This window comes from Taudactylus pleione, unplaced genomic scaffold, assembly GCF_031769625.1.
Source record: "Taudactylus pleione unplaced genomic scaffold, aTauple2 ptg000507l, whole genome shotgun sequence".
NCBI lineage: Eukaryota > Metazoa > Chordata > Amphibia > Anura > Myobatrachidae > Taudactylus > Taudactylus pleione.
The window spans coordinates 783,687-855,775 of NW_028284909.1; the positions used below are offsets into that span (position 1 = coordinate 783,687).

The 72,089-nt window shown below is 47.1% G+C and overlaps 2 pseudogenes across 1 annotated transcript; both read left to right on the forward strand.

Moving 5' to 3' along the window:
- Positions 1-15,478: 15,478 nt before the first annotated feature.
- Positions 15,479-56,749, forward strand: LOC148501663 (uncharacterized; annotated as a pseudogene). Its single transcript, XR_015870030.1, has 6 exons — positions 15,479-15,867; positions 25,698-25,831; positions 30,865-30,995; positions 36,245-36,353; positions 48,542-48,655; positions 56,498-56,749. The product of XR_015870030.1 is annotated as an uncharacterized LOC148501663 (transcript).
- Positions 56,750-65,906: 9,157 nt separating this feature from the next.
- On the forward strand, positions 65,907-66,797 carry LOC148501664 (cyclin-dependent kinase 5 activator 1-like; annotated as a pseudogene).
- The last annotated feature ends 5,292 nt before the right edge of the window (positions 66,798-72,089 follow it).

A 72,089-nucleotide genomic window follows, 5' to 3' on the forward strand; every position in this document is an offset into this window, starting at 1 on the left:
TCCGTTAAAGGGTGCTGTAACCCCCAAAGGGCACTCCAAACAAAATAAAAAAATATATTTTTTTGTGTTTGTGAATTGTGTGCGCAGTAGCCGCTAGTGCATCAACAAAGTAGTGGCAAGCATGCGCCTGTGTCCCATAAATAAAGGGCCGGCTGGATTGACCGCTAAAGGGTGCTGTAACCCCCAAAGGGCACTCCAAACAAAATAAAAAAATATATTTTTTTGTGTTTGTGAATTGTGTGCGCAGTAGCCGCACGTCCATCAACAAAGTAGTGGCAAGCGTGCGCCTGTGTCCCATAAATAAAGGGCAGGCTGGATTGACCGCTAAAGGGTGCTGTAACCCCCAAAGGGCACTCCAAACAAAATAAAAAAATATATTTTTTTGTGTTTGTGAATTGTGTGCGCAGTAGCCGCACGTGCATCAACAAAGTAGTGGCAAGCGTGCGCCTGTGTCCCATAAATAAAGGGCCAGCTGGATTGACCGCTAAAGGGTGCTGTAACCCCCAAAGGGCACTCCAAACAAAATAAAAATATATATTTTTTTGTGTTTGTGAATTGTGTGCGCAGTAGCCGCACGTGCATCAACAAAGTAGTGCCAAGCGTGCGCCTGTGTCCCATAAATAAAGGGCCGGCTGGATTGACCGCTAAAGAGTGCTGTAACCCCCAAAGGGCACTCCAAACAAAATAAAAAAAAAAATTCTGTTTGTGAATTGTGTGCACTGTGGCTGCACGTGCATCAACAAAGGAGCAGCGCCAAGCGTGCGCCTGTGTCCCATTAGTAAAGGGCCGGCTGGCTTGTCCGTTAAAGGGTGCTGTAACCCCCAAAGGGCACTCCAAACAAAATAAAAAAATATATTTTTTTGTGTTTGTGAATTGTGTGCGCAGTAGCCGCTAGTGCATCAACAAAGTAGTGGCAAGCGTGCGCCTGTGTCCCATAAATAAAGGGCCGGCTGGATTGACCGCTAAAGGGTGCTGTAACCCCCAAAGGGCACTCCAAACAAAATAAAAAAATATATTTTTTTGTGTTTGTGAATTGTGTGCGCAGTAGCCGCACGTCCATCAACAAAGTAGTGGTAAGCGTGCGCCTGTGTCCCATAAATAAAGGGCAGGCTGGATTGACCGCTAAAGGGTGCTGTAACCCCCAAAGGGCACTCCAAACAAAATAAAAAAATATATTTTTTTGTGTTTGTGAATTGTGTGCGCAGTAGCCGCACGTGCATCAACAAAGTAGTGGCAAGCGTGCGCCTGTGTCCCATAAATAAAGGGCCGGCTGGATTGACCACTAAAGGGTGCTGTAACCCCCAAAGAGCACTCCAAACAAAATAAAAAAATTTTTTCTGTGTTTGTGAATTGTGTGCACTGTGGCTGCACGTGCATCAACAAAGGAGCAGCGCCAAGCGTGCGCCTGTGTCCCATTAGTAAAGGTCCGGCTGGCTTGTCCGTTAAAGGGTGCTGTAACCCCCAAAGGGCACTCCAAACAAAATAAAAAAATATATTTTTTTGCGTTTGTGAATTGTGTGCGCAGTAGCCGCTAGTGCATCAACAAAGTAGTGGCAAGCGTGCGCCTGTGTCCCATAAATAAAGGGCCGGCTGGATTGACCGCTAAAGGGTGCTGTAACCCCCAAAGGGCACTCCAAACAAAATAAAAAAATATATTTTTTTGTGTTTGTGAATTGTGTGCGCAGTAGCCGCACGTCCATCAACAAAGTAGTGGCAAGCGTGCGCCTGTGTCCCATAAATAAAGGGCAGGCTGGATTGACCGCTAATGGGTGCTGTAACCCCCAAAGGGCACTCCAAACAAAATAAAAAAATATATTTTTTTGTGTTTGTGAATTGTGTGCGCAGTAGCCGCACGTGCATCAACAAAGTAGTGGCAAGCGTGCGCCTGTGTCCCATAAATAAAGGGCCGGCTGGATTGACCACTAAAGGGTGCTGTAACCCCCAAAGGGCACTCCAAACAAAATAAAAAAATATATTTTTTTGTGTTGGTGAATTGTGTGCGCAGTAGCCGCACGTGCATCAACAAAGTAGTGCCAAGCGTGCGCCTGTGTCCCATAAATAAAGGGCTGGCTGGATTGACCGCTAAAGGGTGCTGTAACCCCCAAAGGGCACTCCAAACAAAATTAAAAAAAAAATTCTGTTTGTGAATTGTGTGCACTGTGGCTGCACGTGCATCAACAAAGGAGCAGCGCCAAGCGTGCGCCTGTATCCCATTAGTAAAGGGCCGGCTGGCTTGTCCGTTAAAGGGTGCTGTAACCCCCAAAGGGCACTCCAAACAAAATAAAAAAATATATTTTTTTGTGTTTGTGAATTGTGTGCGCAGTAGCCGCTAGTGCATCAACAAAGTAGTGGCAAGCGTGCGCCTGTGTCCCATAAATAAAGGGCCGGCTGGATTGACCGCTAAAGGGTGCTGTAACCCCCAAAGGGCACTCCAAACAAAATAAAAAAATATATTTTTTTGTGTTTGTGAATTGTGTGCGCAGTAGCCGCACGTCCATCAACAAAGTAGTGGCAAGCATGCGCTTGTGTCCCATAAATAAAGGGCAGGCTGGATTGACCGCTAAAGGGTGCTGTAACCCCCAAAGGGCACTCCAAACAAAATAAAAAAATATATTTTTTTGTGTTTGTGAATTGTGTGCGCAGTAGCCGCACGTGCATCAACAAAGTAGTGGCAAGCGTGCGCCTGTGCCCCATAAATAAAGGGCCGGCTGGATTGACCGCTAAAGGGTGCTGTAACCCCCAAAGGGCACTCCAAACAAAATAAAAATAAAAATTCTGTTTGTGAATTGTGTGCACTGTGGCTGCACGTGCATCAACAAAGGAGCAGCGCCAAGCGTGCGCCTGTGTCCCATTAGTAAAGGGCCGGCTGGCTTGTCCGTTAAAGGGTGCTGTAACCCCCAAAGTACACTCCAAACAAAATAAAAAAATATTTTCTGTGTTTGTGAATTGTGTGCACTGTAGCCGCACGTGCATCAACAAAGGAGCAGCGCCAAGCGTGCGCCTGTGTCCCATAAGTAAAGAGCCGGCTGGCTCATTTCTTAAAGTGTGGTGTAACCCACAAAGTGCACTACTCTCCAGCAAAAATAAAAAAATATTTTCTGTGTTTGTGTGCGCCTTAGCCGCACGTATATATCAATATAACATAAATGGAGGACCAAACTTTCTCCGATAAAAATAAAATAGGGAAAGATCAAGAACCACTTCCTCCTAGTGCTGTTGCTGGGAGTTGTTCATCATCCCAGAGAGGAAGTAGGAACACCACTACTTTTACTAAACAATTGACCCTCCAACAGTCCCTAGCGAGGATGAAGTACGACAGCAGTCATCCTGAAGCAAAACGTATAACTGAGGCCTTGACTGCTATGTTGGTGTTAGACGTGCGTCCGGTATCCGCCATTAGTGCAGTGGGATTTAGACAATTGATGGAGGTAGTGTGTCCCCGGTTCCAAATCCCGTCTAGATTCCACCTGCATCCTCAAAGCAGCAGCGACAAGCGTGCATCTGTCTGTTAAAGGGTGGTGTAACCCTCAAAGTGCTCCAAAAAATAAAAAACTATTTTTTTTATGTGTTTGTGACTTGTGTGCGATGTAGCCGCACGTGCATCAACACAGTAGCAGCGCCAAGCGTGCACCTGTGTCATAAGTCAAGGGCCGGTTTGGACATCTGGTCCGGACCGAAGGACGTGCCAACAATTTCTGACAAGTCTACTGTCACTGCATATGATACTGTCCTCAAAGCAGCAGCGACAAGCGTGCGTCTGTCTGTTAAAGGGTGGTGTAACCCTCAAAGTGCGCTCCACAAACAATAAAAAAATTATTTTTTTTTCTGTCTTTGTGAAATGTGTGGGCTGTAGCCGCACCTGCATCCTTAAAGCAGCAGCGACAAGCGTGCGTCTGTCTGTTAAAGGGTGGTGACACCCTCAAAGTGTGCTCCACAAACAATAAAAAAATTATTTTTTTTTCTGTCTTTGTGAAATGTGTGGGCTGTAGCCGCACCTGCATCCTTAAAGCAGCAGCGACAAGCGTGCGTCTGTCTGTTAAAGGGTGGTGACACCCTCAAAGTGTGCTCCACAAACAATAAAAAAATTCTTCTTTTTTTTCTGTCTTTGTGAAATGTGTGGGCTGTAGCCGCACCTGCATCCTTAAAGCAGCAGCGACAAGCGTGTGTCTGTCTGTTAAAGGGTGGTGTAACCCTCAAAGTGTGCTCCACAAACAATAAAAAAATTATTTTTTTTCTGTCTTTGTGAAATGTGTGGGCTGTAGCCGCACCTGCATCCTTAAAGCAGCAGCGACAAGCGTGCGTCTGTCTGTTAAAGGGTGGTGTAACCCTCAAAGTGCGCTCCACAAATAATAAAAAAATTCTTCTTTTTTTTCTGTCTTTGTGAAATGTGTGGGCTGTAGCCGCACCTGCATCCTTAAAGCAGCAGCGACAAGCGTGCGTCTGTCTGTTAAAGGGTGGTGTAACCCTCAAAGTGCGCTCCACAAACAATAAAAAAATTCTTCTTTTTTTTCCTGTCTTTGTGAAATGTGTGGGCTGTAGCCGCACCTGCATCCTCAAAGCAGCAGCGACAAGCGTGCGTCTGTCTGTTAAAGGATTACATCCAAGTAGGCATGTCAGACAGTCCGTACATGTACTGGCAGGAAAAAGAGGAAATTTGGAGGCCCCTGTACAAACTGGCTCTATTTTACCTGAGTTGCCCCCCCTCCAGTGTGCACTCCGAAAGAGTGTTTAGTGCAGCCGGGAACCTTGTCAGCAAAAGGCGTAGGAGGTTGCTTCCACAAAATGTGGAGAAGATGATGTTCATAAAAATGGATTATCAACTTTTCCAGGGAGACCAGCCTCCAGAACGTACAGGGGGACCTGTGGTGGTGGATTCCAGCGGGGACGAATTAATACTCTGTGAGGATGAGGATGTACACAACACTGAAGAGGGTGAGGAATCGGTGAATGAGGAGGATGAGGACGACATCTTGCCTCCGTAGAGCCAGTTTGTGCAGGGCCAGATTAATTGCCAGCTTGTTTTGTGGGGGCCCAAACGAACCAATAATTTCAGCCACAGTCGTGTGGCAGACCCTGGCGCTGAAATGATTGGTTTGTTAAAGTGTGCATGTCCTGTTTATACAACATAAGGGTGGGTGGGAGGGCCCAAGGACAATTCCATCTTGCACCTCTTTTTTTTCTTTGCATTATGTACTGTTTGGGGCCTAGTTTTTCAAACTGCCATCCTGTCTGCCACTGCAGTGTCACTCCTAGATGGGCCACGTGTTTGTGCCGCCCACTCGTGTCGCTTAGCATAGTCATCCATCTACCTCGGTGCAACCTTTTGGACATAAAAACACTATTGTGAGGTGTGAGGTGTTCAGAATAAACTGGAAATGAGTGGAAATTAAGGTTTTTGACGTTAATAATAGCATAGGAGCAGAAAAATCAACACATTCTGTGATTTTAGCTGTTTTTATGCTTTTTAAAAAAAAAATACAGATCCAAAACACAAAACCCAGAACCCAAAACACGGAACGGTGGTTTTGGCAAAACCAATCCAGATCCAAAACACGAAGAAAGATCCAGATCCAAAACCAAAACACAAAACACGAAAAGTGGCCGATGCACACCCCTAATAGACACCCTACTGTACTCCATGGCATGTTCCCAATAAAATCTGGCTCTTGCTGGAGATGCCTCAAAGCCCCAGGATCACTACAGCATATATGGTGAAATTGCCCTCAGTTATCTAAATTCTGGTCAGAAGTTATCTCCATCTCACCACAAATTTTAGGCGACCCTGTCCCTACTGATCCAGCATTCCGGCCACTTAATTACTCACATTCCTCACTGAGATGCTACAAGAGATCCATGCTGCACCATTTAAGTAATGCAGCAAGGGCTGTCATTCCAACTTTTTGGAATCCATGTAACCCACCCTCCCGTAAAGATTGGTTCCAGAGACTTGATTACTATATGTCAATACTACATAGAGCATCGTAGTGACTGCAATATAATGCAGAGAACATCACAGTGACTGCCATATTATACATAGAGCATCAGTGGCTGCCATATAATGTCTAGAGCATCAGTGGCTGTCACACAATATATGAAGAATCAGTGACCGCCATACAATACAGAGAGTATTTTTGATCGCCTTACAATATAATTCCCTCATCAATAATTGGGAAAGTACAATATAAACTACTTCAGTATTATCGTAACAACCCCATTTAATGTGATTAATTTTTAACATGGGCATGTATGAATGCTTACCTGCGGGACAGCTCGTCGATATAGAGCTGTCCTAGGGATTAAGGGCTTAATTCAGCAGTGCACGCAAGTACACTGCTGAACGCAGATTCCCGATGATCCGGAATCTGCGCAGGCACATGACCCGTTCTGCGATCCCACACGCAGACTGCCAGCAGAATGTCAGTGATTGACAGTCTGCTGGCATTTGTGGGCGGGGAGGGGGCGGCGATGGCCTCAGTTTCCCGAAACGCAGGCGCGTTGCCGCCGTTGGGCGGGAGGGAAGAGGCCAGGAACTCCGTTGGCTGGCCTCTTACTCTAATCTGCAGCGGCTGGCTGCGGGACCCCATGGGTCATGCAGCCGGCCGATGGTCCGCAGAGTATCCGATGCTGCGTTGGACAACACAACTCGGATATGTAATGTAGCAAAAGGCGTGATGCCTCCTGCTGCATCACCATAATTTCAAGGATCGCAACTGCAAAGCTGCCTGCGTACAGCTTTGCAATTGTGGTCCTTGCTGAATCAGGCCCTAAATTACTTCAGGGTTTATGATCCAGAAGTCCTACTGCACGTGTGCAGCTATCGGGCAGCGCATGTGCAAGCTGCAGGAGCTGTGTGTGATGACTTCCTCTCTTTGCGATAAGAGCCCATAAGCTTCAAAAGGTTATGCTTTCCAGAGCTTGCTGCATATGGGCACAATGCAGCCCCATAGAATTATATGGTAATTGCTGGGCGGGACCACAGGGGATATCTCTGTTATCTGATGCAGATCTTTTTAATACATATGGGTGATCCATATGTATTGCGCTGAACATCTGAAATTTTTTTGGATTGATATGTCCCACCCTCAGTTTCCCCTTCATTTTAACTCCATTGAATCAGTAAGGAGGCGGACCAAACCCCTTCCTAGCTGCACCCCCTCGGCTGAGTCAGTGGATGCAATCTGGGTGCCTTACGTGGCGGGGTGTAGCATAAACAATCGACAGTGTATAGATAGACAGTCAATATTTCGACAGGCCATAGGTCGACAGCGTCACATGTCGACAGTTAAAAGGTTGACATGGACTAAGGTCGAGAGGGACAAATTGTCGACAGGATAAAATTGTTGACACAGAAAAGGTTGACTTTTTTGTTATTTTAACCCTAATCCTCACCCTAACCCTCCCCCTAGTGCCTTACCCTAACCCTTTCCCTGGTGACTAACCCTAACCCTCCCCCTAGTGCCTTACCCTAACCCTTTCCCTGGTGACTAACCCTAACCCTCCCCTAGTGCCTTACCCTAACCCTTTCCCTGGTGACTAACCCCAACCCTCCCCCTAGTGCCTTACCCTAACCCTTTCCCTGGTGACTAACCCTAACCCTCCCCCTAGTGCCTTACCCTAACCCTTTCCCTGGTGACTAACCCTCCCCCTAGTGCCTTACCCTAACCCTTTCCCTGGTGACTAACCCTAACCCTCCCCTAGTGCCTCACCCAAATCCTTTCCCTGGTGACTAACCCTAACCCTCCCCTAGTGACTAACCCTCCCCTAGTGCCACATCCTAACCCTTTCCCTGGTGACTAACCCTAACCCTCCCCTAGTGCCTCACCCTAACCATCTACTTCTGCAGCCTAACCCTCCACCATCCTGTTGACCTATTGCCTGTCAACCATCTGGTGTCAACCTATTGATTGTCTATCTGGACACTGTAAATGTTCCATCCGGATACCCAGCACAGCAGCAAAACCCTTCTGAGATACGTAGATGCCCCTAGCTGCTTCTTAAAAAGAAAATGGGATGAAGTGGAGCAACATCTTCGGCTCCCTTCAGTCTGGGAGAGTGGGGCTGGGCAGCGACATCACTGACAATGCAGAGCAGATGGATTCAATGGCAAGAGTCTCCTAATTGCTTCTCTTCCATGTCAGTATCTGGCACTCCATATTGGTGCCCCGCCTGGGCATTAAAACCACTGGATGAATAACATTTTTTTTATGATTATAATCATTTATTATTAAGTTATTTGTAAAACACATATGAATTACAAAGCATTTTACAGGAATTATGTAATTATTAATTCCCCACCATAGTACAGTATGTCTTTGGAGGGTGGGACAAAACCAATGCACCCAGTGGAAACCCATGCAAACTCAGCGAGTACACAGAAATTCCACACAAACAGGGCATTGGTTGAGTCAAGCTTATGACCTCAGCACTATAAATCAGCATGATAACCACAGTGCTACCATGTTGCTTGCCCATTTATTATATTACTTATTCACGGGGTGAGAGATGCACACAAGTACATGTTGTGGAAGGATCTTGCTATTCTTCAGAGTCTTACCCATCTTAGTCTCAAGTGTGTGTAACTGGGAGGCAACTGGGTGTACACGTGCATGTAGGCAGAATTGCAGTCAGGGTTGGACTGACCCACAGGGGTACAGAGGTCGACCCCACTGCCAGATGCCCCCCACCCACCCTCTCTAGAGGTGGAGCAAGATCATGGATGAACTTGGGTGCCTGGTTTGTTTTTAGGGAAACTACAACAAGATTAGCCCTCCTCTCAATCTAAGTGGGTGGTCCTGGCACACCCTTGTCCCCTCTCTTTTATAAAGGGACCCTATTATTTGCATGTGCTCTCTACTAGAGGTCAAAGTCTCTCTGTTGTGGCTGGCCACACCCCCTCTGGGGACTGACCACACCCCCTCTGGTGGCTGGCCACACTCACTAAATTTGAGCTCCTACCACTGCATTCCCCGGTGGGCCCTTCCTGCCCCAGTCTGACACTGAATGCAGGCTATTTAGAGATGACTGTACGTAGAGACCTGTCTGATTTCAGATGGATCTCTTGCACCAGGTATGGGGCTGGTGCAACTGTGCTCTGATAGTGGCTATGGATGGGGCAGCACAGCCACAAACATGTGTGCAACTCTCAGACGGAGACATTGGCATATCTATATGTACAGACTGGTCCACACCACACTCCCTGCACCCAGAAATTATACCTACTTCTCAGAATTCAGCAGAAATCAGTAAGAGATATGGCAGCAGATACAAGGTGCGACTGCATGTCCCCAGAGACCCGCACATGAGCAGTAGGCTCTGGCATCTACAGCACCGCCAGAGAGGAGGCGGCCCACACGGTGGTTCCCTCCTCTCTTAAACAGCTCCTGGGCGGAGATCTGTGCTTATTTTCCTGCACACAACGCATCTGTATCTGTGTCCAACTTGTGTGTGACTCTGAATTAGTTCCTCAGGGTATAAGGTGCCCCCTAAGCATTGGTGTCCTGGGGGCCCACTGAGAGTCTCCTAATGGTACCACCGACACATGCTATGTAATATTCTGCCTGTGTTACAAAATTAGCAGAAAACGTTTTCATACATATTGCAAATTGCTGATGGTACATTTGCTGGATATTCATAATATCAACATGTCATATGTCGAAACTCACAATGAATATGGACACAAAGAGGGGGAGGGGACATAGGTATGGGCAGGGACGGACTGGGGCTGCAAAACAACCCTTGCATAAGTCCCTGTACGTGCGTGCTCGCAAAAAGGGAGTTTGGCCTTGTTGGACATGAGTATGGCTTCGCCGCACGCCCCCGTTTCTTGGTGTCCCAGCCGAGCAGTGCACCGGGAGGCGGAGCTGCTTGGCCAAGGTTTCAATCCGGACCGGCCCATCAGGCCACGAGCCCTTCTGACATGTGCCAGATGGCCAGTCCGGCCCTGCGTGTGGGATGCAGAGGCTGTAGAGTTAGGAAGAGGAGTTATAAGCATGAATGAAGAGGTGTGTTTTATTAAGGGCACATTTTAAAAGCAAGGAGACTGGATGTCAGTCTGGTAGAGTGTGTGAGGACATGCTAGATCTTGGGAGCTGAATCGCTTTATTTTGGCCCCGCCCCCTGCTTCACAATGCCTGTAATCTCGGCATTGTGTAGCGGGGGTGGGTCCAAAATGACGCGATCCCGTGGCCACGCCCCGCCTTGCACCCAAAACTGCCCAGCCACATTCCACCTTCAATGCCGTTCTGGCTGCTCCCTCCTGGAAGGGGCATCCAGAATATCAGCAACACTGGTATGTACCCTGCGCCAGCAGCTGAACTCACTGGCAAGGGTACTCGAGGTGTGTTGACAACACCTGGGTCGGGAACATACTTACCAACTGTGACCGAATGGCCTCTTGCCGATTCCCGATCACAGATTGGGGTTACAATCCCCACTGGAATTTGGGGTATCAGGGATTCCCGCTTGCCGTAATTGACCGCCTGTCACTGACTCCGCCCACTGCTCAATGGGCATGTATGTTGCTGCCACCACCGAGCTCCTCCGATTGGCACTCTGAACCGCTTACGAACACTCAGGCTCCTACCTCAGCACCTGGCTTCTAGCTGCGGCCACACCTCCTGATTGGTGTCGGCTGATTTCTCCTGATCCCTTGCAATGGACCAGGCTCTGCACGGTAGCGGGCAGAGGGCTTGAAGTTGGAAACTCAGAGCTCCACCCAGAACAGCCGGAGAACGGAATAGCGTTTGGCGCAATTCTGTTGGTCGCCGGATCGAGATGCAATTGTAGTCAGGCAAAGTTGTTTATTGCTCAAAGTCTTGAAAAAGACCTTCCTTCAAGGTGAAGGGGTACATCAGCATACAGGAGTCTTATCAAACAGCAGTTCTTTCCACAAAGGATTTACAGGGTTGTACATTTTTACCAGGCACGCAGCCTTCTTTTATGCCACTCCATTACACATTACCACAGGGGGTAAGTCCGCCCTGGGTTCCTCTTAGCCAATCAGGCTATCTCACAGAACATAAATAAACACATCTTAAATTTCACAGAAATTAACTACATTTCTTCGTTACCACCCAAGAACAGTTGGCTTTCCTAAAACACACAAACTTAGCATAGACTGTCTCTCAAACGATAAATATGACATATCACAGGAACTGATAAATTGCATTCATTCTTTCACATACTAGGAACAATGCTTAAAACCAGTTTGGCTTTCCCTGTCTTAACACCTCCATTTCTTAGGAAGTTTAATCCAATCGCTTCTTACACACAAACAAATTGTCTTTCCCAAACTTGCTTAGTATTGTTGCCAGAGACACACCGGAGCCTTCCTAGCCCGCATTTCAATGAAAGTGCTGTAAACGAAGGGTTCGGCCATATGGCACTATTCACACAGCAACTTTCCATCCAGGTCTTTCTATTCATCAGACCTCCTGCTAGGAAATGACAATTAGGGGTAAATTTACTATGATTCGAGATAGGGCGAGATGACCATCTCGGGTGATTTATTGATTTTTTTTCCCTGCTTGCAAATTTACTAAAGGTAAGGTCGGGTGAGTTATAGAGAGATTTCTCTCATCTCACTCGTAAAACTCGGGTGAGATAGCAATCTCGAATCAAATCACTATCGGCCCAAATCGTACTTTTCACCTAAAACATACATCTCTCAAATCTAACAAAAATCGGGATGACAAGTTAGGGTGAGATAGGAGCAAACTCTCTGTCAAAATCACTTTCAAACTCTCAACCCCCTGAGCTGTGAGATGGTCAGAAACATACACAAATCATTGTGATTTGTGTATGTTTCTTTCTGTAAATGGTGAAAATAGGGATAATATGTTAAAAAAATGACGTGAGGTCCCCCTGCCAAAAGACTAACCAGCCCCGGGCTTCCCAGCCTGTCCTGGTTCTTAATTTACAGGGAAGAAGATGTGTAGGGTTCCACTGTAAATCACGAACCAGCAACAGGCAGCAGGGACAGAGCTGGTTTTAAATATACGGAGAAAATAAATGACGTGAGGTACCCCGTATATATAAAACTAGCCCTGGACCATCTCTAACGGGGGACTGATGCCACAGCCAGGGGAGCCCTTTCACCAATAAAGGGGTCACCCTCTCCAGGGCACCCCTGGCCTAGCCTGATAGCCCGGGGCTATCCCCACCACCCCTGGGTGGTGGGTGGCGGGTTGATAGTGTTAGGTGTAGTGTAAAAATTAGATTTTTCATCATTGTCTTTACAGTGGAACTACAGGTCCCAGCAAGCCTCCCCCGCATGCTGGTACTTGGAGAACCACAAGTACCAGCATGCGGGGCATTAAGGTCCCACTGGTACCTGTAGTTCACTTGTAAAGAAATGGTTAATAAAACACACACAGTGAAAATAAAGATTTAGGACCTCATTCAGAGTCGGTCGTTGCGGCCGCACGGTCGTAAGGGAAAAGGGGCCAGATATGCAAATGATGCACTCGCAAGTTACGTCCTTAAGATCGGATCGGTAGCCGGACGACCAAGGGGAGGATGCGGCCGTAAGACAAAAAAAACGCTCCCTTCTCATACGCATTACACGTCATGTCCGGGCATATAAAGATTAATCGAGACCATCGGGAACCATCGGAACTGGTCGTAGAGCTTAAGGTTGACCATACCCTCTCTTAAGCACTACGATCATGTCAGTGTAAAAACCTCCCATGATACGTGTGCTATGACACTACTTTGTTAATTATGCACTCCCATAAAACGCCGCTCGCATAATTAGGCACGCCTGCGTCCGGATCTCCACTCCCCCGTTTTCAAGCACCTTCCCCTGTTACCACCCACAAACGCCTCATTCTGTCACTCAAACTACCGACCTGGCTGTGTTCAAGGAGAGAGAAATTTCTGATCGTAGCAGCTAGTTTGCGCACGCGCATTGCGAACTTTACGCATGTGCAGTTTAGCGAACATCGGTGGCGTACGACCGTGCGGCCGCAACGACCGACTCTGAATGAGGTCCTTATTGCATCCATAAACACACTTACACATACTCACCTGTTTCCAGATGTTCATGTCCCCTTGTCATCGGAAAGTATCCCATCGAATTACCTGTAAAAAAGATCCAATACCTTTATGTCCCTCGATGGTCTCCGCAGAAATCCAATACGGGCTCTGGATACAGGGCCCTATTCAGAGCCGCTCGTAAGGGGCCGCTCGTTCGCTCTGAGCGATGTTCGCACATCTGCGCATGCGTATGGGTTGTAGAACGCATGCGCGAACCTGTCAGTGCTGTCGAAAATCGTGTGCTCGCAAAATAGCGAATGCCTGCTAATTTGAGTGACAGGATGAGGCGTTTGTGGGTGGTAACAGGGGAAGGTGCTTGAAAACGGGGAGTGGAGATCCGAACGCAGGCGTGCCAAACGGTCAAAACGGGCGTTTTAAGGGTGTGCATAATTAACAAAGCAGCGTCATTGACCACGTCACTTGGTTGTCTTTTAGCCTGAACTGCTTGCATGATTGCGGTAGGAAAATCCAACCCCAAGCACTGCGAGCAGTTTATACACCTTTCGATGTACTCGATTAATCTAATAAATAGCGGAGATGACGTAAGATGCGAGCGGCCAGGGGGCGTTTTTTCCAAAATAGTGAGCGCATGTTTCGTTCGCTCATTCAGACATAGAGGCGTCAACAGACCGCAAAGAGCGAGCGCTTAATTTAAATAGCCAGCCCCTTTTTCTGAACGAGCGTCCGCAAATAGCGTCCGGCTTCTGCATGTTGTTACACTGTGCTAATGTCTGCTCGTGGGAACATCCGTCAAGGCATCCGCTTGCACAGCAAGACACTATGTCTTGGCAAGCGATCACTTTGTGTTTGTAGACGCCCACCAGCATGTCTTTAGCCGCCCACTAGTGTACGTCATCTCCAGGAAGTATATACAACTATGGGTACATCGTGAACCATCGGTCAGACAGCACTGCTTGCGGTTGACTGTACCCTACCGCAAGCACTGTGAGCAGTTCTGTGTAAAAATCACCCAGGTGACGTGTACTATGACGCTGCCTGTTAATTATGCACGCCTCTGAAACGGCGTCGAAACACTTTGGCACGCCTGCATCCGCAACTCCACTCCCCCGTTACTACTGCCCTGCCCCTGTTTCCACCCTCAAACGGCCTCTCCTGTCACTCATGCCACTGGACTGTCCTGGCAGGGCAAGCGAGCACATTCCGATCGCTCGTACTAGTTTGCGTATGCGCACTGCGAACTATACGCATGCTCACATTAGCGAACATCGTCTGCAACGAGCGGCCGCTTGCTAGCGAACGGGTCTGAATCAGGTCCAATATCGGGAGAGAAAGGTAAGCAGGAGATATCTGTGATATCTGTGATATCTCCTGCTGTACCTTTTTGATGAATGGCCCAAAAACGTAATTTCTACAAAAGCAGGTGAAAATGTTCATTTTCACCTGCTTTTCTAGAAAGTAAGTGATAATACATAGACCCCTCAGTGAGTACATGTCCACAGAACTACAGTCTATGCAGAGCTGTTTCCAGGAGTATCATTTGCACTAAAGATAGGCTGGTACACATCTGCAGTGATGATGAAAAGTAATCATACGTAGAGAGGGCCTGATGCAAATGCCATCGCAATTGCGATTTCTCACTGAACACAATTGCGAATATATTCTAATGACCCACTCGCCGTCCAGGGCTAAGTAACGCCCACCGAAAGCGTCTCACATCCGCCGCTCAAGCACAAAACCGGGAACATTGGAAACACGGAAAGCAGATCTGGGGGCCATCAGCTCAAGCTGTTGCAAACACAGCCGGTCCCCAGACACGCAGAGGGCTCTGCTGCTGCAAGCAAGGATGCAGTGGCTAATTTATGCACGCTCTGAAAAGAGCGTCTAAACGGTCCTGACACGCCTGCGTTACAGCCCCCAAATGCCGACTACCTGTCACTCCCTTTGCAAATGAATCCTCTGTGCGTATGTGATCGAAAAACAATCGCTGCACGTGCGCAGTACAGCTTTCATGCATGCGCAATGGCTCACAATCGCTCAAACTGCGTAAATGTCCGCATTGCGTGTGGATCTGAATCAGGCCAAGAGGGCGGGCGCAACGCAAGATGCATACAACTCCGCGCACGCAATTAATATGGCCCTATGTGATGTATTTTTAGTCGTAGGGTGATGTAGAGGATAAATTAAACATTGTGCATGCTATTCACGAAGAATCATACAATAATATATTAAAGAAGTCTAAATACAAGCATTTCGTTGCAGAGTAAACTGCGAAGGTTATGCAATACATGGTTGCATTTATTTGCTGATGCTTATATGAATACACTGTGAACAGTTGAGGGCTATGTGTTTGTGTGTATGTAGCGGTATATACTGTATATCTCATGGCTCGGGGGATTATGATGGTAATTGGCTGGGTTGCTAGGTGGCAGTGCTGCTTTTGTATAATGTGAGAAAACAGCTTTTCTCCTCTGAGAGGCAGAGAGCGGCAGGGGGAGCACAGAAAATGAAGGGAGGGGAATTAAGATGAATACAGTGTGAGCTGTGCTGCTCATGATTAAGAATATCAGCTAAGCCGGGGCGAATGAGGACGTTTCTGGGGTCTCACAAGACCCCGCACAAGAAAGCAAACACATTTCCCAGGCCAGCCCATGGCAGCAGCTGCTGAGCACCGAGCGGACGCGGGTATTGTCAATGCCACAGTGGGCTTCCCATTGGGAAACGGAGTCATGGTAGGAGAAGGGGTGCAGGAGACGGAGGAGAATAGGAACGAGGAGGGGTCCCCGGTGCTTTGGGGTGATTTCCAGGGCACACAGCAGAATGAGGCAGAGAGGGCGAGTGACTGGTACGCTGTATATGGATGTCGGCCTGAAGGTAAGGACCAGTATCTGTGCCATTTTATCACCAATGACGGGTATTGCTACTCTGTTATATACATAAATGACTGCAAATACATGTATGATAATAAAGCCATGTCTACTTCATATAGTTAGGTAAGCAGACGTGCATTTTATTTCACAATGTTTCCACACATTCAGTTAATCTGCATGTATGTCTATTTTACATATTACACGTATGTAGATGGAGATATTATATATGTTTCACAACTGGCACTTTACTAAACAGACTAGCATAATATCACATGCCGTATCTGGTAAACTAAGATTAAGGGCCTTAACCCCTGCACAACAGTCCCTCTAATCCCCCATAATACTACAGTGTACTAATGTTCAGGCTAAATCGGTGTAACCTGTAAATAAAGTGCATGTTCCTTGTACTGCATGCTGTGCTGCTTGTGGTACTGTACACATGTAATAATATACTCTGCTCTATAGTATGATACCCAGCTGTGTGATACACTGTGATTCGGCCAGTAAGAAACCGGTGGAGAGTGTAACTGCCGGGCGTCAGGAAATGACACTAGATGAAAGGGCCCTCCCTCTCCCTTTAGATCCATTATATGGTGTAGAAGGAAGTTCGGGAACCGCTTTCTATTCTGCCTCTTGATTAAACAATCTGGTCTATGGGGTGATTTGTGTAATGGCATGCTTATTATTTTTTTATATAATGGGTTAAAAGTTTTGAAATAGGAAACCAAGATACCTGTGTGATATGAAGTATACCCCATCCATAAATATTATACCACCCCTTTTTTTATTTTCAGGTGCCACGTTCAAAGATATAAAATTCCTTTAATATTAACTAGAGACCCGCCCCGGCTTCGAACAGGAGCAATTTTGAATTTACGGCGATAGTCTTGTTTAACCGAGGTCTTATAATGTTGCCTTGTAGACGACATTAGTTGTTTTTCTTCCTGACGTAAACACAAAGAGATTTAGGGGCCTATTCGTCATCGATAAATGGCCCTGTAACCAGGGGAGTTTCTAAAGAGGAGGGGGCCTGCGTGCAGTCTCCAACACGGACCCCCTCCTCTCTGTTCTGGCGGCCGACAGCGCACTAAGCTGTGCGCGGTCAGCGCTGGAGTTATAGACTCTGGGCACTAGAGTGCGCCCAGAGTCTATAGAGTATGCTGCGTGGCCATTTTCCCTGTACTGCACATGCGCAAAAGATGGAAAAATGGCCGCGGTGGCCATTTTCCAGTCGTTTTTACAGCGCCGGACCTCTGCGCCGACGTGGGACTCCGGAGAGGTAAGTAATACTATGGGTGCAGAGTGTGCGGTGCAGGGCCCCCCTGGACCCAGGGGCCCATGTGCCCCGCACACCCTGCACCCATTATAGATACGCCCCTACCTGTAACCATGCGGAAACACTAGTTTCCACATATGTTAGTTACCGGGCCATTCATTATCAGAGGTCCCAAATCGACCACCTGATATTCAGCAAACTCCGAAAACTGAAAGTTTTCGGAGTTTGCTTGCGAGAACAAGCGCCATCTTCAGATGGCGCTTGTTCTTGGATCCTCGCTCCTTGCTATGGGAAGGAGTTCCGGGGATGCGAAGAGGGATCCGAGCAAATAACTCCAGCACCTTCTCACTACCCCCAGCCCCCGGTGGTTTTGCGCATGCATGACCTTGGGTCACGCATGCGTAGCCGCACTGACGGGGAGGAGGTAAGTAACGCAGCTACTTCTTGCCCGCTCCGGTGCAAATTTTCCCACGCTGCGCGTTGGATACCTAGGTATCCCTCACAGCGAGATCATTAGTTAATCATCGAGGGCCATACGGCCTCCAATGATGAATAGGCATCTTAGTTTTGACGTGACACGCAAAATGGCCAGGTAAAGTTGTCCATGGGCAAAACAGTCTCCACTTAGTTCAACTCCAGCCACATTAAGTGCCTGTCCTGGTGCTTTATTTGTCATGCCAAAGCAGACTCTTACCAGAAATTGGACAAATTCAAAATTAAAGAATCGTTTTTTACATATATGAAATAGGAACGGATAAAAAAGGAAATACTGAAATTTTGTAAATGTAAATAGGACTTACATCAACCAAATGCTCTAGTGAAGAAGTATGGGGATTTGGAAATTATGTCATTCATTAAGTTCCGAAAAAATATTTTTTTGGAACTTGACAGTGATACTGTATGCCACCCTGAGATGGCGTACAGCACCCAATGCAGCAGAGGGATCTGAAAAGAACCCTCCCTGCTGTGTCCTCTTACCTGTAGCATCACATCTAGGGAGCCCCTCCACCTCTGGGAAGAAGAGCACTGCCTGGATCATCCACCACAGGGTGCCTTGCCTGCAGCGTTCCTTGGATGCTGCGGGAAACTTTGCAGTTTCGCTGCTGGCTGCAGGGTGCCATTCCAGGCACCCTGCAAGCCACAAGCGACGGTGCCGACCCAGTGAGAAGAAGGCACATGCCGCTCACACCTAGTTACGGCCCTGGGTTATTTTATGTCTGGGAATCAGAGGGTAACATTGTACTACCAGAGCACCCAACCATTCTAAAGGCCAATAACGATTGAACAGCCCACAAGACTTGTCTTATCTTTGGGGTTCGTCTATGCACTTTGCTCGTACAGAATGTTGTATGCACTACAAACACTTTAATCCTCTACCTAGTAAGTAAAATAATACTTTGCTGTTTGCATGACCGCAGGGTGGAGTTTGTGCGGCATCTCCTATATCAGATCTTTTTTTAATAACTTCCAAGTTTCCAGTTCAGTAGTGTTAGGTTGTGTTGAGGTGAGTTCAGTGTGAGCAGGGGCAAAAGAGTGATGCTCCGCGGTCAGTGAGATCCAATAGATTAGATAGAGAGATAGGAACTTGTGAAGATCCTGATTCCAAGAGATAAGTTGCTTGTTATGATAATAAATGAGTTGACTACAAGATGAGGCTAGTGCTAAATGTCTTTAACTCATGTAAATGAAAGTTGGTGCAAAGAGCCTGAGTGCAGGCTAATTTGAATATGTGTCAGCTAGGATGGAAATACCAAGTTGCCTCAATCAGCAGGATCAGCATGGTTTAGTCCATAGACATTACAGTTCTGCCAGTGGAATTATGGGAAAGTAGCATCTAGTTATCTAAACACAGTCTTCTTAAAGTTCTATTAGTGTCTGTGTGTTGTTCTCCCTGAGATCACAGGGAATCGAAAGGAGAAGATTCACTTTGAATAGAACCCATCTTACTGGACCCAAAGTAACAGCCTGGGTACAACATAAGTTACCATGTGATGTTCTCCCCAAGAGAGTCACCTTGAGAATGAATTAAATGAAGGGGGATGGGGAGAGGATCAATGCTCTCTTCCCCTGCACCAGACGAAGACAAAAACTATTGATGCTTCTGTACCATCGATGGCAGAGAACCATCAGCTCTCCACCATGGCAGAACCATCGGCCATTGGTGGCAAACCAACAATGGAAATCCATAAATTCTAACCCCACCCACTGAATGAATGGACAAGGGAGAGACAAGGAGAACTAGTGGGGCTAGGTCAAGGCTCATTCTGGTCTGGTGTAAGAGTTTGTGACATAGAAATGGGATGATGCCCTTTCTAAGAAAAGCGCAGTGAAGTCCAAGGGGAATATGTGTCAGTCAAGTTCAGTGAGGTTGAGCTGAGTCGATTTTATCATGATGGATGATTAGGAGCTGAATGAGACAGAAATGTTCCAAGATCCATGAGGTTCAATAGGTTGGGGCTAAGTACTAAAATGGAGATAAGAATATGCAAGTATCCCAAATCTCAGCAAAAGATACAGGGCCTGTGGATGGTAATCCAACCATGGCTGCATCATTTTACGCAGCACGGCTGCATCTTTATGCTACTGGCGAAGCCGATGGGCTGCAACTCAAATCTGCTGCTTTGTGTGATAAGTCGCACCATCGGTCGCACAATCAGACATTAGTGCAGCGCTATGGTTGCTCAGAATGTCCTTCGGAACATGTCCGTCTGTACCAGGGCAACTGTGAAAAAAAAGGCGCAGTCGCTGGCCATGACACGCCCCTGTCTAGCTAGCCACTCCCTGTTACCAACCAGGAACGCGTGGCTCGGACACATTTGCAGACTGGAATATGAGGAAGGATGGCCCTCCCTTTGAGGGCTTACACATTAAGAGAACCGGGGGTTTATGTAATAGGTAGCAAGCTGTAGCTGCTGAAGGGAACTCCTGTGAGTCTTTCTGTATTTTTAAAGCGGCAATCATTTTAAAGGCAAAACCAAGCTCATAACCTATTACAACCAAGGGAACGCGTGATGACATGATACATTTATTGATGATATTTGGGAAAGATTTCTGGACTGCACAACCTGACTATATATATAATGGGAGGTGCTACCTGATGAGACTAAGGACCTCATTCAGAGTCGGTCGAAGTGGCCACACGGTCGTACGCCACCGATGTTCGCTATACTGCGCATGCGTAAAGTTCGCAATGCGCGTGCGCAAACTAGCCGCTACGATCAGAAATTTCTCTCTCCTTGAGCACAGCCAGGTCGGTAGTTTGAGTGACAGATTGAGGCGTTTATGGGTGGTAACAGGGGAAGGTGCTTGAAAACGGGGGAGTGGAGATCCGGACGCAGGCGTGCCTAATTATGCGAACGGCGTTTTATGGGAGTGCATACGGTTTATGGGAGTGCATAATTAACAAAGTAGCGTCATGGCACATGTGACATGGGAGGTTTTTACACTGACATGATCGTAGAGCTTAAGAGAGGGTATGGTCAACCTTAAGCTCTACGACCAGTTCCGATGGTTCTCGATGGTCTTGATTAATCCTTATATGCCCGGAGATGACGTGTAATGCGTACGAGAAGGGGGCGTATTTTTTTGTAGTCCCGGCGCTTCCTCCCCTTGGTCGGCCAGCTAACGATCCGAACTTAGGGACGCAACTTGCGAGGGAGTCATTTACATATCCGGCCCCTTTTCCCGTACGACCGTGCGGCCGCTTCGACCGACTCTGAATGAGGTCCTAATTGCAGGCACAGAAACAGACAAATCTCAGGTGCACAACTCCACATTATTAACAATATATATAAATGCAATAAAATTTTGCAGTCAATAGAGGTTTTTAGCATAATCATGGCCAAGGTTATGGGCCTACCCACCATATCCAGGTAACCTTTCGGGTAGGTCCCTAACATACTAGGGTTCAAATCCAGAGCGGAGGACCCCCAAAAAACTGGCCCAGCCAAGCTGCCCCAGGGCACCACCATAGTAAGAAAAGTGCAGTGTAAAGAGATAGTTAGGAGCAGCCGCAGCTGCATATAAAGAATGAAAATAAAAAAGTGAAGTACATATATATTAAACACACGGTGAAGGGTTAAAATGTGTTATAAAGGAAAATGTGTTATAATGCAGTGCCCTGAGACAGATCAGCCAACACAATCCAGGGGGACCCACGCCCCAAAAATGAACCAAAGTTGCACTACAGTATATAACGTGTAGGACTTACCTAGAATTGTGCCTAATACAGTGTGCATATACATTACCATACTCCATGCTTTTAAACCAATAAGGAAGGGTGCTAGTCCAGAATGAGGGCGTCTCCTTTCCCTCAGAAGTGCAATAAAGCACATTAAATGGAGTATTTGGGAAAGATTTCTGGACTGCACAACCTGACTATATATATAATGGGCTTTATTGCACTTCTGAGGGAAAGGAGACGCCCTCATTCTGGACTAACACCCTTCCTTATTGGTTTAAAAGCATGGAGTATGGTAATGTATATGCACACTGTATTAGGCACAATTCTAGGTAAGTCCTACAAGTTATATACTGTAGTGCAACTTTGGTTCATTTTTGGGGCGTGGGTCCCCCTGGATTGTGTTGGCTGATCTGTCTCAGGGCACCGCATTATAACACATTTTCCTTTATAACACATTTTAACCCTTCACCGTGTGTTTAATATATATGTACTTCACTTTTTTATTTTCATTCTTTATATGCAGCTGCGGCTGCTCCAAACTATCTCTTTACACTGCACTTTTCTTACTTTGACGGTGCCCTGGGACAGCTTGGCTGGGCCAGTTTTTTGGGGGTCCTGCGCTCTGGATTTGAACCCTAGTATGTTAGGGACCTACCCAAAAGAGGTTACCTGGATATGATGGGTAGGCCCATAACCTTGGCCATGACATTTATTGATGAGTAGGATAATAAATTATAGTTATACTACAGATGTGAATAGGTGGTTTATGTGAAACTGTGAATACATTACTTTGTTCAAGACGATGACCTGGTGCCCAGTGGGGATCATTTAGAGTTGGACATACCTCTGGGTAAATATTTGTAGAATACACATTTACATACAGTGCATGTGCACCAAAAGTCCATAAGTATATGTTCCTATGTACTCTTTGGCTCATCGTACGCTTACACCTCCTCGGGCCTGATCCAGAGGTGGACGCAAATGCAGTTGCGGTTTCATTTTTTTTTTGGCGGTTGCCCGTCTGCGACTTTATGCGAATACAGCTACAAAGTCCTTCCCTGGTGTACATCCGTGCGTATGACTGTGCTGAGACCCAACTTTCAGCATCCGTAGGTGCTGTAATACCGCCTATGGCCCCCTATGTGAGCGATTCAGCATCTGAGTACCCAAACACTTCACTGACATGACCGCGACCCTCCCATAATAGGTAGGCCAATAAGACGGACCATGTCCATGCCTCTGTGTAGCCACCTCCCAGCGCTTTTCTAAGAGATCTGTCATACCGTGCGCCATAGGTGCTTTTAGGTATTTTTGCGCACACTAAGTAGCAAAGAATAAAATAAATAATAAAATCTCTCCTTGAACATCGGCGTTGCATGCGGCTCTGTGTGAGGCCCCTTATGTCTGGAGAAGCAGAGTGGGGTAAGGAAAGCCTTGGCTGGCATAAGCACAGTAAGGGTGGCTTTAATTAATTCCGACTCATGTAGACCTGAACAACCAATGTCGGGAGGCGTCTTCTCATGGGTACTGGAGGGCAAGAACAATGAGACTCAATTATGATGATGTCCATCTGCAACACCCTCTGGCCTCTTCTGTCTGCGTATTGAGGATAACCCTTTATGCATTGCCGCTATACTATATGAAGTCGCTTTACTTAAGTGACATTTCCATTTGGACTACGGCAGGAAAGTATATTCCCATTGGATTTTTAAATGGAACACAAAAGATATATTTTATTTGTGTTTTGTATGTAATTATTACATCTTATGTGGATCATGCGACTTTCGATTTACTAACATATGTCAACACAGTATTCTGTATATACTGTAAATAATTACATTATTATTATTATTTTGTGTAGAGATAGGTTTCACATTTACAACAAACACTGTTGAGCTGCATTATTATGCTTACTTTACGTTATCCCTTCACTTGTGTAGGGATGGCCATCGCTGGGTTAAAAATGATATCATGAAACCATCGATGGATAACAATTGATGGTTTTTTACCCATCGTTGGACATACTTGCTGTGGGGAATGGCAGGCAGCGGGTCAATCAGGGAAGGGGCCTGGGTTTAGCTGTGCACCGGGGGCTGGGCTGAGCTCCTTCCCACCTGCACTGAGTAGGGGAAAAAAACAACCCTCAGCCATCGATGGCAGGCAACCATCGGATATCCACCACCAATGGCAAAACATCTATAGTTAACCATCAATGGTCGATGGTCATCCCTACCCCTGGGGTGAAAGTCTGCACTCTTGTTACTCCTTACATACATGTTAGTGCTGTACAGCACATGTTGAGATGTATGTGCCTGAGCATTTGCAGTATATTTGCATGGAGTTTTCCTGCACACATTTGGAGAGCAACCACTAGAACTCTCCGCGACACCACTGTGTTCATCACTTGTGTCTGTGTCCCATTTCCCCTGCCTCACCTGTGTTTCATCTTTAATCACACCTGCATGTGCGGGAACCTCTATTTACCTACTATGACTCATGCATTCAGGAATGGCAGAAAGAGAGACACAGCTCCAGCTGGGCATCTGACCTAAGGGCATTGCCAGGTAAGTGTTAATGAGGACACTCTACTACATCACAGATCCACGCTAACAGAGGAAACACTTGTGTTTATCTTAGTAATGTCTAATACCATATATGAATTGTCTCTGCATGAGTGGGGGAAAGCATTTCTTTTCTGGCAGATTATGTCAGTCTGCATCTCTCATTGGGCCTGATTCAGAGAAGGACGCAATGTCGATGTCGGATGCAGTGCAGCAATATTTTGCCGCTGCGCCAGTGTCACAGCCACACTGCGTAGGCGCGTTGATTGATTAGTGACGACAAATGCAGTGAAGATTTATTCGCAAAGTGAGTGACAGGTGACAGGTAGTGACCTTTTGGGGGTGGTAACGGGGGGCTACAAAAACGCGGAGGTCTCGCCAGCATTTTCCTAGTCAACCACTGTGAATTCGTTTGAAGTTGGACTGACCCTGACATCTTAATTGAGACAGACATTCTGAGACACCATGTTGTTGCTCGGAAGTTCGATGCTGCGACTGGATCTGAGACCCCGGCGGCGTGCATCTCTGTACACAAAGCAGCTGAGTCTTTAGCATATTTTTGCAAGCCCGTTACGTCTGATATCGTAGTTAGGAATGACTCTGCGTCCCCCTCTATATCAGGCACATTAATGGATCCATTTCCTGCTGTGTGGAACCTTTATAACAGTGCACATTTGGAGCTAGGAGCAACTATTTTGATAACAGATCCTTCTAGTAAGATGCAATAGTAAAAACGTGCTCCGTAGGCACTAACAGCACCAGTGCCACTACAAACTTGGCAAATTAGAAGATAAATTTTCTCTCCCCAAATACAGATTAAGGGGCTGTTAGTAATATGGGTGTAGTAGGTATTACCGCCGGCGGTTCAAATCCCAACAACGGCAGCCCGGCAACGGCGAAAATCCAGATAGTCCATAAGGTAAGTATCGCTAACCTAATCACCCCCTGACCCTAACCCTCCCTTAGGGGTGCCTAGCCCTAACCTCCCCCCCAAGTGCATAACCGTAACCTCCCCCCCAAGTGCCTAACCCTAATCCCCCCTCTAAGTGCCTAAACCTAACCTCCCTTCCCTGCCGCCTAAACCTAAGTCCCCCGGGGGGGTGCCAAACCCTAACCTCCCCCCAGGGGTGCCTAACCCTAACCCTCCCTTCCCGTAGCCTAACCCTAACCTCCTTGGGGGGTGCCTAATCCTAACTCCCCCCCCGGGAGCCCTAAACCTAACCCTCCCCCCCGCGCCTGTCCGCGCTCGGTGCCCGGCATCACTTCGATCGGGATGCTGGGCGTCGGTCTTCCGGTGTCTGGTTAATGACAGGCGTCTAGATTTAGACGCCTGTCATTAGTACCACGCCGGGATTAGAACGTCTGGAAGCCGGCGGTCGGGATTTAGACCGTCGGCCTCCAAACTACATCCCTAGTATTATATATTAAAATTAAAAAAATTTCCCCCAATACTTAACAATTGTTATAAAAATGACTTTAGCATGTCATTTACCAAATGTTTCTTGCTTGGACATGGACTCCAACAAGAGCCCATCCTGGCAGAGTAAAGAAGCTCTTCAGAGCTTGGTAAATTGCCAGTTATCGCAGTCCACATACTGTAGATAGCTATGGGGACTGCTTCTGCAACCATGATAAATGGCCCCTATACGTTGACAATGCGGCAATCCTCCGAAAATTTATTTTTATTTTCTTACTGAGGTTTTACCACAAATATAGTTTCATAATTACACCCCTAAGTACTATATTACTTTTTGTAAAAGTAAGAGAATATGTGAAATATTAAATGCTCTAAATTATTACTTTCTCCCTCACAGAGAGCTGGGTTGCGTTCAGAGATGAAGAAGACAAGGAGACAGATGGACAGGAAACCCACGTAATGCAACATGGTGGCCGCTGGTGGCGTGAAGATAGCACAAAGTTGTGTACGAGGGAGAATTCTATAGACAAAGTGAGCCTGAAAGATATATGCCACAAGAGTAAATGTTTATAATGATCCCTGACCAGCTGTTTAACTTTATGGGGTATATTTACTAAAGTGAGAGTTTTTAGAAGTGGAGATGTTGCCCATAGCAACCAATCAAATTCTACTCATCATTTATCTAGCCCCTTCTAGAAGATAATAGCTAGAATCTGATTGGTTGCTATGGGCATCATCCCACACTAGTAAATATACTCCTATGAGTTTCTTGCCTCACAGAGACCATTTTAGGGTGACGTTTTTGCCTGTGAATATATATATATGTATAATATATATATATATATATATATATATATAACAGTTGTAATCCCGGCACTCACTCAGGTAATATAAATAATGGCGTGGGTGCCCTCCATGGACCACCAGGTCCCGTACAACAAGCAAAAAGGATGGCGGCACTCCACGACTGGTAGTAATGTCAAAAACTTTAAGCTACGTTCCATCGTTTCGGGCCAATGCCCTTCCTCTGGTATCCCAGACGAAGGGCATCGGCCCGAAACATTGGGACGTAGATAAAAGTTTTTGACATTACTACCAGTCGTGGAGTGCCGCCATCCTTTTTGCTTGTTTTATATATATATATATATATATATATATATATATATTTATATATATATATACTGTGTATATATATATATATATATATATATATATATACTGTATATTTATATATTTATTTATTTTTTGTAGCAGCAATAAGGAAGATTTTTATTACGTACACAACTATGCCTTTTAGGTCATTGTAACTTCATATACTTTATTTCTTGTGAATCCTTTTAACTTTAACTGAGCCCATAGGTAAATGTGTATAATATGTAAATACTGTCAATATTTGAAAAATAAAATCTGAACACAATGAGGTGTTAAACAAGCAGAGCGACCTCTAAGGAATTTTCCAGCAATAGTACTGGGGCAACGTGTCCTCTCCAGGTTGTGTCTATGGGGCTCATTCACAGTTCACGCTGCTTTGACCGCTTTAGCGTCTTTTTCTGTAGTTGCGCCTGCGACTTTATGCTAGTGTTAGTAAAAGCCTGTCCGCTGGTGCACAGGTGTGCGTCTGACTGTGCAAGGACTGAAACACCCACTTTTTGCATCTTAAGATGCTACCATCATACTCATTATCGAAACTTGCACCTGCCCCATGCTAGCTGCAGACTGAAGCTTTCTCAGACTGGACGCTGCTGCTGCCGCCATTGTGACCAATGGTCGCCATGGTGATCCGGGGCAGCTATTGCTGTCAGGAGGTGTCTGCTTCCTTGTGACTGTGCATTACCGTCTGAACATAAATCAGGCCCTGAGTTTCGCAACCAGTTATGCAGCATGCCCACGACACTCTCATAAGACGGTACATATTTCTGAGACCGGGGTACTCTGGGCCCGATTCAGACCCATTCGCTAGATGCGTTTGCACGCAGCCAAAGTATGCAAATCCTGCAATCGCACGGCAAAGCATTAGCACACCCACTATGTCTTCACGTGCAATCGCGGTGTGTATTTAGATGCCCTCCAGCTTGTCATAAGGCGCCCACTTTCCCACATCATCTCCAGGACGTGTATGCAACAATCGGTAACATCGGACCCATACGCAGCACTCATGGCTGACCATACCCTTCCGCAAGCACTGCAAGTGCCTCAGTGTGTAATTCAGCCATGTGACGTGTATTATGACGCTGCATCTTAATTATGCACGCCTCTGAAACGGCGTTAAGACGCTCAGACACTCCTTTGTTTGCACCACCGCACATCCGTTTTCATCGACCAACCCCCATAAACGGCTCGTCCTGTCACTCATTCTAGCGAGGTGGCTATGCGCAGCGAGTGACCGCTTCCCGATCGCATGGACTAGTACGCGCAATGCGACCTTATATGCATGCGCACATTGCAAACATCGTCAGGTTCCGTGCGAACGCAGCCTAGCGAACAGGTCTGAATCAGGCCCTCTGTGCGTACTCAATGTGAGACGCATGCGCTGTGCAACTTTTGGCTACTTAGACGCATGTACAGTTGACAAACATTGACCATTTGCACTGCGTGCGATTCAGAATCAGGTCCTATGAGTAAGGTTATTTGAATTAAATGGAGACAGAAGTCAGATGTTTTATTTACTATATTTTCTGTGAGGTCAGTTGTTAACCACACTCATTCGGATCTGCCTCAAAAAGCTAGTGTACCCATAAATATATTATAATAATGGGCCTCTATATCATTTGCAAAATGCGAGGGGTAACTTTTAGCTGTATCCAGATCATTTTGACCACTGTGTAACAATATAATCTCATTGAATGAACTTCAAATGATTTATTGTGTCCATTTACTCTAATTGAATTGCTGATGGCGTGCAGTGTTACACGATTCAGGGCAGGAAGGTTCCCAAGTGAAGTGACGTCAATACAAGGAATAGTATCAAATCAACCAATCATACTGTTCTGCAATCAATCACATGAGATTTCACAGTGCACCTGAAAATCACCTTGGCTTTAGGTTATTGTTAGGCTTGGTATAAGACTATTGGATTTAGGTTACCATTATTTACTTCAAAAGGGTCTCACCGCTCTTAAAACAAAAAGGGGTCTCAACAACTAGGGGATATAAAAAAGAAAAGGGGGAATGGTAGGTAGGTCAGTATAAGGGGGGGAGCAGACATGAGCAGTATTTGTTACTGGTGATGTCAACCAAAAAAAACCTCTTCTGAGTAGGTTTGAAGGACATCAGAGGGTGAACATAGGAACACCTGTAGGCGTCGGCTCTTTCTAATACAAGGTCACTACACAGCACTTATGGCAAGGGCCGCTTACCATAAGTGCTGTACTGAAACCCCTCAAAGTGCCGGTGTAAAGAACAGCTCAGCTGAATTCAGGGGGCATAAAAAGTGAAGTATCCTGCCATGTCCATTCATATACTGATCTTGGTTTCAAAATAATTAATGTTCTCCAAGAATAAGCCTGGACATGTATTTATGCATCATATTCCTGGTACATCACAAGTTGGTGACATCACTGATTCTTCATCTCCAGTTTCCTATAGCTTTAGGGAGCTAAGGGTTATACTGTGACTAAAACATCAGACCTGGCAGATAAAGCACACAGGAATACATTTTAGCATAAAGTTTAAAAAAAAAAAAAACTCTTCAGCCTAATGATGTGACAGAGTTCTTTTTCGTTCAAAAGGCGACTGGTAAACTGACGCCACCGCTAACCAGGCACAGCGATGGCGGCCAGGTACACAGTGCACATTATTTCTTTGAAAGTGGGGCTGTGTGGCTAACTAGGGCTGAAGAGGTAATTTTATCAACAGACCAGCAAAACTGGCAAAGGCTAAAGTCACGGGACCGCCAATCCGGGCCTGGTGGAAACATATATCATTACATAAAATAGTAGGCTCTGTAAAAATTATAGTGCAAATAGTGGGAACTCTACAAACTTCCAGCAAAGTAATTCTCTCAGATAACACTACGATATATATGGGTGGTTCTACTGAAAAGCATTTGTGTGCACACACAGACCTGACCAGAGAGCCATTTTCAGTGTATAGGGATTACTTATACCTCTTTTCCACCAAAAAACCTGGGTCCGGCCTGGGTTTTTGGACATGGTTCCAACCCAGGTCAGACCCCATTTACACTGCATCTTTGATCTGGGTTACTCCCGGGTCAGCTCTGTTCACACTGAACTCAGGTCTGCCCTGCAAAACCTGTGAGGTCATAAAAAGTGGGAGGTGACTGCTCCACAACCACCAATCAGCTCATTTTAGGTGTGACCCAGGTCGTATAACCCGGGTCGCGCCGTTTACACTGCACCATTACCCGGGTCCATCCTGGGTCCAACCCTGGTAGCTACCTGGGTTGGATTCCCGGGTCACTTGACCCGGGTTATTTTTCAGGGACCCTGTTACACTGAGCTCCGACCCGAGTAGACCCGTCAATAACCCGGGTTTTTGCAGCAGTGTAAAAGGGGTATAAGATACTGGGTCTGATTCAGAGCCGCTCGTAAGCGGCCGCTTGTTCGCTCCGAGCGATGTTCGCACATCTGCGCATGCGTATGGGTTGTAATGCGCATGCGCGAACCAGTCAGTGCAGTCAGAAATCGTGTGCTCGCAAAATAGCGAGTGCCTGCTAATTTGAGTGACAGGATGAGGCGTTTGTGGGTGGTAACAGGGGAAGGTGCTTGAAAACGGGGAGTGGAGATCCGAACGCAGGCGTGCCAAACGGTCAAAACGGGTGTTTTAAGGGTGTGCATAATTAACAAAGCAGCGTCATCGACCATGTCACTTGGTTGTCTTTTAGCCTGAACTGCTCGCATGATTGTGGTAGGAAAATGCTACCACAAGAATAGCGAGCAGTTCATACGCCTTTCGATGTACTCGATTAATCTAATAAATAGCGGAGATGACGTATGATGCGAGCGGCCAGGGGGCGTCTTTACAAAATAGCGAGCGCATGTTTCGTTTGCTCGTTCAGACATAGAGGAGTCAACAGACCGCAAAGAGCGAGCGCTTAATTTAAATATCCGGCCCCTTTTTCAGAACGACTGTCCACAAATAGCGTCTGGCTCTGAATCAGGCCCACTGTACCATAAAAAGCATTGTCATTCCGGTCATATGACCAGAGAACAGTCTTCTACCCACTCGTTTCCTTGTAGCTCGTGTTGTGTATACTGTTTAGCATTATAAAAAGTAGGAAGTGCTGTGGGTCATGAGTGTTTGCCTGTTGCTCAACAATGTGAAAAAAATTGCCACTAAATGCTGTCAATGGAGAATAGATTGTAATCATTGGATACATCCATCCAGCTTGTTTGAGGTGCTAAATCCAAATTAGGAGCAAAGAGATTACTTATTACAATCTATTAAATGTTGCTTCACTAGGTTACAGTCCTCCTATATAAATGTAAATGAATCTACTAAGTTCCAATATACAGAAAGCAGGTTAGGGCCCACAGAGGGAAACCCTGTAATGTTATTTGTTGCAATGTAATAGTCTGTGTTTTCCTATCTCCTTCATGTTTCAGAGCAGTGTTGGACACATATTTGAACAATGTTTTCCTTCAGTCTTACATCCACACGTAGAAGAAGACTTTCAGCCCTTGGAATTATCGCTACACTACGATGGATCGCATGGACACAAACAGATCTGGAGACGGTAGGAGAGTTATGTTTGTGACATTAATTACATGTACTCCCTTGTTTGAGTAATGGGAGCAGGGAAATTGCCTCCATGTCTTCATTTTGGGAGTGTAGCAGCCTGGTCTTACATAATTGTGCAAATATCAGCCCGATCATCTGATTATCTGCTGATCAGGCCAATAGATGAACAGTGTATGGCTGAGACCAAGCAGCAACTATCGCTCTGTCGGGCATGAGAAATATTTCAGCATGCCCTGCAGATGCGATAATTGCTGCTTGGATCTGAGGGCCTGATTCAGACCCATTCGCTAAGCTGTGTTCGCACATAGCCTGCCGATGTTTGCAATCTGCGCAGTGCGCGAACTAGTCCATGCGAACAGGAAGCGTTGGCACCCTGTACACAGACGCTCCGCTAGAATGAGTGGCAGGTCGTGCCGCTTGTGGGTGGTGACAGGGGGTGGTCGATGGTAACGGGGGTGTGGTGGTGCGAGCGCAGGCGTGTCTGTGCATCTGAATGCAGTTTCAGGGGCGTGCATAATTAAGACGCAGCATCAGCATACATGTCACATGGCTGAATTACACACTGCAGCACTCGCAGTGCTTGCGGTAGGGTATGGGTCCGATGTTACTTGATGTTACCGATTGTTTAGTACACTTCCTGGAGATGATGTGTGTTACTAAGGGAAAGTGGGTGTCTTGTGTCAGGCTGGTGGGCGTCTAAATACATACCGCGATCGCACGGCAAGACATAGTGGGCGTGCTAATGTCTTGCTAGCGATCGTGGGATTTGCATACTTTGGCAGCTGGCGGCTGCGTACGAACGTATCCTAGCGAACGGGTCTGAATCAGGCCCTGACAGTGGATATACTCACCATCAGAATTGCCAGGGGTATGCAAACATGGGAAGAACGTACAACCTACACACAGATAGGTTGGATTTTAACCCATAACTCCAGTACTGTGAGCCGGCAATGTTACCCACTGTGCAACCATTCTGCATAGGGCACATACACAATCTCAAGGTAATATAAATAGGACACTTAGGGTCTGATTCAGAGCCGGACGCTATTTGCGCTCGCTCGTTCAGAAAAAGGGGGTGGCTATTTAAATTAACCGTTCGCTCTTTGCGGTCTGTTGACGCCTCCATGTCTGAACGAGCGAACAAAACATGCGGTCGTTTTTTTGTACAAGACGCCCCCTGGCCGCTCGCATCATACGTCATGTCCGCTATTTATTAGATTAATCGAGTACATCGAACAGCGTATGAACTGCTCGCTATTCTTGTGGTTGGTTTTTCCTACCGCAATATTGCGAGTTCTGGCTAAAAGACAAGCAAGTGACGTGGTCGATGACGCTGCTTTCTTAATTATGCACACCCTTAAAACGCCCGTTTTGACCTTTAAGCACGCCTGCGTTCTGATCTCCACTCCCCGTTTTCAAGCACCTTCCCCTGTTACCACCCACAAACGCCTCATCCTGTCACTCAAAATAGCAGGCTTTCGCTATATAGCGAACAAACGATTTCTGGCCGCACTGACTGGTTGGCGCATGCGCATTACAACCCATACGCATGCGCAGATGTGCGAACATCGCTCGGAACGAACGAGCGGCCGCTTACGAGCGGCTCTGAATGAGACCCATAAGACTAAAGTACACAGATGGAATTTTGGTTGATTAAATCTTCATCTTACTCAATTTGTCTCATTATAAGCACTGTCGGGATACGTTTAGGAAGCCGGCGGCCGCAATCCCGACCGCCGACTTCCCGAATCCTCTAGACCCGCCTAGGGTTAAATAACAAGCGTCTAAAATCTAGACGCCTGTCATTTTCCCGACGCCGGGAGACAGGCACCCGGCATCCCGCTTGAAGGGATGACGGGCGCCGCGAGCGGACAGCCGCGGGGGGGAGGGTTAGGTTTAGGGCACCCGGGGGGGGAATTAGGGTTTAGCAGCCTCCCAGGAGGGTTAGGCTAGAGGAAGGGAGGGTTAGGGTTAGGCACCCCCAGGGGGGACTTAGGGTTAGGCACCCCCCAGGGGACAGGTTTAGGCAGCGGGGAAGGGGGGGTTAGGGTTAGGCACTTAGAGGGGGGAGGTTAGGGTTAGGCACTTGGGGGGAGGTTAGGGTTAGACACCCCTAAGGAGGGTTAGGGTTAGGGGGGTTGGTTAGTATAGTTTATACTTACCTTACTGACGATTAGGATTTCCAGCGCTGTCGGTCTTCCGCTGCCGGGCTCTGCTGTTTTGTCGGGCTGCCGCAGCCGGGAATCGAACCACCGGTCATGTGGCAGCCGGCTTTTCATACCAAATGCGCACTGTCATTATAAGTGTCTAGGACATCACTATTCAGCAGAACTTAACAGTGAGTTATATTTATGAATGCATCACATGAGACATTCAAATTAATTGTTATAAACAAACAAAGTGGAGTTTGGGCCAATCAGAGAACAGATCCGGCCCGAGAACATTCACCTCGGAGGATATTTACAGCTTAAGAATAGTCAGCAGACTCCAACTTCTCTCCAAAGAAGTCAGATACAGTCTCAGTAAAGACTCACCCCTTATACACTGTAGTCCAACTGCACAATTATATTTTGGTGCAAATATTGGAGGTTTTTAGAAATCAGGAGGATGGGATGGGAACAGAGGAGAAAAGGGATTATGGCAGGGTGAGGGGTGGTATAATATACAGTATATTATATACATTTTACACAAGTTTTTTAAAATTATTGTTAAATTTAAGAAAACTATGACTTTCATGTAAGGAAAACATGGGACTTTGGGCCTGATTCAGAGATGATCGCTATTTGCGCTCGCTCCTTCAGAAAAAGGGAAATTCAAATGAACCGTTCGCTCCTTGCGGTCTGTTGCCGCCTCCATGTCTGAACAAGCGAACAAAACATACGTACGTTTATTTGAAAAATACGCCCCCTGGCTGCTTGCATCATACGTCATGTCCGCTATTTATTAGATTAATCGAGTACATCGAACAGCGTATGAACTGCTCGCTATGCTTGTGGTTGGTTTTTCCTACCACTATATTGCGAGCAGTTCTGACTATAGAACAACCAAGTGACGTGGTCAATGACGCTGCTGTATTAATTATGCACACCCATAAAACGCCCGTTTTGACCTTTAAGCACGCCTGCGTTCTGATCTCCACTCCCCGTTTTCAAGCACCTTCCCCTGTTACCACCCACATACGCCTCATTCTGTCACTCAAAATAGCAGGCATTCGCTATATAGCAAACAAACGATTTTCGGCCGCAATGACTGGTTCGGGCATGCGTATTAAAAACCGTACGCATGCGCAGATGTGCAAACATCGTTCCGAACGAACGAGCGGCCGCTTACGAGCGGCTCTGAATCAGGCCCTTTGTTTGTCGAAGGGCTTAAGGTGGCCACACACATGGCGATCTGCACACGATCAGCCGATGTGTATGATTTGTGTACGATTTCCCTTGAAACTCTCCCCGGCAGCTCAGCACACGATCTGCACATGATTTGGTGTCCAATCTTCATACGATCTCTCCTGCAGTCAGACTGTCACAGTGCATCGCCTCCTAGATTGTCAGGTCTGCCGTGCAGTCTGCGATGCAATGTGCGAACAGCGGGGACGCGCATGGCATCGTGATCGTGACTAGGGACTCATGATTTCCTCACGATTTTGGCCATATTTTACACGATCTGTCGTTCCAGTCAGAATCAGCCAGAACGGGTAACATATTGCTATGTGTTTGGGCACCTTAAAATGGCACTGGGAAGATGGATAGGTTGCTACCCACTGGAGTCGCCATTTGCTTCCTACCAATGGAACTCTCTACTTTTCCCTGTCAGACTCTCCACCTCTCTACAACACTTCAAACTGGCTCTCAAGACCCACTTCTTTATCAAGGCCTTCCAGCTCTCATCCTAAGCCACTGCTCCATGCTCTTTGCTCACTGTGTCTCCCCTATGTCACCCCTGCCTGTCTGCTCCTCCCTTTTAGACTGTAAGCTCTCATGAACAGGGCCCTTCTCCTTCATGTGCTTTTCCTTTCCTCACTTATACCATCATCTCTTACCCTCTGCCATTAAGAAGTGCGCAGTCTTCGTCCAGGGCCCCCCTCCTCTCTACCCTGCACAGCAGCACAGTAGACTCTGGGCCTGATTCAGAGCCGCTCTCTCGTGCTGTGCATTCGCAAGCGGCCCAATGTTCTGTGTATGCGCACGCTTCATTCTGCGCGTGCGCGAACTACACACTGCGATCGCAACCCATTCGCTCGCCCAGCAAAGGCAGCCCAGGGTAATGAGTGACAGGAGAGTCCGTTTGTGGGTGGTTACAGGAGCAGGACACTAATAACGGGGGGTTGGAGATGCGAACGCAGGCGTGCCTGGGTGTTTCAACGCCATTTTAGAGGCGTGCATAATTAACAGGCAGCGTCATAGTACACGTCACTTGTCATTTTTTTACACTGATTCCCTCGCAATGCTTGCGGTAGGGTAAAGCTACCTCCAGCACTGCGTTCACATCCAATGGTGCTCGATGTACCAATGTTTTAATACACTTCCTGGAGATGGCGTGTTGCTGGTGGGCGGCTCTGCCTGTGCGATTGGGCGTATGCATACACTAAGATATGGTGGGCGTGCTTATGCCTTGGCGAGCGATCGCTTCCCGTGGCGTTACTTTGACAAATTTGCATACGCATCCAGCGAGCGTACGCAGATAGCGAACGGGTCTGAATCAGGCCCTCTGAGCACTAGTAGACTCTAGCGCTGTGCCAGAATCTACTGCGCAGCAGCCATTTTCCCCGTGATTTGTGCAGCGCTGCTGCCGCTGTCACCGGTCTCCAGAGAGGTAAGTATTGAAGAAATGGGTGCAGGGTGTGCGGGGTCGGCCCTCTTGGACCCAGGGTCCCGTGTGCACCGCATAACCTGCACCCACTAAAGCTACACCAGTGCCCTCTGCCGACAATGGTTCTGCTGCCCTGCTGCATAGTTTGGTATTACAGTATGGCTGCTGCAGCAATGTTTATAAACCTTGTTTATGTCCTGCAACGTTCTGTACGTCACTTTTTCCTTGTTTTGTTCATACTATTTCTGGTTATGTACTCTGTAAGGAGCTGTGGACCCCTTGTGGAGCTATATAAATAAAGGATTATAATAAGGCGAAAGACCTGCAGAAGAAGGAGTTTGGCTAGTCCTTTGTAATGCAGGTTCTAGGTTTATGCATCTAACTTGTTTTGTTTTTTTTGTGTTGAAAATGATGTCTTAATTGATGTGATCACAGATGGGGGATGTCCCACCACACAAGAGATCCTGAACATCTGTATAAGTTGGAAGGGTCCCACCTATACAGCGCCTACCTCTCATCCCTCCACATCGATCCCACTGACAAGGTGAGTGTGCTGTGAGACCATCCTTTATACCCATTGGCTTGTGAGCCTGTGCTTATTCATTCACTATGCAGATGAAGGATAAATAAAAGGCACAAACCTGATAACGTAATAAACAATTTGTAATATACACAAACTATGGGCCTGATTCAGACCCGTTCGCTAGATGCGGCCACTCGCACCCAGCGTATGCAAATTCAGTTAAGTGACGTCAAGGCAGGCGATCGCGCGGCAAGGCATAAGCACGCCCACTATGTCTTGGCGAGCGATCACTGTGTGTTTATAGACGCCCATCAGCCTGTCTTTAGACGCCCACTAGCATACGTCATCTCCAGGAAGTAAATACAGCCATCGGTACATCGGGAACCACCGGATCAGACCACAGCGCTTGTGGTTGACTGTACCCTACCGCAAGCACTGCGAGCAGTTCTGTGTAAAAATCAACCAGGTAACGTGTACTATGACGCTGCCTGTTAATTATGCACGCCTCTGAAACGGCGTTGAAACACTTAGGCACGCCTGCGTTCGCAACTCCACTCCCCCCGTTACTACTGCCCTGCCCCTGTTGCCACCCACAAACAACCTCTCCTGTCCCTCATTCCACTGGGCTGTCTTTGCTGAGCGAGTGAGTGCTTCCCGATCGCTCAAACTAGTTCGCACACGCGCACTGCGATGCATACACATGGGCAATTGCATAATGTCGGTCGCGTACGAGGTCTGAATCAGGTCCTATGTGTTTTCCAGACTGAGACATATACACAGGTAGGTCCTGTACGTGCCCATAGTACAATTCAAGCTACAGTATATATTGATGATTACATGTCTGCCCTCCATTTCTTCAAAGTTTTTGCAGAGCATGATGGGATATTTGGAAGGTTATTTTCCCTTTTGATCTGTGCCCTGTTCTTGGTGCCAATGGAGATCACTCTATAGGCTGGGATGTGTTTTTTACCAGAGACATGAATGGAGGCTTAGGCATGGTGGGTCTGTAGCAGCTGCCTGCTTGGAGGTGGGGGAGGCCATCGCAGAATAAAAACGCAGCATGATAAGTCTAAGGTTAGAGCACTTTACAGTCATTGGGGGTGATTTAATTCAGCGCAATGTGAATAGCGCCAGGAAGGAGTTCCCGGAGCTATTCAATTGATCGCACTGATAAATCTGACTAGAGGATTTCTGCTCGCATCCTCCTGAGATGTGAGCAGAAATCCGACTTAAGTGCCAGCCTCGATGCTGTTGTCCTGCTTAGCGCGGCGCTACCATCATCACAACTGGCATTGAAGTCAGAGAATGCCGGTTACCGCGACTAAACACCCGTGGTGACTGGCATCTCTCGACTAAGTGTAGGGCGCGATGGGGACAATTGAATCGCTCCGGGAACTCCTTCACATTGCGCTGAATTGAATCACCCCCACTGTGGGTAACACAAATTAGATGAATTGGGCTGGGTTAGAACAACCTGTGGCCAATCAGAGCAAGTTTGAAGGGTATCCTGTACTTAGCTGGAGTCTGGACAGAAGCGTGAAGGAGTGAATAGAATAGCGCTAAGTGTGTCCAAGAGAACTGGGGATCCTACAGATTGCTTCAGCTTTGGATGGACTAATCCTTTACAGCAGTGGCAGAACTAGAGAGTGGTGGGCCCTGGTGCAAGAATATGCTTTGGGCCCCCCTATGCAGTGCCCCTAGTAGTGGTCCCCTTATGCAGTGCCCCCAGTAGTGCCCCATATACAGTGCCCCCAGAAGTGGTACCCCCTACGCATTGCCCCCAGTAGTAGTCCCCCCTATGCATTGCCTCCAGTAGTAGTCCCCCCTATGCAGTGCCTCCAGTAGTAGTACCCCCTATGCATTGTTCCCAGTAGTAGTCCCTCCTATGCAGCGCGCCCCCAGTAGTAGTCCTCCCATACAGTGCCCCAGTTGTAATCCCCCCGAGGCATTGCCCCCAGTAGTAGTTCCCCCTATGCAGTGCCCCCAGTAGTAATCCCCCTTATGCATTGCCCCCAGTAGTAGTTCCCCCTATGCAGTGCCCCCAGTAGTAATCCCCCCTGTGCAGTGCCCCCAGTAGTAGTCCCCCCTATGCATTGTCCCCAGTAGCAGTTCCCCCTATGCATTGCCCCCCAGTAGTAGTTCCCCCTATGTACTGCCCCCAGTAGTAGTTCTCCCTATGCAGTGCCCCCAGTAGTAGTTCCCCCTATGCATTGTCCCCAGTAGTAGTCCCCCCTATGTAGTGCCCCTAGTAGTTCCCCCTATGCAGTGCCCATAGTAGTAGTTCCCCCAAAGCAGTGCCCCCAGTAGTAGTGTCCCCTGTGCATTGCCCCCAGTAGTAGTTCCCCCTATGCAGTGCCACCAGTAGTAATCCCCCCTACCATTGCCCCCAGTAGTAGTTCCCCCTATGCATTGTCCCCAGTAGCAGTTCCCCCTATGCATTGCCTCCAGTAGTAGTTCCCCCTATGCAGTGCCCCCAGTAGTAATCCCCCCTGTGCATTACCCCCAGTAGTAGTGTCCCCTATGTACTGCCCCCAGTAGTAGTTCTCCCTAAGCATTGTCCCCAGTAGTAGTTCCCCCTATGCAGTGCCCCCAGTAGTAGTTCCCCCTATGCAGTGCCCCCAGTAGTAGTTCCCCCTATGCATTGTCCCCAGTAGTAGTCCCCCCTATGTAGTGCCCCTAGTAGTTCCCCCTATGCAGTGCCCCCAGTAGTAGTTCCCCCTATGCAGTGCCCCCAGTAGTAGTGTCCCCTGTGCATTGCCACCAGTAGTAGTGTCCCCTGTGCATTGCCCCCAGTAGTAGTTCCCCCTATGCAGTGCCACCAGTAGTAATCCCCCCTACCATTGCCCCCAGTAGTAGTTCCCCCTATGCATTGTCCCCAGTAGCAGTTCCCCCTATGCATTGCCTCCAGTAGTAGTTCCCCCTATGCAGTGCCCCCAGTAGTAATCCCCCCTGTGCATTACCCCCAGTAGTAGTGTCCCCTATGCAGTGCCCCCAGTAGTAGTCCCCCCTATGCATTGCCTCCAGTAGTAGTTCCCCCTATGCAGTGCCCCCAGTAGTAATCCCCCCTGTGCATTACCCCCAGTAGTAGTGTCCCCTATGCAGTGCCCCCAGTAGTAGTTCCCCCTATGCATTGCCCCCAGTAGTAGTTCCCCCTATGCATTGTCCCCAGTAGCAGTTCCCCCTATGCATTGCCCCCCAGTAGTAGTTCCCCCTATGTACTGCCCCCAGTAGTAGTTCTCCCTAAGCATTGTCCCCAGTAGTAGTTCCCCCTATGCAGTGCCCCCAGTAGTAGTTCCCCCTATGCAGTGCCCCCAGTAGTAGTTCCCCCCTATGCATTGTCCCCAGTAGTAGTCCCCCCTATGTAGTGCCCCTAGTAGTTCCCCCTATGCAGTGCCCCCAGTAGTAGTTCCCCCTATGCAGTGCCCCCAGTAGTAGTGTCCCCTGTGCATTGCCCCCAGTAGTAGTGTCCCCTGTGCATTGCCCCCAGTAGTAGTTCCCCCTATGCAGTGCCACCAGTAGTAATCCCCCCTACCATTGCCCCCAGTAGTAGTTCCCCCTATGCATTGTCCCCAGTAGCAGTTCCCCCTATGCATTGCCTCCAGTAGTAGTTCCCCCTATGCAGTGCCCCCAGTAGTAATCCCCCCTGTACATTACCCCCAGTAGTAGTGTCCCCTATGCAGTGCCCCCAGTAGTAGTCCCCCCTATGCATTGCCCCCAGTAGTAGTTCCCCCTATGCATTGTCCCCAGTAGCAGTTCCCCCTATGCATTGCCCCCCAGTAGTAGTTCCCCCTATGTACTGCCCCCAGTAGTAGTTCTCCCTAAGCATTGTCCCCAGTAGTAGTTCCCCCTATGCAGTGCCCCCAGTAGTAGTTCCCCCTATGCAGTGCCCCCAGTAGTAGTTCCCCCTATGCATTGTCCCCAGTAGTAGTCCCCCCTATGTAGTGCCCCTAGTAGTTCCCCCTATGCAGTGCCCCCAGTAGTAGTTCCCCCTATGCAGTGCCCCCAGTAGTAGTGTCCCCTGTGCATTGCCACCAGTAGTAGTTCCCCCTATGCAGTGCCCCCCAGTAGTAGTCCCCCCTATGCACTGCCCCCAGTAGTAGTTCTCCCTATGCATTGTCCCCAGTAGTAGTTTCCCCTATGCATTGCCCCCAGTAGTAGTTCCCCCTATGCAGTGCCCCCAGTAGTAGTTCCCCCTATGCAGTGCCCCCAGTAGTAGTTCCCCCTATGCATTGTCCCCAGTAGTAGTCCCCCCTATGTAGTGCCCCTAGTAGTAGTTCCCCCTATGCAGTGCCCCCAGTAGTAGTTCCCCCTATGCAGTGCCCCCAGTAGTAGTTCCCCCTATGCAGTGCCCCCAGTAGTGATCCCCCCTATGCATTGCACCCAGTAGTAGTGTCCCCTGTGCATTGCCCCCAGTAGTAGTTCCCCCTATGCAGTGCCACCAGTAGTAATCCCCCCTACCATTGCCCCCAGTAGTAGTCCCCTCTATGCATTGCCCCCAGTAGTAGTTCCCCCATGCAGTACCCCCAGTAATAGTCCCCCTATGCATTGTCCCCAGTAGTAGTCCACCCTATGCACTGCCCCCAGTAGCGCCCCCTCCCTTATATAGTGCCCCTAGTAGCGGCCCCCCGTATACAGTGCCCCTAGTAGCGGCCACCCCCCCTATGCTGTGCCAGTTCCTGTGTCCCCTTACACACACCCACAAACCCCCCCCACAAATTACCTGTTTCCCCGCTCCTGCCGTGATCGCTGCTGTCTGCTCCTCCCGGCCCGCTCTTCTGCACTATGGGAGAGATGTCATGATGTCTGTCCCATCACCCGCTGAGGAGCGGAAGCGGGAAGGCGGAGCTCATGAGTGAACTCCAGCCGGCTCCCTCCGTGGACACAGCAGCCAATGAGAGCCGTTGGGGGGTGTGTGTTTGTTACTTTGTAGTGCTGACTGCTCTCACTGCGGTCTGCACTACACTTGTGGGGCCTGGGGGACACTAGCGGTGGATGCAGCAGCAGCTATGGGCCCCTGCACCACAGTGGGACCTGGTGCAAGTCCCGGCTGCACCGCCGCTAGTTCCGCCACTGCTTTACAGTGTACTATGGGCCTGATTCAGAGCCGGACGCTATTAGCACTCGCTCGTTCAGAAAAAGGGGGTGGCTATTCAAATGAACCGTTCGCTCTTTGCGGTCTGTTGCCGCCTCTATGTCTGAACGAGCAAACAAAACATGCGGTCGTTTATTTGAAAAATACGCCCCCTGGCCGCTCGCATCATACGTCATGTCCGCTATTTATTAGATTAATCGAGTACATCGATCAGCGTATGAACTGCTCGCTATTCTTGTGGTTGGTTTTTCCTACCACTATATTGCGAGCAGTTCTGACTATAAAACAACCAAGTGACGTGGTCAATGACGCTGCAGTATTAATTATGCACTCCCATAAAACGGCCGTTTTGACCCTTAAGCACGCCTGCGTTCTGATCTCCACTCCCCGTTTTCAAGCACCTTCCCCTGTTACCACCCACATACGCCTCCTCCTGTCACTCAAAATAGCAGGCATTCGCTATATAGCCGCACTGACTGGTTCGCGCATGCGTATTACAAACCGCAGATGGGCGAACATCGCTCGGAACGAGCGTACGGCCGCTTACGAGCGGCTCTGAATGAGGTCCTATGTGAGTAGAGATGTGAGGCTCCAGGGACGGCCCTGATTCAGAGCGAGCGCTCTGTCAGAGCGTCCGGCTCTGAATCAGGGCCACAGAGCGGGTGCTCGGAAAGGTGTTGTGGTGCTAATATAGGTTGCAAATCAGGCAGGGGACAGTGAGGTAGCTGTTCCAACATATTGCATAAAAACTAGTAAGCTTCATTCATTTTTCTGCATTATGTAATGGACACTGGACAAGAACTGCATTATATAATGATAACAGGTCTATTACATAACGGCTATAAGAGACATTGGGCCCGATTCAGATTTGGGAATAGCGTAAGAAAGAACAAGTAACTGTGCATCTTGGTAAAACCATGCTGCGCTGCAGGTGGGGTTAGATGTAAAATGTGCAGAGAGATTAAATTTGGGAGGGGTTTGTCCAAACTAGGGGTGTGCACCGGCCACTTTTCGTGTTTTGTGTTTTGGTTTTGGATCTGGATCTTTCTTCGTGTTTTGGATCTGGATTGGTTTTGCCAAAACCACCCTTCCGTGTTTTGGGTTCTGGGTTTTGTGTTTTGGATCTGTATTTTTTTTAAAAAAAGCATAAAAACAGCTTAAATCACAGAATTTGTTGGTTTCTCTGCTCCTATGCTATTATTAACCTCAATAACCTTAATTTCCACTCATTTCCAGTCTATTCTGAACACCTCACACCTCACAATAGTGTTTTCATGTCCAAAAGGTTGCACCGAGGTAGCTGGATGACTATGCTAAGCGACACGAGTGGGCGGCACAAACACGTGACCCATCTAGGAGTGACACTGCAGTGGCAGACAGGATGGCAGTTAGAAAAACTAGGCCCCAAACTGTACATAATGCAAAGAAAAAAAAGAAGTGCAAGATGGAATTGTCCTTGGGCCCTCCCACCCACCCTTATGTTGTATAAACAGGACATGCACACTTTAACAAATCAATCATTTCAGCGCCAGGGTCTGCCACACAACTGTGGCTGAAATGATTGGTTCGTTTGGGCCCCCACAAAACAAGCTGGCAATTAATGTGTCCCTGCACAAACTGGCTCTACGGAGGCAAGATGTCATCCTCATCCTCCTCATCCACCGATTCCTCACCCTCTTCAGTGTGTACATCCTCATCCTCACAGAGTATTAATTCGTCCCTGCTGGAACCACAGGTCCCTCTGTACGTTCTGGAGGCTGGTCTCCCTGGAAGAGTTGATAATTCATTTTATGAACATCATCTTCTCCACATTTTGTGGAAGCAACCTCCTACGCCTTTCGCTGACAAGGTTCCCGGCTGCACTAAACACTCTTTCGGAGTACACACTGGAGGGGGGGCAACTCAGGTAAAATAGAGCCAGTTTGTACAGGGACCTCCAAATTGCTTCTTTTTCCTGCCAGTACAGGTACGGACTGTCTGACATGCCTACTTGGATGCTGTCACCGATGTAATCCTTTAACAGACAGACGCACGCTTGTCGCTGCTGCTTTGAGGATTCAAGTGCGGCTACAGCCCACACAATTCACAAAGACAGAAAAAAAAAAAGAATATTTTTATTGTTTGTGGAGCACACTTTGAGGGTTACACCACCCTTTAACAGACAGACGCACGCTTGTCGCTGCTGCTTTGAGGATGCAAGTGCGGCTACAGCCCACACAATTCACAAAGACAGAAAAAAGAAGAAGAATATTTTAATTGTTTGTGTAGAACACTTTGAGGTGTCACCACCCTTTAACAGACAGACGCACGCTTGTCGCTGCTGCTTTGAGGATGCAAGTGTGGCTACATCGCACACAAGTCACAAACACATTAAAAAAATAGTTTTTTATTTTTTGGAACACTTTGAGAGTTACACCACCCTTTAACAGACAGACGCACGCTTGTCGCTGCTGCTTTAAGGATGCAGGTGCGGCTACAGCCCACACATTTCACAAAGACCGAAAAAAAAAGAACAATATTTTAATTGTTTGTGTAGAACACTTTGAGGGTGTCACCACCCTTTAACAGACAGACGCACGCTTGTCGCTGCTGCTTTAAGGATGCAGGTGCGGCTACAGCCCACACATTTCACAATGACCAAAAATAAAAGAACAATATTTTAATTGTTTGTGTAGCACACTTTGAGGGTGTCACCACCCTTTAACAGACAGACGCACGCTTGTCGCTGCTGCTTTAAGGATGCAGGTGCGGCTACAGCCCACACAATTCACAAAGACAGAAAAAAGAACAATATTTTAATTGTTTGTGTAGCACACTTTGAGGGTGTCACCACCCTTTAACAGACAGACGCACGCTTGTCGCTGCTGCTTTAAGGATGCAGGTGCGGCTACAGCCCACACAATTCACAAAGACAGAAAAAAAAAGAACAATATTTTAATTGTTTGTGTAGCACACTTTGAGGGTGTCACCACCCTTTAACAGACAGACGCACGCTTGTCGCTGCTGCTTTGAGGATGCAGGTGGAATCTAGACGGGATTTGGAACCGAGGACACACTAACTCCATCAATTGTCTAAATCCCACTGCACTAATGTCGGATACCGGACGCACGTCTAACACCAACATAGCAGTCAAGGCCTCAGTTATACGTTTTGCTTCAGGATGACTGCTGTCGTACTTCATCCTCATCGCTAGGGACTGTTGGAGGGTCAATTGTTTAGTAAAAGTAGTGATGTTCCTACTTCCTCTCTGGGATGATGAACAACTCCCAGCAGCAGCAACAGCACTAGGAGGAAGAGGTTCTTGATCTTTCCCTATTTTATTTTTATCGGAGAAAGTTTGGTCCTCCATTTATGTTATATTGATATATATACGTGCGGCTAAAGCGCACACAAACACAGAAAATATTATTTTATTTTTGCTGGAGAGTAGTGCACTTTGTGGGTTACACCACCCTTTAAGAAATGAGCCAGCCGGCTCTTTACTTATGGGACACAGGCGCACGCTTGGCGCTGCTCCTTTGTTGATGCACGTGCAGCCACAGTGCACACAATTCACAAACACAGAAAATATTTTTTTTTTTGGTTTGGACTGGAGTGTACTTTCGGGGGTTTCAGCACCCTTAACGGTCAAGCCAGCCGGCCCTTTACTTATGACACAGGCGCACGCTTGGCACTACTTTGTTGATGCACGTGCGGCTACTGCGCACACAATTCACAAACACAGAAAATAATTTTTTTTTTGGTTTGGACTGGAGTGTACTTTCGGGGGTTACAGCACCCTTAACGGTCAAGCCAGCCGGCCCTTTACTTATGACACAGGCGCACGCTTGGCACTACTTTGTTGATGCACGTGCGGCTACTGCGCACACAATTCACAAACACAGAAAATAATTTTTTTTTTGGTTTGGACTGGAGTGTACTTTCGGGGGTTACAGCACCCTTAACGGTCAAGCCAGCCGGCTCTTTACTTATGACACAGGCGCACGCTTGGCACTACTTTGTTGATGCACGTGCGGCTACTGCGCACACAATTCACAAACACAGAAAATAATTTTTTTTTAGGTTTGGACTGGAGTGTACTTTCGGGGGTTACAGCACCCTTTAACGGTCAAGCCAGCCGGCCCTTTACTTATGACACAGACGCACGCTTGGCACTACTTTGTTGATGCACGTGCGGCTACTGCGCACACAATTCACAAACACAGAAAATAATTTTTTTTTTGGTTTGGACTGGAGTGTACTTTCGGGGGTTACAGCACCCTTAACGGTCAAGCCAGCCGGCCCTTTACTTATGACACAGGCGCACGCTTGGCACTACTTTGTTGATGCACGTGCGGCTACTGCGCACACAATTCACAAACACAGAAAATTATTTTTTTTTTGGTTTGGACTGGAGTGTACTTTTGGGGGTTACAGCACCCTTAACGGTCAAGCCAGCCGGCCCTTTACTTATGACACAGGCGCACGCTTGGCACTACTTTGTTGATGCACGTGCGGCTACTGCGCACACAATTCACAAACACAGAAAATATATTATTTTTTTAGCACTTGGGGGGGAGCACCCCTGATGGACAGAGCACCCCCTGGACAACACTGCAGCACTCCTTTAGGACTGGGACACTGCACAGGACTTTGGAGTGGACTACACAGCCCTAACTCCCACCCTCCCTCTTCACTGTCCACAGCCGAGTGAGAAAATGGCGCCGACGTGGGTACCTTATATAGGATCCAAAACCCGCGAGACTCGGAAGGCGGGATGATGACGTTTTGCCTCGATTTCAGATCCGAGTCAGGCGGGAAAAGTCGAGCCTGATTCGGATCGGACTCGGATCGGGGGGGCTCGGGGGGGTTCGGATTTCAGAAATCCGAACCCGCTCACCCCTAGTCCAAACTGACATCTACATTGCAGTGTAAAAATAAAGCTGTCCAGCATTTGTGGGCTACATGCAAAATCAGCCAGTATTTACTCCACATGCAAAAAAACATGTATGTAATTGCACCCCTTGCATTGCAGCATGGTTTAACCAGGTGCACAGTACCTTGCTCTATCTTATACCCTTTCACACTGTGGGCTCTATTTCCTACAATCCGCATTTGTAATGCAGATTGTAGTGTGATATTACTGACTGAATTCGCAATGCGAATTCAAGCAATATCACAGGGATTTTCTACAAATCCCTTGCAGGGACAGAGCTTGTGATAAAGCTCTGTCCCTGCGAATCCCCTCTGCACACTTATCACGGTATTTTCGCAAAAAATACCGTGGCAAGTGCCGACGCGTGCGCCAGCCGACCGTTGCTAAGCCCCTCCCCCCGCGATCACGGACCTTCCCCCTGCGACCCCCCCCTCCACCTTAATTACACTTACCTGCAGTCATCGGTGCTCCGGTGATGTCCTCCGTGGCTCTGGTCAGCTGACATCCCATACTGCACTGGGACTCAGTCAGGTGATGACCGGGCCCCAGTGCAGGCTGGGAGACCAGCTGTCTGGAGGGAGGACATCACGGGAGCCCCGATCACTGGTCCCTGGACTCAGGTAAGTTTTTATTTTTTACTTTTTTTTTTTTAGAAGAGATCAGCGTGTGGTCTGTTTAGACCACACAGCTGATCACTGGGGCCAGCTCCAGGCTCTGCCCGTTAGAGCGGAGCAGGAGTCCAGTAACCGGGGAGACCCTGGATAACGCCACCTCCAGGTGGCGTTATTATCACAGGGCTTTCCCCGGTATTTTTTCATTTTATTTTTTGTAACTTTGGCCAGATCACATTTCCCATTACAATTATGGGAAATGCGATCTGCTTACTAAAAATAAGTGATAATTAGGGCTTGGAGTAGAATTTTACGAATTCTACTCCAATTGCCCTGTCGTAACTTTAGGTGATACTAAAATAATGTGAAAAGGGTGTGAAAATACCCTTTTTCACTTTATTTTAGTAAAAATAATGTTAATAAATAGAGCCCATAAGAATCAACCCAGTTCTGGCATATGTGTGAAAGGTCCGACTCGGGCTGACAGCCCCGGATCCGCGACCCTGGTCTCTATGAGGGTTTTTCCCAGGACTTACGACCCGGGTCGACAACCCAGCTCAAGTGTGAAAGGTGCGATCCGGGTCTTGATGATCCAGGTCACGCCTAAAAGAATTTGATTGGCCTGGGACAGTAGCGCTTGGAGATGACATAATCTCCTAGCGTCCACTGAATGCCTAAAAACCCAGGTCACTGTAGGACCCAGGACCGGTGTGAAGGGTGACGATCCAGGAATAACCCAGCTCGTCACCCTTGTGTGAAAGAGGTAGCCCGGCTTCAACCCATGCTCAGTGCACCGGGTCCGAGCCAGGTTGAAGCCGGGATTTTATATCTGAAAGAGGTATTACTCTATTCCCAAATCTGAATCATGCCCATTGTTCCTTGAAAATTAATTCTGTTGCTTTCTAAAGAAATGCTGGATGCTGTATAGAAAACGGGAGATTACATTAATACCACTTTTCCATCTGCATGCCGGGTCGCACCCGGGATTATGTTCATGCGCCCATCCCGGCTGCGACCAGGCTGAGAACCCTTTCAGACTGGTGGCCCAAACCGGCACTAATGCCGAGTCGATTACTTCATCAGCATCACATGGTGAGGCGGCACTTGGAGATGATCTCATCTCCAAGTGCCAGCTCGTCCTATGCAGAGAACCTGACCCGTGTCACATCGACCCGGGTTACCCGTTCACACTGCATCACGAGCAGGGTTGAACACGCTTATTTCAACCTGGCCCTTTCACACTGCACAATAACCCGGGTTGTGCTTGTTAACGTGCAATAACTCAGGTTATTGCTGCAAGTGTAAAAGGGGTATAAGTGACCACAGACCTACTGTGCAGAGTAATTGGTGTCCTGTAAGTGGTCATAGGTCACCTGCACAGAGTCACTGTGATTCTAAACTAATATTCATGTGAATGTAACTTACTGGATCAATTCTCCAGAAACCAGTGACATATCTCCATCGCTAGCTCTGACATAACATATGGCTACACATCTAGTAAATGACTGAGGTGATTGTGGTCCTTCCTTCATCACTGGACTATTCCAGAGTTCGCTATATATTAACGTTAACACATTTTACTTTGCACAGAATCCACCGCACAGAACCAAGTTCCCGACGTCCTCTCCAGCCCCTAAACAGAGGCAGCAGCCACACAAGTTGAGCACAGGATTGGGGCGAGAGCCAGAGCTGAAACTCACAAAGGTCGGACACCTTTTATATTTCTCCTTCTACTCAGCACATTGGTAGGAGTGAATCAATCAGGAGGTTGTAATCCAAAAATAACATGTTTAACCTTTAAGATCTTACAGAGGGAATAAAAGTGTGTGTGGGGGGGAGGGTAATTTGGAGCAAGTACCTCGGGCCCACCTCTCTCAGGGCCCCCCATCCTTTAATCATTTTGTGTGACTGTATGTGTGCATGTATGTGACTATATATGTATGTGTGTATAGATTGTGACTGTATGTGTGCATGTATGTGACTATGTATGTATTCATGTATTTATGTCACTACTATATATATATGTATGTACAGTATGTGTGTGACTATATATATGTATGTGCATAACTGTGTGTGACAGTATGTATGTATGTATGTATGTATGTGCATAGGTGTGAGACTGTGGGCCTGATTCAGAGCCGGACGCTCTGACAGAGCACTCGCTCTGAATCAGGGCCGGCCCTCTGGTTTTTCAGAACGGCCTCCTAGCCGCTCGCATAGCTGTGGGTGACCACCCACAGCTATAGCGAGCGGCCATGATGATGGTCGCGATGGTCAAGACCATCGCGACCATCGGGCTTGCGACGAGACCATTGTGGTAGGGTCTCGTTGCCGCAAGCCCAAGAGTGCTTTCGGCTCAAACAGAGCCGAAAGCACCCCCACTTGTGATGTCAGTGGGGCCGGCCCCAGACGGTAGGTGTTCCCATGGGAACGCCTCCGTCTGGGCAGCCACGCCCCCGGCCCGCCCACCAAAGGGCGGGTGCAGCCCAGCAGCTGGGGAAGCGATGTACGCGCATGCTGCGTGACATGAAATGGGGGTGTGATATGTGACAACACCCCCTCTTCATGAACATGCTGAAGACTTGCACACAAGAACCCAATGCCCATGTCCCAAATGTTGCTCTTTGGGGCACCCCCTGTCTTCAGTGCCCCGGGCACCCCAAAGCCTTAATCCAAATGCTACCAGTCTAAACCGAATGGTGTACCAAGCCCGCTAGCATCTATCTCACATGTAACTTTCTCACACATGCAGCGGGTTCTCAGCTGAATCTTCTTGTCACACTAAGGGGTATATTTTACTAATGAGTGGTTTGTCAAACCCACCGATCATCGGCAACTTTATCAATAGAAATAAATGTTAAACCAGGCTTGCTTAACATTAGGTTCGGTTGCCATCTCAAAACTATCGTTCAAAGTCGCTGATGATTGTGGCTTTGATAAACCATGGCATAGTGAATCTAGACCTAAGGCTGATGAGGAGTCCAGCTCCAATGTGCATGAATCCTACATTAATATTAATGCATATGTATGATGTATGTATCTAAACTGTTTTGTTTCAATGGATAATTCTGCAGCGGGTGACTCAAAATGCCCAGCTGACTCCTGTAGCCCTGCTCCAATGGCGTGACAGTGCGCACAAAGCTTACCGTGCAAAACGTTTTCACATCTAACATAGGATTGAGCTAGCCACCATAGTAATATCACTTCCTCTCTACAGGACTGATTCAGCGATGTACACTATGCCGATTTTATCGCAGTTGAGCCATAATCGGCAAAGAGCGCATGCGTCTTAGTCTTAGTGTGGAAAGTGGCAAAAGAAAAACGCAGGCGTGTCGCAACCATTTTGGGGGGCATGTTACACCCTGCGTCTGCGATCCTGTATGCAAGAAATATAGCTCCGGCGTCTCTGTACACACGACCGTTCTACAGGACCATAGACTCAGGACTGCGATAATCGAATGACTGGCGACCGATGCTGCGTCTTTGTACACAAATGCTTGGATTTGCATCTACGACATTTGCATATTTTCGTAAAGCAGCTGCGTACACAGACGCAGCTGCAATGGCATTAGTGTACAACTCTGAATCAAGCCCTATGTCCTGGAGGTCTGGTGTACAGATCTGATCACTATACTCTAGGGCCCCCATTTATCAATGATTGCAATTGCAATGCGATCTGGGCATGACATTTACCGCCCATGATCGCATTGCAATATGCGATCATAGCGCCCGGATGTATCATGCAGGTGTAAGAGGGGTGCAGTGCAGTGCCTGCTGCCGTGCAGGTGTACTTCAGTTCCTTACCTTGCGTTGCACCCTCTCACCTTCAGGCCGCGTGTTGAACAAACGGTCCTGGAACTCCCAAACAGAACACGGACACGATGACCTAGGGGGAAGGAGACGATGTGAGTGCCGTCCCTCCTCACGTCGACCGACACGCCCTACCGAAACGAGGGATAAGTGCCCGGAGAGCTGCCAGGGCTGCTGCGCATGCGTAGTCTCACTGACTGCACATGCACGGCCGCCATTGCCAGGGAAGGGGACTGGAGGATTCCTTCGCCGGCTAGTTATGCACGGTGTAGCCCATAGGCTACAGAGGCTAATGCCATCTGAAGATGGCATTAGCCATTATACGGGATGTCGGTAAATTTGGCAGCATCGCATCCCCCATAGAGACCTATGGGAGATGCGGCTGCCGGCAGGAATGGAGAGATCACAGATACCTGCTGCGGTCCCTCCTTCATACATCCTGGGAAAACTTAATATTTGTGTTCAACCCCCGAAAAGGGGGTTAAGCCCCGCCTCTCGCTGTAAATTGCTGCGATTAGCGCATATTTAAATAGGGGCAGGGCCAAATGATGCGATTCTTGTATAATTGCATCATTAAGACCTGCCCCCTACTAGGAGACCCCCGATCAGGAGGTGCAGGGGGTTACCCGAAAAATCATGACCCTATGTGGCTTCCAGGAGAGTAGGCATGTATAACATAGTGATATCACTACCTCTCTGGGCCTGATTCAGACCCGCTCACAAGCGGGTCGATGTTGGCCCAGTGCGCATGCGCACGACGGAGGCGGCTCTGTCGTGTGCATGCGCGAGACCTGGATAGCGACGGGCAAACCGTCGCTCCGGGTTTTGCTACAAAGGGGGCGTGCTGTCGATGTTGAATGACAGCATGCCCCCTTTGGTGGGCGTGCCGAGGGCGTGGCTGGCCAGATGGCACGCCCACCAGTGGGGCCAGTCTGGGGCCGGCCCACTGACATCACAAGTGTGATAGAGCCAAAAGTACTCCAGGGCTTGCGGCAACGAGACCCTATCACAAGGGTCTCATCGCAAGCCCGATGGTCGCGATGGTCTTGACCATCGCGACCATCTTCCTGACCGCTCACTATAGCTGTGGGTGGTCACTCACAGCTATACGAGCAGCCAGGAGGCCGCTCTAAGAATACAATAGGTGGGCACTGATTCAGAGCGAGCGCTCTGAAAGACCGTCCGGCTATGAATGAGGCCAACTGTGTCCTGGAGATCTGGTGAATAGATCTGATCACTATACTCTAGGGGCTCTATTTACTACAATCCGCATATTGAATGCAGATTGTAGCGTGATATTAACGACTGAATTCGCATTGCGAATTCAGGGAATATCACAGGAATTTACTACAAATCCCTTGCAGGGACAGAGCTTGCGACAAAGCTCTGTCCCTGCGAATCCCCTTCGGATCCTTATCACGGTATTTTCACAAAAAATACTGTGACTAAGTGCCCGCGCCTGCGCCAACCGGCCGCCGCTGCTACTCCCTCACCAGCGCTAAGCCCCGCCCCCGGTGCTAAACCCCCCCCTCCCCCCAGCAAACCCCCTCTCCCTTAATTAAACTTACCTGCATGATCCGGGCCTCCGGTGATGTTCTCCATGCCTCCGGTCAGGTGATCTCCCATACTGCACTGGGACCCGATCACCTGATGACCGGGCAGCAGTGCACTATGGGAGAGCAGCTGACTGGAGGGGAGTCATCACCGGAGGCCCGATCACCAGTCCCTGGAGTCAGGTAAGTAAATTTTTTTTTTACTATTTTTTTTTTCTTTTTTTTACAGTAATCAGCTTGCGGTCTGTTTAGACCACACAGCTGATTACAGGGACCGACTCCCAGATCTGCTCTCCCCGTTAGAGCAGAGCAGGAGTCCGGTAACCGGGGGAGACCCTGGATAATGCCACCTCCAGGTGGCGTTATTATCACAGGGCTTTCCCCGGTATTTTTTCACATTTTATTTTTAGTAACTTTGGCCAGATTACATTTCCCATTATAGTTATGGGAAATGCGATCTGCTTTACTAAAAATAAGTGATACTTAAGGCTTGGAGTAGAATTTTACGAATTCTACTCCAATTGCCCTGTAATAACTATAGGTGATACTAAAATAAAGTGAAAAGGGTGTGAAAACACCCTTTTTCACATTATTTTAGTCAAAATAATGTTAATAAATAGAGCCCTATGTGAGATGTTACCAGTGATATATACAGTGATATCACTACCTCTCTGTGGGGCGTATTCATGATGTTAATTATCGGGGTCCGAGCGGACCCCAATAATTAACATTCTAACTCACTGCGGCACCCGGAGTGAAATCAGCTGTCCCCGCGAGCGGGTTCACTGCTCCTTTTCAGATCAGTGAATCTTTTCCCTGCTCCTTTCGGAACAGTAACGGGACTGCACATGCGCACAAGAGCCCCGACGTCCAGCGGAAGAAGCCATTCCACAAGAGGAAGGTAAGTGGGAGATATCTGTAATATTTCCGGCTTTACCTTCTTGATGAATGGCTTGATAACTTAGGGCCTGATTCAGAGCCGTTCGCTATTTGCGGTCGTTCGTTCAAAAACAAGGGGTGGCTATTCAAATGATCCGTTCGCAAATTGCAGTCTGTTCACACCTCTAAGTCTGAACGAGTGTGCAAAACATACGCTCGTTTATTTGTTAAAAACGCCCCCTGGCCGCTCGCACCATACGTCATGTCCGCTATTTATTAGATTAATCGAGTACATCGAACAGCGTATGAACTGCTCGCTATTCTTGTGGTTGGTTTTTTCAACCGCTATTTTGCGAGCAGTTCTGAGTTAAAAAAAACCAAGTGACGTGGTCAATGACGCTGCTGTATTAATTATACACTCCCTTAAAACGCCCGTTTTGACCTTTAAGCACGCCTGCGATCGGATCTCCACTCCCCATTTTCAAGCACCTTCCCCTGTTACCACCCACATACGCCTCATTCTGTCACTCAAAATAGCAGGCATTCGCTATATTGCGAGCACATGAATTTCGGCCGCACTGACTGGTTCGCGCATGCGTATAACGATCCGTACGCATGCGCAGATGTGCGAACATCGCTCGGAACGAGCGTACTGCCGCTAGCGAGTGGCTCTGAATGAGGGCCTTAATTTTTAAAATTGCAGGTGAAAATGGGCATTTTGACCAACTTTTGTAAAAATTAAGGGCCTGATTCAGAGCCGTTCGCTATTTGCGGTCGTTCATTCAAAAACAAGGGGTGGCTATTCAAATGATCCGTTCGCACATTGCAGTCTGTTCACACCTCTAAGTCTGAACGAGCGAGCAAAACATACGCTCGTTTATTTGATAAAAACGCCCCCTGGCCGCTCGCACCATACGTCATGTCCGCTATTTATTAGATTAATCGAGTACATCGTACAGCGTATGAACTGCTCACTATTCTTGTGGTTGGTTTTTTCAACCGCTATTTTGCGAGCAGTTCTGAGTTAAAAAAAACCAAGTGACGTGGTCAATGACGCTGCTGTATTAATTATGCACTCCCTTAAAACGCCCGTTTTGACCTTTAAGCACGCCTGCGTTCGAATTCCACTCCCCCGTTTTCAAACACCTTCCCCTGTTACCACCCACATACGCCTCATTCTGTCACTCAAAATAGCAGGCACTCGCTATATAGCGTACAAACGATTTTCGGCCGCACTGACTGCTTCGCGCATGCGTACTAAAAACCGTACGCATGCGCAGATGTGCGAACATCGCTCGGAACGAGCGTACGGCCGCTAGCGAGCGGCTCTGAATGAGGGCCTAAGTGATGATAAATAGGCCGCTGTGTCCTGGAGATCTGGTGGTATAGATCTGATCACTATTTTCTAGGTGAGATTTACCAGTGATGTCAGGGCCGTAACTAGGGTGGTGCGACCAGTGCCATGGCACAGGGCACCGCAGGGCAGGGAGCACTGTTTGGGCCTGTCAATTTTCCTGTTTATCATTCTCACTTGTAGCTTCCTCTTCTTTTATCCCCAGCATCTCCTGACCTCCCCTATCTCTTCCCTGGCCCTTCCCCATAAGGCCATGGCCCTTCTTCAGGTGCACTATATTATGTCCTATTTAAAATATGGGGGGGGCACCAATGCTCTCACTGGCACCAGGGGCGCCGAGAGGGGGGGGGCAGGTACAGATTACTCGGGCCCGGGCTTCCTGAGGGGCCCGGCGGGGGCCAGGTTCGGCGCTGCACCCCCCCCCCCCTCACAGCAGCCCAGCACACAGCATGTGCTGAGCTGCAGTGGAGCAGCCACACCAGTCTCCTATGCCTGTGGGGGGGAGCGATCACACTGATCGCGCCCCCCTGGCTTTGAGCAGGGCTGAGGGGGCTCAGAGCGAAGCGGTGCTGCAAAACTATTTTTTTGGCCGGAAAGGGGTCGTGGGCATGCCTCCTGTGGTTAGGCCATGCCCCCTTCCGATCGGATCCCTCCCAGCATGCCCCGCAGCCGCCGCATCTCTCTGCTTATGCGCAGATGGACTCCCGGGTCATAACCCCGGAAGTCCACGGCGCAGAGCGGATCGCAAAAAAACAGCTCTTATCGGAAGAGATGTCCTTTGTGGTACTGATTGCATATGCAATGAATAGGGATGCGAAGCATCGCAGGATATACTCCAGAAGGTTGGTACATCTCACCCTAGGTGAGATGTTACCAGTGATGTATATAGTGATATCACTACAGGTTGAGTCTCCTATATCTAAAATGCTTGGGACCAGGGGTATTTTGGATATCGGAATATTTCGTATTTTGGAATATTTGCATATCATAATGAGATATCTTGGGAATGGGACCCAAATATACACACAGAGGCCCTGATTCAGAGCCGGACGCTCTGAAAGAGCTCTCACTCTGAATCTGGGCGTTTTGGTTTTTTTTGTGCGGCCGCCTGGCCGCTTGCATAGCTGTGGGTGACCACCCACAGCTGTTGCGAGCGGCCAGGATGATGGTCGCGACAATCAAGACCATCGCGACCATCGGGCTTGCGACGAGACCCTTGTCTCGTGGCCGCAAGCCCAAGAGAGCTTCTGGCTCTAATAGAGCCGGAAGCTCTCTCACTGACATCACTGGTGATGTCAGTGGGGCCACTCACAAACGGCAGGCGTTCGCTTGGGAAAGCCTCTGTTTGTGAAGCCACCCGCCAGCAACACCTTCAAAACAGGGCGAGCTGTCGATCAACATCGACAGCCGCCCCTTTTGTAGTGAGCCACGGAGCAAGAGATTTTCTCCCTTGCTCCGGGGCTTGCGCACGCGCACTGCGGCCGCTGCGCATGCGTAGAGCACACCATCGGCCCGCTCGCGAGCGCTCAAACGCTTGCGAGCGGGTCTGAATCAGGCCCAGAATGCTTTTATGTTTTATATACACCTTATACACACAGCCTGCAGGTAATTTTATACAATCTGTTCAATAATTTTGTGGCTCAAACAAAGTTTGTGTACATACATTAAATTCATTTATGTTTCATATACACCTTATACACACAGCCGGAATGTAATTTTATACAATATTTTTTTTTTATAATTTTGTGCTTTAAACAAAGTTTGTGTACATTGAACCATCAAAAAAACAAAGGTTTTATTATCTCAGTCGTGTTCAAGAAATTCAGTATTTCGGAATTTTCCGTATTTCGGAATATTTGGATATAGGAGACTCAACCTGTACCTCTCTGTGTCCTAGAGATCTGGTGTATATAACTGAACAGCATTGATCACTATTTTTTGTTTCTCCAGGTGGCCTCTGTATCTGTCCACGTCACTGGATTCAGCCCGTCCCATCACCTGCAGTCCCTGTTCCAGCACTGGTCCCAGCCCAATGGGAAGACTAGACTGAAAGTCGCCTATGACTTTAACCGCAGCCTTCTTGTGTAATGACCTCTGGGACTCACATTTCAGAGTTTTGGTAATATTTGGTGGAGGAGTGGAGAATTTTTATGTCACAGAAAGGTATATTTTCTACAATAAAAGCTAGTGATTAATACGTTATCATCTATTATATCTGTTCTAAACTAGGAGTTGCAATGCCCACAGTACAAGTATCATATTGTTAATATGGTTCTTCATCATTTGAGACAGTAATGAAGGTACCCATACATCAACGACGGATTGCCGCGATCCTGTGATGCTGCAACCCGGTATCGCAGAATTGAAGAAATCCAACATGTTGGATTTTCCAGATATGACGATCGCGATCAAAAAATGATCATGATCGTTAAATTGGGGACATTTAACATGTAAAAGTTCAGTGATCTCGCGACGGATCGCTGAACATTGATGGTGGCCGGTCGTCATTTCTGACTGGCAGATCAGCATTACCGATCACATCGCGATGATCCGTTACAGATGTATGGGTACCTTAACTCGGTCCTCAGGACCCCACACAGGTCACATTTTGCAGGTAACCCAGCAGGTGCACAGGTGTACTCATTACTCACTGACACATTTTAAAAGATCCACAGGTGGAACTAATTATTTCACTTGTGATTCTGTGAGGAGACCTGGAAAACATGCACTGTTTGGGGTCCTGAGGACCGAGTTTGAGAACCTGTGTGCTAGCCAACGATGCCACGTACAATTCACACCTAGGTATGAAGACTATGGGGTCTATTTTTCATTAAATATTTGCGGCCCATCCATTTCCGACAGCAGCCGCAGCCCCCTTGTTTCTAATATATGGGGGATTCAATGCTGTCAGGTTGACCAAGCTCCGGAATACGAACCTATAGGCTACACTATTCACTCCTCTATCGGGATTCATGCGCATATCCGGTCTACTGCCCAGGCATGTGCTGAGGCCATTGCCGGTAAATTTTGTATAGTGTAGCCTGCGTCTAAGGATGAGCCGGAAGTCACCATCAGCTGAGCGCCAGACCAGGAAGACACCGCTGGTGCCACTGAACCTGCCGAACCATGTAAGTCACCACTGGAACAAGTTGTCGACATTGTAATCATATCATACTTGCCGACTATCTGGCTGCCCCTTCCGGGAGGCAGCAGCCAGATCGGCATCACTGGGGGGCGTGACCAGCAAATGGGGGCGGGGCCGGCCAGATGACATGTTTTGTGGGCGGAGCGGGGGCGGAGCCACGCGAGCACGTCAATTTGGCCCCGCCCCCGCTACACACTGCCGATATTACAGGCAGTGTGATGCAGGGGGCGGTGCCAAAATGACGCAAATCGCGTCACCGCCCCCCTTCGCTGCCGGGGGTTTTACAAACAATTGGGGTGGGCCAGGAGGGGTCGGCGGCAGCCAGGAGACTTGCCTGCCTTCCCGGGAGGTCGGGAGCGGCACCCGATTTTCGGGAGGCTCCCGACCAAATCGGGAAGGTAGGTAAGTATGAATCATATCGACATTTCATCGTTGTTGACATAATGTTGAAATTATGAATGTCGACAAAATATACCGAACCCTTTTCATGAACTGCAATATACAAAACCCAGGGCAACAGTAAGATATTATTACATGCGTTACTAATAACATCACAATGACTTTCCTTTTTCCACTAAGAGTAAAACCAATACTAGGGCGCACTAGCCAATTTCAATTTTATCTTTGCATGAAGGGGCATATTTAATAACAAGTGATATTCTTGTTATCACTCGTTACTAACGTGTTTGAAAAATGACAGGAGCTGATTGGATGGAGCACCATTTAAGATTAGTAAGTAACTAGTGATAACAAGAATATTATTCGTTATTAGATATCACCCTAAATATGCACTAAGGGTAACTGAAGAAAGACAAATGCAGAGCTATAGTGGTGAATATGTTGTAGACTGCTCATTACTTACAGAGGGGTGTTAGGTTTAGACAACTCCGGGGGAACTTGAGTTAGACACTTAGGCACCGCCCCGGGGAGGGTTAGGATTAGGCTAGGGGAAGGAGGGTTAGGCACCCATAGGGGAGGTTAGGGTTAGGCACCCCCCTGGGAGGTTTAGGGTGCGGGAAGGGGGGTTAGGCTTAGGCACCCCGGGGGGTACTTAGAGTTAGGCACCACCGCCGGGAGTTTTAGGGTTATGCACAACCAAGGGAGGGCTAGGGTTAGAGGGGGACAGGGGAGGATTAGCCTACTTACGAGCCGCTGTCGGGATGTCCTCCCTTCGGACTTCCGGCGTCGATATGAGAACCGGCCGTCTGTATTTCATACCGATGCCAGCACAGATATCTGTGGCATACGCAATTGCACCATACTTGCCTACTTTTGAAAAAGCATTTCAGGAAGATTATGTGGGCGTGTACTGATACATCTGAGGGGTGTGTCATAAAATTGCCTTACATCCAAATGTAAATGAGCCCCAAAGCAGTTAGTAAGATATAGTTGTTGAAGAAAACACACTGATATTGATACACACTGATAAGGCATATAGCCATAGGGATCATTGCGCCCTATAACCAATGCAGGGAAATGATACTAATGAGCCCATTTGAATGTACATTTTTTTTTATATATAACAGCTTCATAATGGGGGTAAGGTGCAATCAGGGAGATTACTAGACTCTTCAGGGAGTCAGGGAGATTGCTACTATTTCAGGGAGTTTCCCTGACAATCAGAGAGAGTTGGCAAGTATGAATTGCACTCATTTGAGATGACGGCGGAAAGCAATGGGCATTCCTGGGATGTGGCTTGCAGTGACCGCAAAAAAAAAGGCCGTCTCATGGGTGTGTTATGGGAGTGTCAGTGAACGCAGCTGCATTCTCAAAACGCAGAGTGGCAGCCACAGAGGCCGATTATAGAGAGTTCAGAAGGATCCACTGTGCTAGCCATAAGGCATCGTAACTGTTGATGGTGATCGTGATGTTGCACCGATGGTGGAATGTGTGAGTCCGGCACTTGGTATTACAGTAGGGGAAGGCTCAGACTAGCATTTGCATATTATTGCAGCTGCGAATCTGTAATAAATAACAGCTGCACCTGAATTAGCGCCCACTATTGAATCAGGCCCTAAATGTGACGTAGAAAAGGTGTCAGAGCGACTGCATGGAGCAAGCCCTGGGACTAAAGCTGGGTAGACATTGGAGCGATGTCGGGCCGTTTTTCCGTTTCATAATAACAAATCGCCTACATCGCTCAGTGTGTATGCTCAATGCGCATGCTCCCGCGGTCGCATTCGATGTCGTCAGGTTTGATGTGCTGTGCTAGCAACCTATGGGAAGTTGATGAAGGACGGAACAGTGATTATTCTGTCGTTCATTAACTCGTTCAACTGTATACGGACAATCCCCGTTCAAGGGCATTCGTTCCGATATTCTAACGACTGTCCGTCGTCTCAATGTGTACCCTTAAGGCTAGGGGGCGAGCACACCTAGGCATATGGTTTCCTAGTTGGTGATACAGCTTTATATATATTAGTTATTTGTTTTACATACTGGATGTACATACACATCACTCGCAGTAATTGCCAATGTTTCTAATGCCTTTAATTACTGTATTTTTAAACCGTATTGTTTGAAGAAAAGAAACAACAACCCGTCCATTCTCTAGTTCATTTTGTTTAGAATCATAATAAATAACAAACACCTCTCCTTTCACAATATCTAAAATGAATGTCAATTTCCGCTGGGCAAGTGGACACGTGTGCATAGCAGGCCTATAATTAATGACACACCTACCATAATATAATGAGTATGACTATACAATATTATTCTATATTAAACACTTTCCTACTGTACGTTTATACTTTCCTCTCCCACTCACTTTATTTATCACAATCTAATAGTACATACACGCAGAATTCCATTGATCAGCTTATCAGTATTTAGGGTTCTATTTACTAAGCAGTGTTAGGAGACAGAGTGAAAAGTGATAAGATGCCAGCCAATCAGCTCCCAACTGTCATTTTTTAAACACAGCCTGTGAGATGACAGTCGGGAGCTGATTGGCTGGCACCTTATCACTTATCACTTTTCACTCTGTCTCCTAACACTGCTTAGTAACTAGACCCCTTAGAGAAAAAAAGAAAACAAACTGACAAAAATGACAGAGGGTTTAGGCAGCCTGGAAAGTACAAGTCCTATCAGTCCTAGGCCGGTATCCAATTATCCCCAATATAATTTCGAGGGGTGAAAAACGGGGAAACAGATAGGATCTGTGATAAGTTCATGAACCTATGTATTTTTGCCATCGCAGCGGTGAAAGCACTGCACTTTTCCAGAAAAAATAAATAAATCCCAATAAATGCCGTCATCGGGTCGGACTTTGGAGTTAATCAGATAGCCCCCGGGCGATTCCGTAGCAGCGGTAATTTACTGCTGCTAATTGGATACCGGCCCTAGTCCTAGTTTCACAGATCCCATATTGAATGTTAAAATTGTCAATTGATCACACTCACGGTTGTCTAATAGATCTCGTCACAGCTGCGTATGTAACATCACTGTGGGCCACATGTGCAATCTGGTTCATTGCATCAGCGCTATTCAGAAGATCCATATGCCGTTTTATGAATGCGTCCTGGACCACCTTTAACTTGCAGGAACTGCAATCTAATCCCTGTCACCTGAAGGAGGGAGGTTAGGGGAGGAAGGCTCAGCATAATCTTACAGAAGGAAGAATCAGAGCAGAGGAGGAAGGCCAGTGGAGGGCGGGGCAGCAAGGAGGGCTGTGATTTCTCAACACCACCCTAATGCCAAGCCTCCAGACTCTGGATGGATCTTGTGATTTCCGAACTGTCCAGGGGAATCCCGGATGGGTGCTAACCCTATCTGCTTGGCAGGAACTTTATGAAATGTTTTCATGTTTGGTCATCAACAGTGTTCATCGAGCCTAAACTCTAATACATTGCAACTAAAAATGATCCCATCCCATATTTTCTCATGCTGCCCCTGGCATTTCTCCCTTAATTAGTACTTTAGAAGTGCTCCTCACAGTGGCTGCAAGGAAAAGTGATCATGTCTTTGGATCCTATTTATCAATCCTTTTTGTACAGAATATTTTTTTTGAAAACTGATGTTTTTACACAATTTTTACATTATTTTAGTTTCATATAAATTTATCACCGGGCTTTTGGAGGAGATTTGGCAAAAAATCCAACATTTGTACCCATTCCGCATGCTGTTCGCATTTCCCATACCTGGTAAATAGGGTCAGCGCAGATTTAACAAGCTTCAATTGTTAAGGGCGGCATGTACTAAGCATCGCATCCATGATGCTGTACATTCCTCCAATTATCGGGTACATACCAGTGATAAATTACATTACCCATGCGGGTCCAAGCTCCAGAATGTAGCACATTCCGGAGCTTGGAATATATGGAAATGCAGCCAAAGTATTGACCGCAATATTGGCTTTAGTACATCGGCATCCCGCCCATATTTTATAATATCGCAATGTGAATGTAATCAAATGTATCTCATCCTAAATGCTTATTGTGATAAATGTGGCCTTATGGGTATAATATTATTACCATATATTAGCAATGATCCAGTATCTTTGTATGTACGTAACATATTAATTTTAGTGGAAATTAATTAATTTATTATTTATTACCAGTTATTTATATAGCGCACACATATTCCGCAGCGCTTTACAGAGAATATTTGTCCATTCACATCAGTCCCTGCCCCAGTGGAGCTTAAAATCTATGTTCCCTATCACATGCTCACACACTTACACACTAGGGTTCATTTTGTTGGAACCCAATCGACCTACCAGTATATTTTTGGAGTGTGGGAGGAAACCAGAGTACCCAGAGGAAACCCACGCAAACACAGGGAGAATATACAAACTCCACACAGTTAGGGCCATAGTGGCAATCAAACCCATGACCTCAGTGCTGTGAGGCAGTAATGCTAACCATTACACCATCTGTGCTGCCCAATGTGTAAAAAATGTGGTTGCAGCCCCGAGAAGCCCTATAGGGCTGCCCGAAAGGCAGAGCAGTGGCTTCCACTCAAAGCCACTCTCTGCTGATCGCAGGCCGGACTTGCAGTCTCAGAGGGAGGAGACTCCTTGTGGGGTCCAATTATGTCTACATTTTCATACACAATTTGTTCTCAAACACTGACCGAAGGTGTTTTGTGGGGACATCGTATCACTCTATTCTGGTGAAATTGGAAAGGAACTTTTGGGTTTAATTTTGGTAGTAATACAGCATAAAGATGGTGCAATAGCTGAAATCATAATTTCTCTCTCCCAAAACTAAAACAAACAAGTTAGTAGTCTGGGACGAAAATGCAGTTATATATGTGGCCAATGGGTGTGGTACAAATTTTGGCACCAGAATGTGACTGCTGATATTCACAATGTGGACATTATGTCCATGTCGACATGTTCACTGCGGACATTCTGACTGCCGACATAACGACCACATACCATGGACAATATAGCCAGCGCCACCTCTTTATATAAGTTATAAAGGTTTTCTTGCAGTTTGTGGCACTAGAAGAACTTTGCTTAGTGTTTGAGTTATTGCTGTTAGAGCTGCTCCAATATGCTACACTACCTAGTCTTTGGGATCAGTTCAATTAGGAACGAGTTTGGTTCGGTGAGGCGTTTTCACTGTCAATTCGCACAGCATTTGCAATTAATTTCGCATTTAATTTTAAGTACAAATTAAAAACGTAAATATTGGGTGCAGGACGCACCAACGGCAGCACCCAGAGTTCTAGTGATGACAGAGGCAATTTCAAGAAGGGGTAAGATCCAGTGCAATGGTTGATATATACCTCTGTATATAAGGCTGTGCTCTGCACACACAGGAACACGGACACAGGTGTACTGTAAATACATCAATGCCTATACCTGTAGTCAGTTTCCGCTGCATAGAATGTCAGAGTTAGCGAGTCCCAGTGTTTCCATCTTATCAGGACATGTCTGTGTGTGGTTCTGTGGCCCTAAGATTTTCTGTGTTTCTTAGGTGACTCCACCATGATGAATGTCCACATTCCGAAGATGTACTGTCCGTAGAAGCACCAGATAGTGGGATTACTGACAGGAAATGACCTGACATGTATATCGTACTCAGGAGCGGGGTGACATCTGCCCCCCAGGCCGCTACAATTTTTAAGTTAGGGGCTACCGGCTGGATCCAGCCACACGCTGCATCACATGCTTGTTGTGAGAAGATGCTCCCTGACCGCTCCATTTATCCTATTCATACAGAGTGGCAGAGGAGCTTCTGTCTGTCTCCTGGCCACGGTAGCGGGGCAGATTGGGACATCGGGAAAGCGGGAAGGTTCGGCCCAGGCTGAATCATGTGCTGCGCTTTCGGGATTGTGTTCCATTGTGGAACGTAAGTCAGAAGCTGTTACATGTTCCAGCTAGCGGGCACATCCGGGCGCCAATAGCCAGTGCAACCACATTGCAGCAGAGGGCCGTGGCCGTCATCACATGCGGGGGAGCGAGTGCCAGTAGGTGTGCACATCCCGGCAGACAGGGTCACATGGGCACAGGAATGTAGGAGGGAAGGAGCCACAGATACGAGCAGCCTCAACCAGGAGATGGATCCCAGCAGCTGGAAAAGGTGCTCTGGCAGTAGGGGAGCTGGAGGTCGGCGCCACCTGGAGCAACCCAGGAGTAGTGGGACCTGGAAGTTGGAGAGGTGAGAGGGCGATCAGCTTCACACAGACACTAAAGGGGGGCGGAACATTTGGAGGTTTGGGTCGGTGAAATCTGGAGTCGAATTTAAATAGGGAGCGGCAGATTTGTAAGGAGCAAGGAGAGGCGGCCAGCTTGTGGATCTGGTTATATGTGTAATTATTCTAGAGGTCACTGTTATGGTCTCTGTATTGAAGAGAGGACACTAGAATAGTTTCTATTTTGTCAGATGGGGCTGGTAGGTTATGTATTTGTTAATAGCTCTTTGACATAACAAGTAAATTCTATGGCTATTTAAACCACACTCATATTAGATACACATTGCTTCTGACCACACTCACATTAGATACACCATGCCTCTGACCACACTCACATTAGATACACCACGCCTCTGACCACACCCACATTAGATACACCATGCCTCTGACCACACCCACATTAGATACACCACACCTCTAGCCACACCCACATTAGATACGCCACACCTCTGAGAAATGTATAATGCTATTTTTTCCGTCGCAGTTCTTTGGTAGAAAATCGAGGGCCACATGCTTGTGTTTGCCCCTTAGACTTAACATTACCAGTTAGCCCCTGACCATACTCACATCCCGGACAGTGTACCTCTAATCACAAACCTAAATTTCCTGATTCAGTAGTGTATACATATGTACATATTCTGAGTGTGTGTGTAAATAAATATATATATATATATATATATATAAAACACAGTGGGGTGTATAATTACGGCTGTATGAAAACAAATGCTGCTGAAGGGTGATCTTGCTGCCCAACTATGGTGACAAAGCCACGCCATGTTCTGGACCTAAAACTCACTGTGAAGATGCAGTTTTACCCGGCGAGCAGAGCTATGTACCTTCACCTTTGGCTGATATCTTGGGTAAAGGGTCCAGGTGTATAAGCTAAATCAGATACAGAAAACAGTCAGGATAAATCTCTGCCGAAATAGATTTTCTATATGTCAGTGAAATGTAAATTCATTCCCCCCTTCTCGGTCCTTGGTTTAATACCGGTTTATTAAAAAGGGTTTCAGTTTATTAGGATTCAATAAAATTCTCACACAGAACCTCAGAGATAATGTTAGTTTTTTAAATTCATTATAGCACTTACCTATTTCATGTTTTACTCAGATGGATTTTGCTATCTGGGTGCCACAGACTTACGTATTCAGACAATGATTTTACACTTAATATTTACACACTGGACATAGATAATCAGTGCTAGATTGATTTACTATAGTTTTCTGCTGCTGCCTGACCAGGACATTCAGTGTACTCACACAAGACATCACTTTTTGAAATCGCCTAGACGTTATCAGCAGCTCATTAGCATAAATAACGCATTACAATCATCATTCCATGTCACAATGCCCATTGTAGGCAGAGCACCTCTGACAGCAACCTTCTGGACTCAGTTGCTGCCTAGTCTACAAACAGGCAGCTTCTTTTGCAAAGTGCTGGAAATTGATTGTGCCTATCTGATTGTCTGCTGCAGTCAGAGCCACCACAGATCACAGACCGAATCCGAATTTGATTCCTGGAGACATTTCTGCTTGCAGGTACCATGGATAAAGAATAGGACCTTGAATAGTAATGTGGAATTGCTTCCCACTCTCGTGCTTCCGCAAGGTGGGTCTGCATGAGGAAGATTCATCAAATGGTACCCAACGTGCTACTGTCGAGAAGAGCGAGTCAGGAAGATCTGTTGAAAGACATTCGCTCATCCATCGCTTTAGGCGATTTATGGCTAAGAGGAGACAAGGTAAATATGGTGAAACCAATGTTACCCATCTCATCAGAGAGAGCATGAAGGATTCTATGTCCTGTGTTGATTTGACAACCTTCACACAGGTCTCACATAACACTCTTGCCAAGAAGCCTGTACCTAATGTCTTTGAGTCAGCTGAAGACCAGCAAGTGTGCTTGAGTCCAAAATGCGCAATGATGCAGGTTTCCACCAGCGAGCTCCTGAGCTGTTTTGCCAAGTTCATCTGTTGTATGTGTAACCAGTTCAACAATCTGTCACCTACAGATATCATTTTATGGATGACAAGCATAGATATGACTCTCACTGGATACTGGCAGGAAGAAGGCTTCATCAACCCGGCCAATGTTGTATTCCTCTACATGCTCTGCTGAGAGGTCATTCCATCAGAGCTGAATAGTGAGCAAGAACTACTGGCATTTCTGTCAACATGTCTGTACATATCCTACACATGCGTGGGTAGTATGACCTCCTATCCGATGAAGCCATTCCTAGTTGAAAGCTCAAAGGAAGCCTCTTGGAGCCACTGCCTATCTATTATTGATTTCATGAGCTCAAAGATGCGCCACATCCATAATGACCACCTGTATTTCATCCAGGTCTTTGCTGATCTCAAGGCTGAGGGTGGACAGGAGGATATAAAAACAGCCTAGAATAGTACTTGTACACAGCAATCTCCACCATCAGCTCCATGCTGTGCTCCACCATCAGCTCCATGCTGTGCTCCACCATCAGCTCCAGGTGTGCTCCACCATCAGCTCCAGGTGTGCTCCACCATCAGCCCCATGCTGTGCTCCACCATCAGCTCCATGCTGTGCTTCACCATCAGCTCAAGGTGTGCTCCTCCATCAGCCCCATGCTGTGCTCCACCATCAGCTACATGCTGTGCTCCACCATCAGCTCCATGCTGTGCTCCACCATCAACTCCAGGCAGTGTTCTAAAATAACAAGCTCAAACATCAGCTCCAGTACTGCTCCCAGCAAGAGTCTATCACCAATGCCATATGGTACGCTATATCCTGCTGACTCTTTCAACACTCAGTCAGATCCCATCATCTATCTCTGGCTATACACAAGATCCTATTAACAAGTCTCAGCAGCATACTATACTTGCTAAGATTCTTCTATATGCATCCTGTGGCTCTGGTGTCTTCTGCTCTCACTGGTCCCATCCAGTCTGTGCTATCTGCTACTTCTACCAATTTATTCTACTGGAATTTAGAGACTCTGTTCCAGAGACTGAGCCATTGTCTCAGTTACCCCAGGCCACAAGGCAGCTCTCCAGCCTACTCCATTCCTTTTACCAAACTGCATGAGGAGGAGTTTCATCAAGACCTCTAGCTTCATCCACTCTCCTAATACAGAAGCTGGCCTTAGGGTTCCTGAACCCAGAGAATTGACAATAAAATGTTTTGTTTGTTTTTTTACTATAAAATTGGTTGGCGTATTATTTTGCTTGACAGGTCTCATATATGGATTGGGTTCAACTGTGCAATTTTTTACTATTTTGTCACTGTAACAATGATCTGCAGAGGGTCCAGAGATTGCCTTATGGGCCACCAATATCTGTTTGCAAATCAGAAAGCGGCACTTGAAATATTTATCTAAAACCGGGGGTGTCAGGTCTTCTCAATATATCTTGCATGGTGGCGTTAGTGGTGATACAAGTTTTCCAGCTTTATGCCACTGCATAAACCCAGTGCCAGTCTTGGAGATCTATTCTTACAGGCTATGCATACATTCTTTTGATTTTTTTTTTAGGTTTAGTGTCTATTTAAAGTAAATGTAGTAGATTTTATGGAACTTTATAATCAGTGATGATTGGATATAAACATTAGTCTACTTTTTGGTTCATTTCAAAACTTGAAGCTGGCAGAAAGCGGATCAGCTGCAAAAATTAAGCTCCCGCACCCATTTATTTTTCATCTCCCTTCCAGCTCTAGGTTTTGAAGTTGGCTCTTAGCTTCAGGGCCGAATCAACCATAAGATATCATACAGTAGGCCAGTAGGCCCTCTGGGGCATGCCTGGCACTGGACAGTGGCAGGTTGCCAGGTTCACCCAATCGGTGATCCGCATCTCCAGCCTGTGAACAAGACTAACCCTCTCCCTAGTGCCTAAATTTCTCTCCAGTAGCCCAACCCTAACCAGATTTAGATCCCATGGGTCGCCAGACAAGATACTATTTTGGGACCCCCCATTGTCTATTGGATCTAGATTTCAATTTATACATCCCTCATAAATGTCAGTAAGCCACACATGCGCAGTACTCCCGATAGATGAGCAAAGAGACAGCTGACGTGGTCACATCACTCCGAACACATCACAGGGACGGGCTACTTTCAGAGTCCCTGTGGATGGTATTTTATACATTCTGGCAGTGTATCATTTCTTATTGCCGCAAATAGCTGCCATAAGAATTTACAATCATTGGTTTTAAAACCCAATAATTGATAAATATGCCCTATTTATCTGTCTGTCTCTCTCCAGATATGTGAATGGATATGTCACGGTGCAGCTTCTGTCCTGACTGGGGCTGGAGGGTAAAATACAGTAGTTAAATATTTGACTCTTAGGGGTATATTTACTAAAGTGAGAGTTTTTAGAAGTGGAGATGTTGCCTATAGCAACCAATCAGATTCTAGCCATTATCTTCTAGAAGGTGCTAGATAAATGTTAAGTAGAATCTGATTGGTTGCTCTGGGCAACATCTCCACTTCTAAAAACTCTTACTTTAGTAAATGTACCCCTTAGAGTTACAAGTGATGATGAAAGATGGTGCCTTCCTCTTTCTTAGTAATTATCACTCGAAAAAAATAATAATAATATAATGGTGTAGTATAACAAAATACGGAGGATCCGATTCACCCAATCTGTGAGGGGTAACACCAGCGCAGAGATTAGGAAAGACGGTTGCCCAAGGAAACACACCCTGTTGGTAATGCTCTTACTAAATGGCAGGTAAACGAGCTCCTCATAAGTTTCTTTGATGTAGATTCCTCCTGCAAACCCTTCAATAAACCACCTTCTTACTTATTGGTCCGAGATATCTTTATATAGATGTCACCTTTATTGCCTCTGAATCTCCTTATGCAGTCACCTTGTCCGATGACTGCCAGGTGCCTGGATGTCAGATACCATGTGGTAGCATACAGATGTACAGGACAGGAGCAATGTGGATTTTGTGCTGAGGTTTTTAAAAGTTCTAGGGGTCTATGTACTAAGCAGTGATAAGTGACAGAATGAAAAGTGATAAGTCTGTGATAAGGTGCCAGCCAATCAGCTCCCAACTGTCATCTCACAGGCTGTGTTTGAAAAATGACAGTTGGGAGCTGATTGGCTGGCACCTTATCACAGACTTATCACTTTTCACTCTGTCACTTATCACTGCTTAGTACATAGACCCCCTAGTTTTTATATGATCATATAGATTGTAAGCTTGTATGAGCAGGACCCATTTGTCTTCTTTACATAATTATGCTAACTTTACACTGTATTTATGTATCTATGTAAAATGATATACTCCATGTACTTATGTATTCTGATGTTAATGTGTTGTATGATGTCAACATTCATCATGTCAACTTGGTCATAATGTTGACGTTGACCATGGCCACATTAATCATGTAGACATTAATGAAATGTTGACCTGTTAGAATGTCGACATATCGTCCCTGGTGGCCCAGCAGTGACTTACCTGCTCTTGCAGTGGCTTCAGGATCCCGGGTCATGCAGGGCCGGATTACAGACGGGCCCTCACACACTGTACCTCACACTTACTATGCATTTAGCTGTCTCCGCTCCGGTCCATGGTCTCCTCGGCGGCCCAGCTGTTACCTGTTACGGCGGCCGCTGAGGAGCTGTCACAGTACAGTCTCACAAGCGTTGACGCCATCATCTCACAAGACTGACTGTTCAGACCAGAAGTGAGAGAGGCAGAGAGTAGAGCTGAGATGCTCGCTGTCCCGCACAATATAATATATATTTAAATTTGAAATTCCATTTTATTACATTTGTTCTAAAATTTAATGAATTGGCATTTCAAGTTTATTTATATATTATATATATATTCTGTGTTTGTATATAATATATATATAATATATATGTATATATGTATATATATATATATATATATATATATATATATAAACAACACAAGTACTGATAACAGCGCTATCCAAAACAGGTTATTTTCAATCGAATAATCAGTCTCTATTAAATCAAGTCCACTTTGACACACTATGGGCCTGATTCAGAGCCGGACGCAATTAGCGCTCGCTTGTCCAGAAAATAGGGGTGGCTATTCAAATGAACCGTTCGCTTTTTGCGGTCTGTTCACGCCTCTAGGTCTGAACGAGCGAACAAAACTTGCGGTCGTTTTTTGGGAAACTATGCCCCCTGGCCGCTCGAGTACATCGACCAGGGTATGAGCTGCTCGCTATTCTTGTGGTTGGTTTTTGCTACCACAATTTTGCGAGCAGTTCTGGCTATAAAATAACCCAGTGACGTGGTCAGTGACGCTGCTGTATTAATTATGCACACCCATAATACGCCTGTTTTGACCTTTAAGCACGCCTGCGATCGGATCTCCACTCCCCGTTTTCAAGCACCTTCCCCTGTTACCACCCACATACGCCTCTTTCTGTCACTCAAATTATCAGGCATTCGCTATTTTGCGAGCACATGAATTTCGACCGCACTGACTGGTTTGCGCATGCGTATAACGATCCGTACGCATGCGCAGTTGGGCAAACATCGCTCGGAGCGAACGAGCGGCCGCTTACGAGCGGCTCTGAATCAGGCCCTATATTCCCAGTTTCTGAAGGTGGCTGCTCAGTTTCCCAGGGTTGACCTTTGCTGTATGGTCATCAGATCACATGAAAAATACAAAAAGTGGAAACAAGCGCCCAATAGTGTGATATTGTTATAATAATTGTGACACGCACCACACAAATATGTTCTGCGTACCGTATGAACCTAATAAATAGGCATGTAGTATGGAATCTTTTGGGAACTTCACTCCTAGTCTCCCTTTGCTGTATAGTCCTCAGAGAACATGAAAAATATAGAAATAGAAACAAACGCCCAATAGTGTGATACTGTTGTGATGATAATAACACGCACCACACAAAAATGCTCTGCGTACCGTATATCCTAATACAAAGGCATATGATATGGGATCTTTAAGGAGTCTCACTGCTCTTCTCTCATATGATTTGGTGAGATGATGATAACCGATTGTTACCCGGCCCAATTCGTTATATACGGAAACAAGATAACACTTTCATGGTGTAATACTACACAATTCTTTAATACACACACACAAGACACATATAGAAAGAATAATTACATTAAAAAAGAATATCAGAAGCTTATCTGGTGTCTGACTCAGTCAGAAAGCATAGGCCACACTGTCCTCAACGCGTTTCACCTCTGATGCTTAAAATAGCTTCGTCACTATAGCTATATATACTTATGTAAATATAGCTATAGTACATATATATTTTGAGCTTAAAATCTCAGTTTATTACAAAATGCAATAAACTGGAATGTCAAATAAACAAAAATATAGCTACAGTTTATATACATATATACTGCATGTGTATGTATATATACATACAATATATATATATATATATATTTTTTTTTAAAATTAACTGGAATTTAAAGTTCAAATATATCTATATAGTGACACAGTTAGGTTAGGGGGTCCCTCTCCTGGGTAGAGGACTCCTTCCTTACACACACACACAGCAGCAGGGAAGCAGCACACCAGTCTGGATGCAAGTACAAGCTGGTCGGCGCCAGTCTTTATTGTACAATGTCAGAAATATAAAGAAAACATAAATATAAATCCTAGCCCTGTCGGGGCACTAACTTCACAGGTAGTTCCCTCACTACCAGAACCTGGCAGGGCCTAATGCCCTCGCCAGCAACAAAGCACAGCACAGTACTTACAGATAGGTTTTCCAAGTGTCTCTGAGCAAACTCCCTGTCTGCTCTCCCAGGTGAG